The following is a 64,237-nucleotide window of genomic DNA, read 5'->3' as shown; positions in this document are numbered from 1 at the left end:
GTCCCCCAAGAGGGTTCCCTTGCTGCAACCCTGCAGGTAAGGAAGTGGAGGGGTTTACAAATGCCTTCATGTTCTTGACATTGGACAAGCTTATCAGCACTAGAAAATCCCAAGGCAAATTCTTGCTCTGTTGATTCTAAGGGGGCGGCACTTGGCAGGAGTACAGAGAAAAAGGAAGAATTTGACTTTGGAGTTAGACAAACGTAACCTCAGGGTGGCTCCCAGACACTAGCTACTTTACCTTGAGCAGGCTGCCTAGTCATTCCAGGCCTTGGTTTCCTCATCTGTAAAATAGGGATGCACATGGGACTCTAACAAGTGGCTGTGAGGGCCAAATGAGATGCATATGTAAGGGACTTGGTGGATGGTAGGTACAAAAAACATGCCTGTGTCCTCTAAGCAGTTAATACAATTGTCAGTTCTGTAAACACACTTGCTGGCCACTGTCAGGCTGCAGAACTGATGAGTATCAGCATGTATCATGTGGTAGGTTAAAGTGGTAGCTGTGTCCTGTAAGGCCAAAATCGCTCTCTGTATTTGTTTTAATGTGGACTTCTTAAAGAAAAAACAATTTTATGTTATAGTTTTGCTTTTTGGAATTTTGTTTGGATTCTAAAATAATAATAATAGTAATAAATGCCCATTGAAAATAATTTAGCAAAATATGGAAAAGTTGAAGGAAGAAAATAGAAGTCACTCTTAATTCTAGCATTCTGATACACTTTCTATGTTAAAGCCTTTTTCTGGGTGACTACTTTTAAAACTGTATAGAGAAGGCTTGTGTGTCTGTTTTTCAGGTCAGCTAGGAAGGACACTTTTATTTGGGTAACTAAGTAAATGTTTGCAGGATCCTGGTATTTCTCAAGATAAGACTTTGATAATAAATAATCTTTGACTTCTTAATATCTGTTGCATATTGACACTTCCTTGTTTCTGGAATAGGACATAGACATATGATGCTTTAAGACCTCCCACCCCTCCCCAATCTATTTAGCCTCTGAAAAACAGTACAATAGATGGATTTCAAGAATATTTTGGAGCTCTTTCTCAGAACAAGTATGGTTTCTTAGCAGGCATAGTTCAGTAAAACCTTGTATTACTGAATCAAGATTTATGAAAGGTCTTGGCATATGTATGGAGTAGGATGAATAGTTGTTAAGACACCATATCATTTTAGGATGGACTATGTAAGATGGTGTGATGTTTCATAGGTTAATTTAATCTCTTTAAAAATATTTAAAGTTGAATGCTTCACACTACAATAATTTTTCCATCTTTCTGGATCTTTGCACTCCTAGGATTTTTGTATGTCTAGACACAGTTAAAAATACCACTGTATTTTTTAAACTATGCTTTTCTGCATATTTTTCAAGCATTATCACTATGAAGGAAATGTCCTAGAAAATAGAAGTGAAAGTTCCCTTGTGATTTACTACAATCTTTCAAATAATTCTCTATCTTCAAATCAAATATAGTAAACTTCTGGAATACCTTTAGATATCTCATAAAGGATATGTTGAAAGAAAAATGTGTTGCCTTTAGTTACGGGTATTGGATTTTTTAACATTGAAATGAAACTGCCCTGGAAAATGCTGCACAGAAGCTTGTCTTTTATTGGTTGCAGGAAAGGTGGCATTTCTGGACAGAGACGTGGGTGAGTGATTCAGGCAGTTCAGACCTGGCTAGCGGGGGAGTGACTACCTGCTCAAATGAGATGACCTAAGAGGCTCATCAAGACCCCATTTGGCCCCCAAATCATTAACTATCATGGTTCCTCCGTCTTCCTTCTACTCCTGAGATTCTCTCTTTGTCCATTGCATATAGGTTATCTGGCAAAGCAGGTGAACACATGAGATGTGATTCTAGATATGTAGAGCTCCCATATTCCAGACTGGAAAACCAGTCTTGCTATTTTGTAGCAACACTGTTTGAGGTAGGAAAGATCCAGGGGGCCGAGCCCCTGCTGTTTGTTAATTGCTGCTTTGGGGAGGTGAGAGTTGGGGACTGAAGGAGCCTAGAGCCAGTCCTAGGTCCTTCTCAGGATGGGAATTAGCCAAAGAAAGGGAGAAGAGAGGTGCCCTCACAGCCAGGGGCTCCTGTGTGGGCAAGGCTGGGCAATGTCTGGTCTGGCAAGGCAGCAGAGTCTCTGGTCAGCCGGGCAGGAAGGCATAAAGTACTATATTGCAGTAGGAAGGCCTAAAGCAGAAACTTCTTTTCTCTTTTTTCTTGGTGAGGCTCAGGCAGGTGGCACTGCTAGCCTGCTAGCTGTTAACTTTCAGTTGGCAAGAGATATAGCAAAAATGTCTCCAGTGCAGGAAATCTCAGGTACATGGATTTTACTTGCTTTCCTATTTCTAATTCTTCTTAAAAATTCCTTGAAATTTTAGAAAAGCCCATGTATATTCCTAATTTCTGTTTTAAAGCACTGAACTTTGGGCCACAGCATCCCTTAGTTAGAAGTCGATGACACCTGCTAGAGGTAGGGTAAGGGAGTGTCCTGTGGAACGGAGTTGAATGATATACCTCCAGCAACAGAATGGGAGAGAGAAACAATAATTTTGCTAAATTACATCTCTTTTTAAAATTAGCATCAATACTGCTTAAGAATTTATGGGAATTTCTTTTTTGGCACTTAAGGGTCTCTCTTTTTCTGTGCCTATTTAAATGATATATTACTAAATTATTTTGAAGATGGTTGCCTGACAAATTGTAGCAGCTGCACTGCTACCATCTAGTGGACAATTAATGCAATTAATCATTCTTTGGCTTGACAGCTTCCAAACAAATCATTGTGACGTTAATGGATTCTGTTTTTGAATGGAACACTGTTATAGATAATTCAACATATTATGTTAGATATGGAATCTTCTCTTCCTTGAATCTACATGGAAAACAATGAGGTAATGTTTTGTTTTATGATTTTAAAGTAAGCAATGCCCCCAAATTATAATCTAAATACATATTATTATATTTTAAAATTTGAACTTTGCACAGTACTCTCCAACATTACTAGCACGTTCAGTTTTAATTCTGGAAAACTTCAAGTCGTGTTTGACATACAAGTCCCTGGCACCTTCTTGTTTCACTTCCAGTCTGCTTTCCACACCGTAGCCTGGCTGGTGTTTAAAAAAACAAAAAACAAACTCTTATCACGTCATTTACAATTTTACATCTCCATTGGCTTCTCATTGCTCTTTTTTTATTGAATGAAAGATTCTTTAAGTTCTATAGTACTTTACAGTTTTCAAAAGTTTCACACACTTGATTTCATATAATCACATAATAACCCCTTTCTCCCCCTATCCCTATATTGCCCCTTCCACATTCCCTCTGCCCACTGGTAACCACTAGTTTGTTCTCTATATCTGTGACTCTGCCTACTTTTTTTTTTATTTACTAGTTTGTTGTATTTTTTAGATATATATAGTGATATTGTACAGTATTTGTCTTTCTCTGTCTGACTTATTTCACTCAGCATAATGCCCTCCAAGTCCATCCATGTTGCTGCAAATGGCAAAATTTCATTCTTTTTTATGAATGAGTAGTATTCCATTGTATCTATGTGCCACATCTTCTTCATCCATTCATCTGTTGATGGACATGTGTTGCTTCCATATATAAAAAAAAAAAAAAAAAAAAGTGTTTATATTTTTTTGGATGTATACCCAGGAGTGGAATTGCTGGGTCATATGGTAGTTCCACTTTTAATTTTTTGAGAAACTTCCATACTGTTTTCCACAGTGGCTGCACCAATTTACATTCACACCAACAGTGTAGGAAGGTTCCCTTTTCTCCACACCCTCACCAACACTTGTTATTTGTGTTCTTTTTGATGATAGCCATTCTGACAGGTGTGAGGTGATATCTCGTTGTTATTTTGATTTGCATTTCCCTGATGATTAGTGATGTAGAGCATCTTTTCATGTGCCTGTTGGCCATCTGCATTTTCCCTTTGGGAAAATGTCCATTCAGTTCTTCTGCCCATTTTTTAATCCGGTTGTTTATTTTTTTGATGTTGAGTTGTATGAGCTGTTTATGTAAGTCGGGTATTAACCCCTCATCAGTCAAATCATTTGCAAATATCTTCTCCCGTTCAGTAGGTTGCCTTTTTGTTTTGTCAATGGTTTTCTTTGCTGTGCAAAAGCTTTTAAGTTTAATTAGGTCCCATTTGTTTATTTTTGCTTTGTTTTCCTTTACTTATTAATCTATGACAAAAGAGGCAAGAATATACAATGGAGAAAAGACAGTCTCTTCAGTAAGTGGTGCTGGGAAAACTGGACAGCTACTTGTAAAAGAATGAAATTAGAACATTCTCTAATACCATACACAAAAATAAACTCGAAATGGCTTAAAGACCTAAATGTAAGACTGGGTACTATAAAACTCCTAGAGGAAACCATAGGCAGGACACTCTGTGACACAAATCGCAGCAATACTTTTTTGGATCTGTCTCCTAAGGCTTCTCATTGTTCTTAGTTGTTCCAAATCCTTAACATGACCTCTAACCCTGCCTGATATGATCCCCAACTCCCTCCTCAGCCCTTTCACATGCCCGTGTTCCCTCAGTTCTCTGAGTTCCACCCTCTCTTGCTTTCTTCTTACAGCTTCTGCATAGTTACAGGACCTGGAAGGGGTGCTCCCTTCTTCGAGCTAACTGTGAATCATTCTTCAGGCTTTAGCACTTTCTGAGAGAGCTTCCTCCTCCACGTCAGATAGGTAATATAAATTAAATCACTAATTGCTACATAATTAGTTAATTATTTGTTTCATGTCCATCTTCTCAAGTGGCTTATACAACCATTGAGGGCAGAAATGTTTTGTTTCGTTTTCATTGCTCTGTCCTCAATTGCTTAGCAGAGTGCTTGGCATGTGGTAAACAGCTCAGAAAATAACTTGAGCGAGCCGAGATGAAAGCTAAACCATGATTGGATCGTTTCACCTATACCACATTTTACAGTCCTGGATTTCCCCTTACATGTCTTCTTCCGCATCAGCACCTCACTATAACCTGTGCATGTCTGCAGTCTGCCAGGGTTGGCAACACTCCAAGGACTTTAACTCCCGTATGGCTGACCTACATCATTGGTTGTGCGTGGCTTGCCTTAGTCATTCGTTCACATCTTTTTTCCCCCAAAGAAGTAGACAGTCTGTCAGGTTTTTCAATTGTAATGGTTCATTTTTATTATGATCAATATTAAAGACCCAGGTAGTTTAATAGACCCAGAATCTTAAAAGAAAGAGGAGGATCTGGAAAACATCTAGGCAAACAAAAGTCAGAATTCAGGATAGAAAAGAAACAAAGAGTGCACGTTTAGAGATAAGGCTGTTAGTGCTCTGGGCTAGTACAGATGTTCCAGGACATAGCCGGTAATGTATTTGATCGCCAGCATTGTCTCCTCACAGGTTGGCCGGATCTGGGATTCAGGGAGGGCAAAGCCATATCTGCCTTTATCCCGGAGTTCAAAGGTGAAGGAATATTTGATTCCTTGGTCATAAGCCCAGTCATCAGAGCCCCCAGCAGCAGGATCTGAAATGAACAAACAGAAGAAAGAAAAAATTTAAATCTAGGAAGGAGATTAAAAAACCCCACCAGCTTTCTTTTATGATTACAAATGTTTTACTGCACAAAACAGTATAGGTAGGTGAATTTTCTAGTAAACTGGATCACAAGAGCTATGGGGGCTGTTTTAAAAATTTGTCCAGTCTTACCTCTAAGTCTACTTAGTGGGAGTGATGTGTTTAATACCCCAGGAAGTATGTAATTTGTAATATATAAACTTCTCAGAGTGCTTGTATGCTGAGGTAAACTGTGCTATGTAGTGTGTAATCTGTTTACAAAATATATACAGTTTCTGGGAAAAGGATGTGTATCTCCTAGAAAAATAAGGAAAACTGCATGATGACTGGTAAGAGGAGAGGACTCCAAACCCTGCTGAAACTGTGCTGAGTGATGAAACTGGAGCAGCTTGAGGGCAGGGCTGTGCCTTCATTTTTGTTTCTTCAGGGTCTAGCATATGGCCTGGCACAGATTAGGCATTCCTTCAGTTATTTGTTTGGTGACAGTTATGATGTCATTCATTTATTCAATCACTCATTTGTTCATTCATTTATTCAGTCAACAATTGTATAGCTCTCACTTAGTAGTAGGCCATGTGCTCAATCAACTCTGGAGATGCTAGGACAAAGGAAAGACATGGCCCCTGCCCTCCAGGGGCTTACACTGTAATGGAAAGAGAAACCTCATTGAACTTGCCTGAAGAAGACCTACAAGAAGTTCACCATATGTGAATAGGTGCAGTGTCACTGTGGGTTATTTCTGATAGAACCCCCTTAAGAAAATAGCATACCCCATCTGATACAGAGAAGTTTAATAAAGAACAAGAATACAGGAAACTGTATTCTACATGAAGCTTTTAGAAACCCCTCGGGATTGGAGCCTCTCCAACTGCATTGAAGCCCCCTTGATGATGGGACTGGCCTTTTTTCCTTGTATTTCTGGTCCTTTAAGACCTGGGGCAGAAAGAAATCATGCAAAGGCAAATATATGTAGAAATTGAAAATGGGGCCTGCAGAATGCGCCTTCCCAGCGAAATCCGAACTGCAGCCCCAAGGCGCTGGGGTCTAGCCGCTATCTAACTCTTTTGCCACTTGCTTGCATCCCTTGCAAATAGCTTGAGCCTGAAGTAGCCTTTCGAAACTGCCATCTGTTAGCCAGGAAAACCTTCCCTCTACTGCTTTCCTCCAGCAATTGTCCTTCCAGATAAAGCTTCTGTGTCATCATCCTGGGAACTTATTCCTGATACTGTGGAGTGGGGTGGTTAGTCTTTGGGCGTGCTATTTTCTTAGACATCCTTCTGTCGCAGCACTTAGCTCCTGTATGACAATTAATGTTTACTCTTCCCGCTTCCCTGCTGTGGGTTCTTTGAAGATTGCTCCAGCCCTCCTCCTTCCTTCCCCCTTCCCTCTTGCCTTCTCTCCATCCTTCTTTCCTTTCTCTCCTAGCATCTGTTGAGGGCCTGGCAAGTGGTAGACGCTCAATAGATGTTTACGGAGAGCAAATGTTTCCGTGGGCTGAAAGGGATATTTCTCCCCCTTTTTTCTGAACAGGAAACTGATTACATATTTTTAAAAAAAATTCACTGTCAGGCAAAAGTCACATGCTTTAAATGATAGAAAGGAAAGACGCTGGGAACCATTTGTTGCCTTTGAAGCACGTGGGTTCTTTGCACAGTTCTGATGCCAAGACTTACAGATTGTTGAAGCTCCTGGGCCATATGTGTACTTGGTGCTGTACAGTGTGGCAAGTTCTTTCATGGCAGCTTTAGCCATGCTGTTCTGCAAAAGAGCCAGCAGTAAGTGAGTGAAGAAATAAAAGCACACACCGACAAAAACCAAACATTTGTACATTATTTTTAAGACGTTGAAGACATGTAAGTCACAGTTCGGGTTAGTGTTTTAAACTTAATCAGTGCGCATCCCCATTTTCCAGCGAACTTTGTCATATGATCCAAGTGATTCTTGTGGAAGGGTGTCTTCCCTAATGCCCTCCTCAAGCACTCACTCTGAGCTTCTCTTTGTCACACACAGAGTTGTGTCATATTGTGTCAATACCATTAGCTGCCCTCTGAGTTCTCAGTGACTTTTTCTGTCCTTTATCTCCGTGTCCCCAAGGGCCTAGCCCAGGGTTTGTTACTTAGTGGTTACTCAGTAACTGTTTGTTGAAGCTCTGAGATGGTTAGCACTCTTCTTACCCTATTATTTGAGAATTAGGTCCTTACATTTATTTTAAATGATCGTTGCAGTAAAATCTGGGTCCTAGCTGTAAACTCTGTTGTATCCAGAGTTTATTCTTTTACTTTGTTTTCTTTTTTATTTACATAGAATTTAGTTGCTCTTTTTTTTTCCCTGGAATTCTTATTTAGGCTTGTTAAACATTTTTTTTTAAACCTTAGTTCAGGCTGGAGAAATGAGGCTATAGTGATTTGTAACTGTCCCAGATACCACATTTATTGACATAGTAAAATGTCACTGTGTGTGAAGAATTAGGTTATATCTAAGGATTAGTCTGGCAAATCTATCTTGTCTCTGGAGCTTGTGAGAGAAAAGCAGGAGGCAAGGAGGTCTTTGTGGTTGTGCAAAGAGATTGTCTACCTATTAGAGGCAAACAAAAATCAAAAACATACAAAATAATTCCAAACAAAACAATGCAAAAACCACCTGGAAATAGGGCAGGTTATAAAGTGAAGATTAAGTCATGACAGGATTATGTGAGTTGGGGTAGGAGTGTTAAAAACCACTCAAAAGAATGATTGGATAGTCGGTGCAACCTTCAGTGATAGTGTAAAAATGTTTAAGAATGGACAATTCCAAGGAGGAGTGGTAGTTCCAGCATGGAAGATTTTTTAGACCGAAAAATGAGAGAACATTTATTTTATTTCAAAAGGCAGAACATTTGAATTCCAGAATTAAAAAAAGTAGCAAGTATTAACTTATGTTTTTTTTTTTTTTTAATTAGGAGCAGCATCACCTTCTCATCAGACCCACTGCCCTCCTGCCCCTACCCCCAGCCCCTCAGGGAGAAGGGCTGTGCACTCAATTCCTCCCTGCACAGTAAACTCTCCAGTGTCCACTGACAAATTGTCTATTTAACTGAATCACTTTGAAAGCAAGCTTTACTTTTCTGTCTGGAGAACACAGATTTGTGAATCTGATTGTTACTACAGGAGAATTAGCCATAACTCATTCTGGCTATGAAACTAGCTATATTTCTTACTTTGGCATCATAATTGTCTTGTACATATGCTTGGAAAACTGTTGAAGTTGGTGATGACATCAGAATAATTCTGTTTCTACAAAATAGCAGCTTCCCTTAATCCTTGTTCTAATATTAAAACCAGTTCAGTCAAGTCTTAAGTCAAATTGATGAGGGCATGGCTGTAAGACTTCAAGAATTTCAGCTCCCAAAGCATCAGTGCTTCATCGAAACAAGTGGTAAATTTGGAAATTTAAAAGGAATTATAAAACTTAAATCATGACTTTCTGGTCTGAAATGATGCAATCAGTTTCTTGGAACTAACTTATTATTCTTAGAGTTTTGGGACAGTAATTTGAACATTTTAGGGTTTCATTTCCCTTTTTCCCAAACTGGTATGTGCTTTGTCATACTGTATGGAATCTTTACTGTTGTGATCTAAAGGTATTGTTTCTGTTGTTTAATCTTATTCTAACCAACATACTAGAGTTAGGTCTTCTCTCCATCCTTTAGTATAAGGCCTGTTGCCAGTTGAAATCAGAAATAATGTGTAAACATTGCACAATGCTCAGAATACATTTAAAACCATCTTTTAGAGATGTGAAACATGGTGAGGTACTTGTTCTTTTGGTAGGCAAACAACATGTTTCCTAGTGTTCTACAATTTCTTTAACTTGCGATTCATCCAAGGAAATTTCTAGTTACTTATTTTTCTGTAAGGCAGAACCTCTAATCCTAAAGAACTCTTATTCCTTCCCTAGCTACCTTCCTCAGGCTTTTCTTCTGTTCTGCTTTTTTTCCCCCTTAAACCTTGAATTCTTACTTTTAGTTAGTAGAAATAAGATTCTAATAAATTCCAGGCATGTAATGTACAGCAGGGGTCCCCAACCCCTGGGCCGTGGACCAGTACTAGTCCGTGGCCTGTTAGGAGCTGGGCCGCACAGCAGGAGGTGAGTGGTGGGTGAGTGAGCGAAGCTCCGTCGGCAGCCCCCCCATCGCTCGTATTACTGCCTGAACCATCCCCCTGCCCCACCCCCGGCCCGTAGAAAAATCGTCTTCCATGAAACTGGTCCCTGGTGCCAAAAAGGTTGGGGACCGCTGCTGTATAGCACTGTGACTGTAGTTAACAATACTGCGTCGTATACTTAAAGATGCCAATGAGAATAGAGCTTTAATGTTCTCACCGTAACAACAAAATGACAACAAAATGACAAAACAACAAAATTATGTGAGGTAGAGGGTGTGTAAACTAATGGGGTAAACATTTTACAGTATACACGTGTATCAAATCATCACATTGTTATATGTCAATTACATACCAGTAAAGCTGTAAAAAAAGGAAATTCTTCAGGATTAGTTCCAAATGTGAGAGGTTATGATGACTATAGACAATTTAAGACAAGATCATTGTCTTTATCTCTTGACCTCCTGTGTGTCAGATGGCTTTCAAGTCTCTCAATATTTTTATTGGTGTAACATAAGAATTGAGTTATCTGGCAAAATTGAAGGGGCTTACTTGTGATCTGTTATTGCTTCTGATTTATCAACTTATCCATTTAGTCATAACTACCCTTAGGACCACACAAAAATGTTTAGTTTGCCTTTCCTTAGAGCGATAACCAAGTGCTTTCTAAGCCTTCAGAGTCATCTTTTGGAAACAGTTGCTCTGCCTGTGATGCTGAGGCAATATCTAAGATTGATGTTAACTTAAAATGGCTGTTATTTTGTTCCTGTCACGGGTACCCACTGAAGGAACATCTAGTCTGTGTCTCAGCCTTGGTTCTCCTTGTCCTAAGTTGCTCTCTCATCTTGATGTCTACCTCATCACTTGTCCTCTGACCATCACCTCATCATCACATCCTTCAATGACTCTCTCACCTTCTGTTGAAGTCTGGCCTCCTTTCTTGACATAAAGAGCCTTTGTGAGCTTGTCCCTCTCTTCCCTCTCAGGCTGCATCACTTGCCGTGCATCCCCATGTTCCTTCCGAGCCAGGTTTCCCTGAACTACTTTCCGTACCCTTGCCCGCCTCTCCTTACCTCCATGACGTTGGGTGTCCTTGTCCCTTTGTAGGAAATCTCTTTCCCTCTTTGTTCACAAGGAGGCTTGCTATTGTTCTTCCAAATTCAGTCTAAATGTCATCTTCTTTGCAAAGCTGCCCCCAACTCTCTTAGGGAGCAATGAGCACCCCTTCTTTGTGAGGGCTCACATGTCTCTATCAGAGTTCCTATCACTCTGTGCTGTAATCATTTGTTTTTGCATCTATTTGTCCCCTAGGTGAGCTTTTTGTTGGGGGAGGGTTCTTGGCTATTCATCTTGTATCCTCAGTGGATTGCATTAACACCTAGCACATTGTTGGTTGGTTGATTTAGTCTCTTCCTAGGGCTTCAGGTGAGCCTGATTGGGATGGGGGTGCAGAGTGCTGAGCTCTACAAAGGCTGGACTGTGACCCCCCTGAGTGGAGATTGAGGATGCTTGTGGGGAGAGTGGTGGTACCATGCAGTGATGGTTGATGGGTTACCACATTTAGACATTGACCTCTGCTGGGCACTTAACTTATTTCCTTTGATTAAAAAAAAAAGTGAAGTCTGTAGACCCTTTCTCTCAGCCCCTCTGAGACCAAGGGACAAAAAAGTCAGAGCAGACGTTAATCAACCAAAATATCATATTTTAAGTTCCAAGTATTGTAACAAAAATCCCTGGAATCAGTGTGGGTCTTTTTTTTTTTAAGAGTTCAAATACTTTTACAAATGTTGCTCATTTATCTTCCTAACATTATCTGTCCACATTTCATCAACACAGAATTTTCTAGCAGAATGGAATGCCATGGGGGCAGCACGCTTGGTGGGAATGTTCCAACCAAGCTGGGTGACTGACCCCTGCCAGAAATGGTAGAGAGGGGTGATTCCTGAATTTGCTAAAATATTAGAGAGGTAACTCCTTTTCCTTGTATGTTTCTGTAAAAAGGGACTAAGACAGCTGACAAAAGACTGGCAGAAACAATAGTACATCAGAGAGCATGATCCATGTCTTCAAACTCTAATTAATGACATTTTCTATGTAACCTGTCATTTGAGGGAGATCTTACATCCTTGCTCAGTGGGTTCAAAATAAGAACTAACCATTTACATAAAACCTTAGACTTTGACAAAGAGCTCTTGATAAGAGCTAGATATTTTTATCCCCATTTTACAGATAAAAGAACTGAAACTCAGAGAGGATAAAAGAACTTGCCCAAGGGCATGCAGCCCCATAAGTGGCTGACTTGAGCTAGGTTCTTCTTGCTTTAAATCCTGTGCTCTTTTTCACTTCTCCTTGTGGCCTTGGAATACTTCAAAAGAAGTGTTGCTAGAGCTGGTTTTACCAGTTGTAAAGAACAGAAGAAAGCTAAATATAAATCAGCCTCAGAGAAAACTTTGCTTTCAGTCAAGGCCAAACATGGCCAGCCTTTATTAATCCTTAGATATGAGTTTCCTACCACGTCTTATGCATGTTCTCTTTTGTCACCTGTTTTCTTAAAAAGAGGCCTTGGTCATAGAGCAAAAGACAGAGAGAGTCTAAAATGTCACATCTAACTCAAAGCCCAAGAGACAAAGGACCAACTAGTGTAACGTTTCCCCAGGCTCTGAGCTCCAGGGGGCTGGTGAGATGAATAAGGCGAGGGTGTTCTTTTCCACTGACCTGCATTCCTAAGGAACATGTGATCAGGAAGCCCCGTCTCGTGACTGTGCTCATGGTCATCATTGCGACCTCTACGTACACAGCCAAGTGTCATGACAGTGGGGTCTCACCTCTTCTAATCTTCCACTGGTCCACCATTACCGTACAAGAAAACGAAAGCCCCAAACTGACGGTGGGGTATATACCAATTCAAAGGGAATTTTCTTCAGAACTTTGCTTCTAACTTCAAGTTCTGAGTTTAACCATCCCTCTGGGTGAATACATGTGATAATGGAAGCGTCAAAATGATCTTTAGCGGCAGTTTCCTTCCTTCTGTCCTGTGATAATGGGTAGCTTACACCAAGGGACCAATGAGGAATTGAACTTTTATAAGTTTGGTGTGAAAGGAGAAGCCTCCAAGGCCTACTGAGGCAGGGACTGAGGAGAAAGCCTTTGAAACAAATATGTTTCTGAGAAAAAGGAGGAGAGTAAACAAGTGCAGGCTCTGGTTGCAAAGCCTTGAGATGAAGAAAAGGCAAGGAGTGTGGGAAGGCCTGCTTTAGAGAGCAGGGCCTGTCTGTCCTGGCAGACTCCATGGGGAGCGTGGCAATGCTTTCACTGATGGAAACCAAATTCTTTCTTTGCCTGATCTGAATACATATTTTTAAGCTCTTTAAAATTCAGGTAAAATGAGAAGCACGAGTCAGCTGAAGTTGCAAAGTCCAGAATTTTTTTTTTTCCCCCTGGTGGCGGTAGTGCTTCTTCCAAATAAATGTTAAAAAATAAATGCCGTATGATGGGAATGTACTCTCCCACACTTGAGATTTGCAGAAAATTGTAAGCTCTTTGTGAGGGGGTGTAGGATCCTGAAAGCCAGGGACCTTTGGCCAGGAATGAGACTTTTCTTACCTTTGCTTAAAGCAGGGTTTCTCCACCTTGGCACTTGTGACACGTGGGCTGGATAATCCTTTGCTGTGGAGGCTTGTCCTGAGCTTTGTAGGGTGTTGATCAGTCTCCCCTGGCCTCCACCCAAGGCATGCCGGGAGCATTCCCACAGTGACAACAATCAAAAAGGCCCCCCACCCCCACCCCCGCCAGATGTCCTCTGGGGGAAGGGAAGGAGGCAAAATTAGCTTAAAGGAAAGTCAGATAAAAGATGTAATTATGTTAAAGAAGAAAGTATTTTAGAGAGAAAAACTGAAAAAGAAGACAGCTGGTTTTAAAGGTGCTCTGAATGCCTTGTTTTCCTCTGCTGACGATAGTACAAGTGTCTCCGAAGCACCGCTGCTAGGTCACACCTGCCAAAATCACACTTTACCTGCAGGGTTGCCAGATTTAGCCAAAAATACAGGATACCCAGTTAAATTTAAATTTCAGGTAAACAATGAATGCTTTTCCAGTATAAGTCTGTCCCATGCGATATTTGGAGCATACTTAAACACTAAAAATTATTTGTTGTTTATCTGAAATCAGATCTAACTGGGAGTTCTGTATTTGATGTGGCCATTCTGTTTACCAGGTTACTGGCTCCAGGGCCCGCTGTGACACAGGAGTCATCCTGACATTAAAGTCCTCAGTAACCTGGTTACCTCACTCCCACTCTTCCTTCGAGAGAACATTCACAACAGGCTGACCCCCTCTGCTCCCTTCCTCACGGCAGGAACCAGGGTTTATGCCGAGCACTTAGTAGGTGCTCAGTGGAATTTCTGGTAATTGCCTGATGAGTCATGTACTGACCAGGCCCTGCAGGAGAACTTTAACAGGCCAGAAAGCCACTTAAATTGTATAATGGTAAATCAGCACCTGGTTTCTCTAATCAAAGAAATTCTGCAGTTGTCGTTTAAAATTTCTTTGGTCTTATAAGTGAGATTAGAAATTCTGAGAAAATTCCTGAAGCAAATGTTCTGTGCTTCCAGTCCTGCCTAAGCTGCTGGCAGACTGCCTGACACAGGGACTGTGACCCGGTTGCTCTTGTTATTAGGCAAGGACGTGGTGACAGCAGTGGTGGAGTGTGCGCATGACCCTGCAATTGTCCACCTCCTAATCACAATATTTCTTCCCCCCTGATTTTTACGTTTATCTCTAATCATAGTCCCGGCTTATGCTCACGTGCTTGGGTGGAGCAGTGGGTTTCTGTTTTGGTGGCTCATTAACTAAAGCTTTAATTAAGAGGTAGTGAGGTGTCTCTGGACTAGAAGGTGTTAGATTTTAGAAATGGATTTCTATCTTTTGGTCAAGTTTAATAATTTTTCAGAAATTTTTAGACTGTCATATTTCTCCTGGTTAATGTACGTATACCCATGCAAGTACTGGCCAGAATCATGAAGACTGGGCCCTGAGAAGTCAGGGATCTTACTTGACCAGTGTAAATCCTTAGCAATGTCCGGGGTCAGAGGTAATAATGATATATTTATGGGATAAAAGACTTTATTTAATGAATGGTCTCTTGCAAACCGGCTGCATGGAGCACCACCATAGAACACGGCCACACAAATATGTGTGTGTGCATCTTTGGAAGTTGGGGCAGCTTAGGAAATTCTTCAGCATCCACTAGCTCCATGCCCAAGGCTGCCTCTACTACTGGTGTTGGCTTAACCAAGCCTTCATTGTCTAAGCTAGAAAATGAGAAAGCAGAACCAGAGAAATTCCAAGATTTCCACCTGTGAAATTCTGTGCTTCTAATGTAGAAATGTAATGATAGATGCATGCCCTGGATTGGCATCTTTGTGTAGTATACATCAGCTTTCCATTTGGTCAGTCTGGGAAATGGGTGAAGATACTTAGTTGATTGGTATTATTCTGGGTTTCTGCTTTTGAATTTAGAAGTAGTGTTATAGTAATAATTATTATTAACAGAGCCGTGTGTGCCTCTTTGGGGGGAAGGTAGACCAAAGATTGGGAGCTTTTCCATGCTCAATAAATGCAAAGATATGGATAGGTTTGGGAGCCTTTTCAATTATGTCTCCTAGTTTTTATTTCCTCTGATGATGAAGAGGTCATATAACTCAATATTTCATTACCCTTTAGAATTTTGGAAATGTAAAGATATTCTTTTTCTGGATCTTAAAACTTCCTTTGAAGATAGTGATAGCTTTATACTGAAGAAGTCAACGCTGAGGGACTGGACATTTATGAAGTCATTGGAAACTCACAGTGCATTTTGTATTCTTTCTTTAAATAATATATGCGTGTAAAAACAGTTTGCAGTCAGGAAAGCATTATGCATGTAAGACACTCTTATGTTTCCTCAAACTTTTTTTACTCCTCTGCTGAAGATGTATTTTTTGGTAGCCTTTGTAATCCAGGCTATTAATTCTGTACTTTAACTTCATTGGTCTTTTGCATTCCCATCTCTGCCTTTCTTCCCTCTGAAGGTTGTCTCCTGATATAAGTAATTGTCAGGTAATCTACATGTAAGATCTTTCAGAAATGAAGCCGTACACATTTTCATCACGACTCAAATGTCAAAGGATTGCTACTTACGGTATGTTCTAAATTTGAACTGAGAGAGTGCTAATGTTTCTATACAGAATAATTCCCTTCCAATTATTTCACTGAAGCATTTTTTTAGCTACAAATATGATTTTATATACATGCATATATATATACTAAAATCTGTATAAGACAAAGTCAGCTTTGTAGTCCTGTAAGAAAATTCTGAGTTACCTATAATGTGGTATGGTGCCAATAATTCATCTTATTAGTCTTTTACTATCTTTTGTTTTCTACAGTGGGGTCACATTTTTGTAATTGAGAATTAATATGGAGGCACTAGATTTGGGTGGAACATTCATCTTTCTAGGTCAAGACTTTTAGTTTTTTAAAGTGATATCCTCATTACAAATAAAAACCATGGAAAAGCCAATATCTTTCTTCTTGGGAGAGTCAAATTCTCTTTTGGCTATACATGTATTTGTGATAACACTATAGTTATGAGTTGTTCTAGCACAATGTTCTTAGGAAGTAAGTGAATTGGATTTATACAAAATAAGAAAAAGACTGAAAGGATTTCTAGTTAACTATTCAAATGATTTAAATTGTTTTGGGGTGCCAAACTAAATTCAGATCTCAGATGAATCAAATAATCAAATAATATGCATCTTAGATTTTACTGATGGCATTTAAATATCTCTTTTAAGATACTAGGCAAAATTTTAATCACAGAAAAGATTATTGGAAATTAAAATAACTTTTAAATCAACGTGTGTGATATAAGTGCAAAGAATTTTTGTATTTTATTCACCTATCTTATGCTCTAGAAAACATAAGAAGTAACATGTCCTTTTCCTTGAATTTATTAGATTTGTGGGTATAAATTTAAACAAGGTAAGATTATTTTGTGGTTTATGCTTGTTTGAAAATTGATTATGAATATTTTACTTTGATATAGTTCTGTTTCACTTCTTTGTTAATTAGAATTTAAAAACAATTTTGGAGGATGGAATTTCTAATATATATATATATATTTTACTATTACCTCTCTTTCCTTGATTTTAAATGAAGAAGTGGATCACATTCTCTGGAATGGTTTCACACCATTTGGGGCACATATTGAATTGGCCCACTAAACCCACTTTGAGTCTTGGGTCTTTTCCTGGAGAAACCACAGGAAGTAGCAAGAATTATTCATGAGATTCTAAAGGTAGAACTTACTTGATTCTTTTTTTTAAAGGAAAGTTTGTAGACTTCTAGAGCAGTCATATACTATGTTATTGTATGGAGCCAGTGGGGCAACAAAGTTTTCATTGCTAAAAGGGCTTAAACTTATTCCCCAAGTAAGAAAAAGTATTGAAACTTTGTGCAGCAGCTCAATTCCAAAGAACACTTTAAGCTTTTCTGTTAGCATTAGTCTTTTAGTGTTTATGTTTAAAACTAGTTATTAAGCAAATTGGATATATTGGTGGTTACATTTAATATGGTTTATAATTTTAGTTTTAATATTTTACTTACTAACTCATTCGTGCTTAGTTTGTATGGCTTTGTCTTTTTCTCTTTTGATGTGGTACAGCTTAAACATATTCACATGAGTTAAACAAACAACATACCCCCACCTCCTCTCCTCTGGTGGCCCTGGAAATCGAGGACTGAAATGAGGAGCTGACCACACCCATCTCTGGGACAGCAGGCCTGTGAGCACCCACTGCTGGGAACACTTACAGACTGAGCCTAATTGGAAAACTGAAATATTGAATGGTTCCAACTAATGATGTCCTGTTTTGTTTTTTGGCTACAGATAGGGAAAATGGGAAGATTTTCCTGAAATGAAATGAAATGAAAAATAGCATTTTTTTTTTTTTTTTTTAAAAACAGGACCTGGCTAACTATTAGCTATCAGTTTTCTAAGAAGCTGAGTTATTTTTCCATTTTGCTTTTCACAAGATATTTACAGCATTACATGTTTTATTTGGTCTCTGAAAGACTGAATCTGAAAGTACAAAACAGTTTCCAGTTGATAAAGTTATTGGGTCTTTGAATTTATGCATTTAGGTAAGCCAAATATCTAAGTTGTCTAGGTGAAATACTTTTTTTTTTTGGCATAACTCAAATGCTTTAAATCTTACACTTGTTCTTTCAGATCATTGGTCCCAACTTCTGGCAGCCAGATGTTCATAAATTAAAAAAAAAAGTTGTTTGAAGGATTCAAACCTGCTTATTTAAAAAAATTATACATTGATGTACCATATTTGTTAATTTGAATAGTATAAAACTCTTATATTATTTATCTTTTCATGTGGTTGTATCTTGATTCTCCAACAAGATTGCTAATTTTTTGAGTCAGGGATAGTTCATTTTTTTTGCAATATTTCGCATATATAGTAAGGACCCATTCACATCATTTGTTCATTGATTGATTTACATCTGTGTCTCACCTAATCCAACAATTTAGAAATAAGCAATATTAGGATCTTATCACTTAACCAGATATCAACCAAATGTGCAAATTCCTAACGACATCTGCCATACTCTGCCTGTGCATGTCAAATCCAGCTCAAGGCAACTTGATAAAATTGACTTTCTGATTAAGATTATGTATGAGGTGAAGGAACTTTGTTGATTACCTCAGATGCGTCTGAAATCATCATGTGTGTCAGTGCTGTGGTGAAGCAGGAGGAAGTGGAACTGTTGTCATTTTGAATATTAGTGAATTAACCGCATTTTGGCGATCATTCCCTACATCAAAATCACATTTCTTCTAGCCAATTTATGTAGCCAACTTCAGATGCCTTGTAAATTTGTGTTGGTAAGTTTTTTGCTTCTATTACCGAAAATCAAGAATGGAACTTCCCGAAATTTTTTGTATATATATATATATGTTTTCCAGGAATAGAATTTAAAAATCTCAACAGTGAAATACTATATCTACTACCATGACTACTTACCAACTCAGCATTGTTCTTGGGGAGTTTGTAATCATAGGAGTAAGGGTAGAGTATCATCTGGGAGTATGAGTGGATTGTCAGATATGCTTTGATGGAAGAGAGGTTGTTGTGGATGAAATTAGCCAGGGCCTTGGTCTCTTTTTCAGACTCTGGAGCAGATCCACAGTAAGTTTCATCACAGGGGTTTTTAGAGGCTCCGATAGCTGGAAAAACGTATTGTTGTTAATGGCAAATGGTCATCTACTGACGTTCCCACAGGTCATGTTTCAAAATTTCAAATTAGAGAGTTAGAGAGTTAAAAAATAAGTTGTTTTCACAGGAGTTTTTATAATCATCCTCATGTATGTGTACATTATGAAGTATGCATACATTTAGTCACAAGAGTAGGGTGTTTTTAAGCTAACAGGCTAAAAAGTTGCATGTGAAATCACCAATATGTCCCTGTGTAGTGCCAAACAATGAGATCAATATAGTGTAAGAAGATTAATAAGTAGGGACAAACTAATATCCATGAGAAATTTCTATATTAGTATAATCATTTACTGAGAGTTGAATCACAATTTTATTTAAATAATTGTTTAAATAATTATTTAATGATGGTCTCCTCTAGATTTTACATTCCACAAGTAGTAGGATTATGTCTGGTTTGTTCAGTCTTATGTTTCCAGCGTCTAGCACAGCTGGGAACATAATAGAATAAGCAATACATTTTTATTGACTGAATAAACAAGCTGTTTATTGTCTGTGCTTTCAGAAAGTTAGAACTCTAAAATATAAAATTTTATATTTTTTTCTTATTTTAGACACTATTGTGTTTTCCTGTTACTTCCTTCCTATGCTTTTCAAAAGATGCATGCAAAATGGTCAGCCAGATACTTACTGCACCAACCAGCATCAAAATTTCTGTTGGGGTCTGTGCCAATGCAGGTGGATCCAGCGTTGGTGGAGCGGGTCTTTCTCCACATTCGGTACTGAAAAGTGCAGTTTATGGTTAGGACAAGTATAGTAGAAAGTGGTTGGTTTTAATTTCATTAGCCCCTCTCAGTATTGGTTCATATACCTTGGTCCAGGTATAGATGTAGCCATCGATATTGACCACAGGTAAGACATAAAAGTCTAGCTTGTCGAGAAATTCTGTCATTTTGCTCTCATGTCCATAGGTGCGAACAGCCTGTGTATAAATTACAAAGCAGAATTTCATGGAAAAATGGAATGCATTATGCTGCTAAAATTTACATAGACGAGATGAATGTTGACTTTGGTAACAAAAGTGGCATCCCCTTTTGAAGTAGATATTATTAATATTTAAAAAGCAAATAGCAAAATATTACTGACAGTTTTGTTTAAAATAGTTTCTAGTTCTTCCCTTTTTCTAGGATACTCTGTTTCAGTGGTCCCCAACCTTTCTGGCACCAGGCACCGGTTTTGTGGAAGACAATTTTTCCACGGATGGGGGTGTGGGGTGTTCAGGCGGTAACGCGAGCGCTGGGGAACGGCAGATGAAGCTTCACTCGCTCACCCGCCACTCACCTCCTGCTCTGCGGCCCAGTTCCTGACAGGCCGTGGACAGGTACCAGTCCACAGCCCGGGCGTTGGGGACCCCTGCTCTATTTCATCCATATTTACCTCATATAATTATTACTTTTTATTTTAACTATTTACTTTAAAGATGAACGAAAATTCAATAAAATTAAAGACAACGTGAATACTCATTTCCTTTGAAATAGTAACTGTAAGAACTTTTTTTCAAAGTTAGTAGGCTATGAGGGTATTCCTAGTAAGTAAGGAATGTCTATGGATGGCTCTGCATGTTCCTAATACTGTCATCTAGAAATTTGTTTAATTTTGGTGAGACCTCCTGTAGATGGTCTCAGTAGAGGAAGAAGAATGAAAAAGGCTCCCACTATGAAGTGAGATCACACTGATGGATTTTGGAGAGGCTCTCACCAAGTCTCAAGTTGCATCATGATGGAAGTCTTCTTCTTATTCCTCTTACTTGAGAAGGGAACTCTGTTAAGGGTCTAGCTCTCCCTGCTAAGTGATGTGGATACCTATCTATGAATGAAGGACCTCATACCCATTTATTATGTTCTCTTAGTCACAGTTCTTCAGCCCCAGGATTATATTAAATTTACGTTCAACTCTTCCCTAGGCTTGCTTGAAGAGATTTTAAAATATTTACGGGTTCTGTGTAGTAACAGTTTTTATATATTCTTCATGGCTCTATACACGTATGTTTATTAAAATAACACATGGTAAAGCATGTGCTTTGTCTGTTGGAAGAGCTATAGAACCATGTTCTGTTAGTGGTCTGTGATTAGAGGTAACCAAAGTAATGATGAAAGTCTTTCTTTCTAGATGGCAGATAATGAGATACTCACTGAAATTAAATGGTGCCAATTGGACACATAACATGTCTAGAAACCAAGAGCCTAAAGAATAGATACAGAAGTGCTTTACCCAAAAGAAATTATGTTGTATATAATAATAGTCTTATATTTTTAAAGTATTTCAATATTTTAAACTTTACTTTTGAAATAATTTTAGACTTATAGAAGAGTTGCAGATACAGGGAGTTCTCATATACCTTTTACCCAGCTTCCCCGCACTGTAGTTGGTCGTCACGTTTCCTCTTATCTGTGACAATTCCTCAGACTTTCCTTTATGACTTTGACACAGGTGTTGTTAACCTTGATCACCCGGTTAAGGTAGTTTCTGCTAGGCTTCTCCACTGTAAATTTTGCCTTTGTAATGTAATACATATTTTTTAAGAGATACTTTGCTGCTGCAAATAACCTAGTTCTCTTTAAACTTTTACCCACTAATCCTTGTATCCATCTGTAGATTTTCATGAAGTAGTTATTACTGTGGTGTTCTAATGGTAACTTTCTATTTTGCTCATTTGTACATCTATTAGTTGTAATTCTTCTATAAGAAAGAGTTGTTCCTTCTCTCCCTTTTTTTAAATTTATTGAATCATCTATATCATTATGGACTCATGGATATTTAAAAGGGTTTTTACATATATCTTACCATTAGAATTATAAAGGAGTGGAAAACAGTTATCATTTAGAATAGGGACCACTATGTATTGTTTTCTTTTACTCTGAAGTATACATTGATTATTATCTAGGAGATAATGATCAAGTTAGTGGTTTTTCCACAATCATTAACTTTTAAATGACCTATCCACAATATTTACTACCTGTTAGCCTTTCTACCAAAGGTGGGTAAGAAAGTTAAGATGAGTGAAATACAAATAAATACCATTTGCTGACTGTTTAAAAATTTTGCCTTATCAAGTTTCTTGGTGACCTTTATAGCTTGGACCTTGGAATTATGAATTTTTTCTATGCTATTATTCTTTTATTATAGTTAGATTACAAGGGATTGATTGAAATAAAAAAAACTTTCTACTTTCCTCTGCCAGTAATCATTCTACATACTGACCTCTCTCACAAACCACTGGCAAAATGCAGGGGAAATCCACTCTCTGGCATGGAAACCGCAGTCCATGAAAATGGCAGGCTTATTTGGTCCAGGTCTGCCAACCTATTACAAACAAAAGGAAAAGGGAAACTGTGATTCATCATATTCAGGGGTTAACATTCACTACCCATCTGGGCTTTGGACTCAACAGGTGAAACCTGACAGCAGCAAGAGGTACATTCCATGATTAAATTAAAACATAATACTAGCACGGTATGTTCTTGCCTCTAGACACTCACAATATTTGAGCTGAAGGCTTACATGGCTGTTTATTATTTTTATTAAGCTTGACAAGCTCATATTTTTCAGAAGATGCTTGATTACCCTGCTTAATTGTACTCACATGGAGGTTATTTTCTGCTGCTACTATTAGGAGACGTGACCAAGACAACTGGATGAGTAATTAGAAGTAATCATGATTGTTGCTAATCTTGTAAGAAGTTTTCCTTCTCTCCCATTTATTCCATGTCTTTTTATTTTCTTCATTAGAATTGCATGATAAAAATGGCATTAGAGGACGACAGAAACAAATTGTTGATACGCTGTGTACCGTTGTCTGATAGATATGAAGTTTATGAACCTCTTTAGCAAATGGATTTACAAACAACATCTGGGAGAGGACAATTTCATCAAGGTAGATGATCATTTACATTGCTTACAGGAATGTGATTAGATTTATAGGACTTCTCTTATTTTATTGCATTTTTTCTTTTGAATAAATCAAAATAATGATTAAAAAATTCACATATGATAAAACAATCTGGGGAATCTGTTTGAGGCAGGGAAAGAGTTATAACAATGTTTGGGATGAATATGTCTGTGAAACAGATGTTAATGTGTTAGAATTCATTGATTTAAAGCCCTCAGACATGGGAAGGTTATGGTTAAAAAGGATTACCTTGAGGAGGTATATAGTGTTTCCTAAAAATGTAGTTCCGATGGCACTGCGAGAGATGAGGTCTGGATTTTCACTGGCGACTTGTTGAGTCCAAGCCTCTATCTACCAAATGGAACCATTGGTGAGTTAATGTGACATTCTTGGTTCAATTCCCAAAGCAATGTCTGTCTAAATCACGTGCGCGTCATACCGTTTCCCAGTTGTTGTACTTCTCGTAACTGTGTCCAGTTGCACGGACCCTGCTATCAAACTGAGCCTCCAGCACAGATCTGAGGTTGCTTATTAATACCCTGTAATAAATCAGAGGGGGTGCTCCTGTAAACATAAGCATGTTTCCCAGTCAGCAAAAACCCAGAGTTTCTGCTTTAGCTGATGGTACAGTACATTCTCCATGAAGTCAGATCTGTCCTCTGATTATGCCTTTCAACTTGAGCTACTCATCACAAAGTAAGTAAATCATTGAGAAGGATACTGGAGACTATGAGCAAGGCAGGCTCTTCTTTGGCCCAAACTTCACCTGTTTGGGGGTCCTTGGACCTTAAACTTGGAAAATGATATCCCTGGTACCTGGGGCATTCTGCATCAGGGCCTTGGGCTCAACACAGAAGCATGCCCTTAAGCCCTATCGATGGTCTTTCTTCCTCAAGATTTTCCTTGTTTTAGCACTGAAAGTCCCATGTCCCAGGAACCTACTCAATCCCAGGTAGATTGGGACAGCCAGTCACCTGAGGCCTTTCTTTAGGTTTTGAGAAGAATATCTTGATGGGTGGAAATTCAGAAATATTGACAAGCTAAAGATTTTTTTAGACCAAAGAATACTGAGTTTAAAGTATTCGTTTCTGCTTGCCTTTCTTTTGGCTGGTTTAAAGTAATATAAGAATGGTTCTGTAGCAAGGTAATATGAAAATCGGTGACAGAAACTTTGAGGCTTGCTTATTTCTAAAAATGATTATTCAGGAGAAAGGTCTTATTATAAGAGGCACATGTGAAGGTGTGGGTATATATGACTTTGTTTCTCTTTGCTACTTTTGAGTGGAAAGTGTGTTCTGAAGGGACAAAATTTTATGAGCATTAATGTCCTTGATCATAGACTGTAAATATCATGGGCAGTAGTTAGTTTACAGAAACTTCTATTATCCACAGTCAAGCCTTGAAATGTTTTTATCTGACACACAGAGAATTGTAGCCGCATATCAAAAGTCTACTTCTCCTCCGGCTGCCCCAAGGGCATTCTGATCAAGTATGTCAGGGACATCCTCTGAACCTCCCTCCTGCTCTCTCCTTCTTTTGGTTAACTGTGTGTGAACTTGTGTCTGTTTATGGAAAATACAATAAATTAATACTAAATGATATTTGTTTCCTAGCAAGAGGCAAATACTGTCTTAAGGGCTTAACTATCTTAAGGTAGTATTAAAAAAAAAAAAAAAGAAAAGGAGAAGAGTTTAATATTTATTCCGTGGAAAGAAAATTTCCCATTAAGCAGCCATCAGTACTTTGTTAGTGCTTTCATTTCTATGGCTGCTATAAGTTACCACAAACTAAGTGGCTTAAAACAACATGAATTTATTATTTTACAGCTTAGAAGTCCAACACAGGTCTCACTGGGCTAAGATCAACATGTGAACAGTGAAGTGCTTTCTGGAAGCTCTAGGGGAGAGTCTGATTCCTTGCCCTGATAAAGGCTGCCCACATTCCTTGGCTATTTGCCCTTCTCCATCTTCAAAGCCAGCAATAGCAGCTCAAGTCCTTCTCATGTTTCATCACTCTGACTTCCTCTTCTGCCTCCCTCTTCCACTTGTAAGGACCCTGTGGTTACTTTGGACTTCTCAGGACAATTTAGGATAATCTACCTATTTTAAGTTCAGCTGCTTAGCAAACGTTAATTCCATCTACAATCCTAACTTCTCTTTGCCATTAGCATATATTCAGATATTCTAGGGGTTGGGATGTAGACATTTTGGAGGGACAGTCATTCTGCCTGCTATAGTTAGGAACAATGATTATAGTAAGTGCTATAATTAATTATATTCAACATCCAAACTGGATTGTTAGAGAATAGGGTGGAATTAGAAATAATCTAGAATTAGAGATCAAAAGATCAGGGTCATAGTTTTGCCTAACATGTAAATTGGTTTCAGCAAAGTCATTTAATCTCTGGGCCTTATTTCATAATTTGTACAATGGGATATTTATGAGCTGGTATTCAATGTCCTTTTCAGTTCTAAAATGCAATGACTTGACTCAAATTCCTAGGCCTTGGTCATTTACATAGATGTCTTCCAAGGTTTATGAAGAAAAAAAAATTAAACTACAGTAAAGTTGCCAGTTACCACCTTCATAAACTCTAGGGAAACATCTAGAATAGAGATAGTTTAGGTAAATGATTTTCAAATATAGCTAAAAACTAAAAACAAAACCAAAACAAGTAAAACAAAAACCTTGAAAACTGAAAATCAACAGGCAGAAACCTTTAAGAAAACAACTGTATTCCAAGATTATCAGTTTGAAAGAACAAATCCTGCCTAACAAGGATGAACTTCTCTGACAGAATGGCAAAACTAAAAATCCAAGAGGAAATGGTAAATGACATCTACTTTCCCTTTAACAAGATTTTCCATTGACAGCGAGTAAAATAATCATCTAGGTCGCATGGCTTCTTAGTGGTGGTCCAGAGAAAAGAAATCATCAGTTAATTGCTCCCAGGCATTCTACAGCCTCAGGACATTCAGTAGGCATTTGTCCCTAAGACCATAGCCATAATGATCTCTGACCTACCAGGAACCAGCTCTGAGTAGAGGGGGGATATAGGGCTTCCACAGCGTCGCAATATCCTTCTTTTGCATACAATCCTCAAATTCAAATTATTTGGGAGAATAAGTGGCAATGTGGAGGTTAGTGTTTTGTTTGGTACTAAGAAGAGACAATCTGTTAGAGTTATTATTATGTTAATATTTAAACATTTTCATCAATAATCAGGACAAAGAAGCATAATAAAACCAGTTAGATTTAAGATGACACCCAAGAGTAAAAGTGTCCTCTAGTAACTTGCAGAAGAGTATCAGAATGAGGTTGAAATGTGGTGCTTTTGCCTGAAGGTGGGAAATTGACCTTAAATGATCCTTTCCAGCCCTATGATTTTATTAGATTTAGAACAAAGTACTACTTTAGCCACATTACAAAATATTATTACTAAATAATGAGCTTCTATTCTAGGAGATTAAAATAATGACTCATAATGTAATAAGGACTGCATTACAGCTCCAAAATACAGAGGCATGTACACTATTTTATACTTTTATATGTTCCTTTTATAGTGCTATCCCACTTTTTTTTTTTTTTTTTTTTTTTTAGCATGCAGGCAAATTAGATAACGGGACTCCCAACAAAGCAAGAAACACAATGTCTGAGGAGTAGAGACATGAGTTAGTTTTCTCCCCCTTTCAGATTCCTGAAAAAGGAGTATTAGGTCAGTCCCCAGACTACACACCCATTGCTATTGAAGAACATTACTATGTACACATTGTTATCCAAGGACACTTTACTGATCGAATCTGAAATATGCAGAAAAATGTTACAGGCAGATAGCAACCATCAGTCTCTTCCTGCATTGGATAGGGCATAGACCACCTTACTGAAATTTGTAAGAAGGAATTCTGTGAAGGCCCACCCACCGAAAGATTCTGTCAACTTGGCTTCCAAACCATAAGTGGGAGATTTACAACATCCAATTCCTAGTCTTTCTGTACCTAGGGTGTGACATAAGCATTTAAAAATACAGTTATTGGGGCGGGGGTTGAAGTCAAGATGGCAGTGTGGGAAGATGCAGAGTTCACGTCTCCCCACAACTAGGGTGCCTGCCGGATGCTGGTGGGGGACACCGATGCCCAAGGAGACGGGAAGAACCCCCAAGCGAACTGGTAGGATGTGGGAGTACGGAGGCCAGACAGGACCGGCGCCCCTGAGGGGTGGCTGAGAGGGACCCTTGGGGACTCAGATCAGGGGGGGAATGGGCCCAGCGTTTCCCCTGCCCAATCGGCCAGGGAAGTCTGCCCAGCTCTCAGGCCAGGTCCTATGCCCTCAGAGGTCCCCTCCAGGCTGGGTTGGTCCTGGGAGCATAGGAGGGAGCCCAGGAGAGAACAGGAAAGGCAGGTGGGAGGGGCCCTCCAGGACAAGAGGAGTAGAAAGGAGCAGAGGGCATTTGCCCCACCCACTTGGGCTGGGGGAGCCTGCTGAGCTCCCAAGCCAGTCCCCTGCACTCCAAAGTCCCCTCCAGGCCACGTGGGCCCTGGTGGCATAGGAGGGAGATCAGGAGAGGCAGATGAGAGGGGACCTCCAGGAGGAACAGGAGAGGAGTGGAGGAAGCCTGCTGGGCTCCCAGGTGGGGTCCTCTGCCCTCTGAGACCAGAGGTGGGAAGCACACCTGGGCCTCTTCTGTTGAGCCTAAGGCCCCCCCACCCTTGGACTTTTCCAGCCCTGTGGGTCCTAAGCAGAGGCCCCGTCCACCACCCAAACCTCACCCCTACTTAGGCCCTGCCCTCCACAGCCAAGGCCTTTTCCACCTTTTTTTTTCTTCCTTCTCCTATTTTTTACTATTGTGGCTCTGTTTTACCTTCCAGTTGTTGTTTCGTCTATATTTTTATTTTTATATGTTTTTGGCCATCCTGCACAACTTGCAGGATCTTGGTTCATGAGCCAGGGGTTGGGACAAAGCTCCTGTGGTGGGAGCTCTGAGTCTGAACCACTGGACTAACAGAGAGCCTCAGACCCCAGGGAATATTCATTGGAGTGAGGTCTCCTGGAGGTCCTCATCTCAGCGCCAAGACCCAGCTCTACCCAACAGCCTACAAACTCCAGTGTTGGAAGCCTCAGGCCCAACAACCAGTAAGACAGGAACACAAGCTCACTTATAAAAAAAAAGGAAAATGAAAATTGAGACGGCAAAATAAAAATGTCACAGATGAAGGAGCAAGGTAAAAATCTACAAGACCAAATAAATGAAGAGGAAGTAGGCAATCTACCTGAAAAAGAATTCAGAGTAATGATAGTAAAGATGATCCAGAATCTCTGAAATAGAATGGAGGCATGGATTGAGAAAATACAAGAAATGCTTAACAAAGATCTAGAAGTACTAAAGAACAAACAGACAGAGATGAAAAACACAGTAACTGAAATGGAAAATACACTATAAGGAATCAATAACAGAATAACTGAGGCAGAAGAACGAATAAGTGAGCGGGAAGACAAAATGGTGGAAATAACTGCTGAGGAACAGAACAAAGAATGAAAAGAGTTGAAGACAATCTCAGAGACCTCTGGGACAACACTAAACGCGCCAACATTCAAATTATAGGGGTCCCAGAAGAAGAAAAAGAAAGGGTCTGAGAAAACACTTGAAGAGATTATAGTGGAAAACTTCCCAAACATGGGAAAGGAAATAGTCACCCAAATCCAGGAAGCACAGAGCATCCCATACAGGATAAACCCTAGGAGAAACACACCAAGACACATATTAATCAAACTAACAAAAATTAAATTCAAAGAAAAAATATTAAAAGAAGCAAGGGAAAACAAAAAATAACATACAAAGGAATCCTCATAAGGTTATCAGCTGATTTTTCAGCAGAAACTCTGCAGGCCAGAAGGGAGTAGTAGGATATACTTAAAGTGATGAAAGAGAAGAACCTACAACCAAGATTGCTCTACCCAGCAACAATCTCATTCAGATTCAACAGAGAACTCAAAAGCTTTTCAGACAAAAGCTAAGAGAATTAAGCAGCACCAAACCAGCTTTACAAATGCGAAAGAACTTCTCTAGGCGGGAAACACAAGAGAAGGAAAGACCCACAAAAAAAACCCCCAAACAATTAAGGAAATGGTAATAGGAACATACATATCAATAATAACCTTGATACAGATGAAGCAGTTTGCAGGGCAGAAGTTGAGACACAGATGTAGAGAACAAACGTATGGACACCAAGGGGGGAAAGCTATGGGGGGTAGGGATGGTGGTATGCTGAATTGGGCAATTGGGATTGACATGTATACACTGATGTGTATAAAATTGATGACTAATAAGAACCTGTGGTATAAACAAACAAACAAACAAAAAAACAACTAATACTAAACTTTCTTTGTGTTATTTGTATAGAAATATGTTAATATAAATGTTTCAGACACATGAAATTTCTAAAAATCTTATATGTTCTGGTATAATGTAAGTCATAATTCTAGTTATTACTTTAAAATATATATCTCAGAAATAACTAAATTTCCTTGTCAATTGCATTATTATGAACTTTCATCAAATATTTAACCGTGGTCACTTTTAAGTCTTTTGTCATTTACAGATAGTTCTGGGTATACTCTGATGCTTTTGCAGAAATGTTCCTATAAAAGGGTTTCATCTTCAAGGAATTCATGGAAAAGACTGACAAGTACAGGTTTCTGGTAACTGACTATACTGCTGAACTGAATGAATAAGCACTTTCAGAACTCTAATGGAAAACTGATGAATTCATAAAAGTGCTAACAAAAGATCAAGTTGAAAAAAATTAATTACATGGGACTGAGTGAACTGATGAGGATGATTATAATTTTTGTGACTTTCTGTTTGAATAAAAAAAAAATCCCACAAGGACTCAGAGGCAAAAAATATACAAATCAATTTTCACTGCAAAGTAAAGGAGCTGTTACAGTGGAGGATTACAGGACTGAATGTCAATATTATGACATAGTATGAGTGTGTTTCGTGTTTGGTAATCACAGTCATTGTTGCTTTTGTTGTGGTCATCCATTTACAATGCTTGGTGTCAGTTTATTTATCTGTTGTAAAAAAAATACAGTGTATGTGTGTGAAAAGAAAAAAAATAATAACCTTGAAAGTAAATGGATTAAATCCTCCAACCAAAAGACACAGACTGGCTGAATGATACAGAAACAAGACCCATATATATGCTGTCTACAAGAGACCCACTTCAGACCTAGCGATACATACAGACTGAAAGTGAAGGGATGGAAAAAGATATTCCATGCAAATGGAAATCAAAAGAAAGCTGGAGTAGCAAACTCATATCAGATGAAATAGACTTTAAACTAAAGGCTGTTTACAAGAGATAAGGAAGGACACTACATAATGATCAAGGGGTCAATGCAAGAAGAATATATAACAATTATAAATGTTTATGCACCCAACATAGGAGCATCTCAACACATAAGGCAAATGCTAACAACCATGAAATGGGAAATCAACAGTAACACAATAAAAATAGGGGACTTTAACACCCCACTTACACCAATTGACAGATCATCCAAATAGAAAATAAATAAGGAAACACAAGCTTTAAATGACACAGTAGACCAGATAGATTTAATTGATATTTATAGAACATTCCACCTGAAAGTGGCAGAGTACACTTTCTTCTCAAGTGCACACGGAACATTCTCCAGGATAGATCGCATCTTGGGTCACAAATCAAGCCTCAGAAAATTTAAGAAAATTGAAATTGTATCAGGCATCTTTTCTGACCACAATGCTATGAGACTGGAAATCAATTACAGGGAAAAACCTGTAAAACCCACAAATACATGGAGGCTGAAGTGCACTACTAAATAACCAAGAGATCACTGAAGAAATAAAAGAAGGAAAAAAATACATAGAAACAAATGACAATAAAAACATAACAACCCAAAACCTATGGGATGCAGCAAAAGCATTTCTAAGAGGGAAGTTTATAGCAATTCAATCTCACCTCAAGAAACAAGAAAAATCTCAAATAAACAATCTAACCCTATACCTAAAGCAGCTAGGGAAAGAAGAACAAAGAAAACCAATGTCAGTATAGAAGGAAAGAAATCATAAAGATTGGAGCAGAAATAAATGAAATAGAAATGAAGGAAACAAGAGCAAAGATTAATAAAACTAAAAGTTGGTTCTTTGAGAAGATAGACAAAACTGATAAACCCTTAGCCAGACTCATCAAGAAAATAAAGGATGCAAATCAATAAAATTAGAAATGATAAAGGAAAATCACAACTGACACCACAGAAATACAAAGGATTATAAGAGACTACTACAAACAACTGTATGCCAATAAAATGGACAACCACGAAGAAATGGACAAATTCTTGGAAAGGTACAATTTTCCAAGACTGAACCAGGAAGAATTAGAAAATATAAACAGACCTATCACAAGTAATGAAATTGAAAGTGTAATTAAATATCTTACAACAAAAAAAGTCCAGGACCAGGTGGCTTCACACGCAAATTCTATCAAATATTTAGAGAAGAGCTAGCACCCATCCTTCTCAAACTCTTCCAAAACATTGCAGAAGGAGGAACACTCTCAAATTCATTCTATGAAGCCACCATCACCCTGATACCAAAATCAGAGAGGTATCACAAAAAAAGAAAACTATAGAACAATATCACTGATGAATATAGATGCAAAAGTCCTGAACAAAATACTATGCTACATCTAAAAGAATGAAATTAGAACACTCCCTAACACCATACACAAAAATAAACTCAAAACGGATTAAAGACATAAATATAAGACCAGACAGTATAAAACTCTTAGAGGAAAACATAGGCAGAACACTCTTTGACATAAACCACAGCAAGATCTTTTTTGACCCACCTCCTAGAGTAATGGAAATAAAAACAAAAAAATAAATGGGACCTAATGGAACTTCAAAGCTTTTGCACAGCAAAGGAAACCATAAACAAGATGAAAAGACAACCATCAGAACGGGAGAAAATACTTGCAACTGAAACAACAGAGAAAGGATTAATCTGCAAAATATACAAACAGCTCATGGAGCTCAATATCAAAAATGGGCAGAAGACCTAAATAGACATTTCACTGAAGAAAACATACAGATGGCCAAGAGGCACATGAAAAGATGCTCAACATCACTAATTACTAGAGAAATGCAAATCAAAACTACAGTGAGGGGCCTCCCTGGTGGCGCAGTGGTTGGGAGTCTGCCTGCCGACGCGGGGGGCATGGGTTCGTGCCCCAGTCCGGGAGGACCCTACATGCTGTGGAGTGGCTGGGCCTGTGGGCCGTGGCCACTGGGCCTGCACGTCTGGGGCCTGTGCTCTGCGGCAGGAGAGACCACAGCAGTGAGAGGCCCACATACTGCAAAAAAAAAAAAAAAAAAAATCAAGCGATATGTAAATTTATATAGCCACTATGGAGAACAGTATGGAGGTTCCTTAAAAAACTAAAAATAGAATTACCATATGACCCAGCAATCCCACTACTGGGCATATACACAGAGAAAACCATAATTCAAAAAGACACATGGACCCTAATGTTCATTGCAGTACTATTTACAATAGCCAGGACATAGAAGTATCCATCGACAGATGGATGGATAAAGTAGATGTGGCATATATATACAATGGAATATTACTCAGCCATAAAAAGAAATGAAACTGAGTTATTTGTAGTGAGGTGGATAGACCTAGAGTCTGTCATACAGAGTGAAGTAAGTCAGAAAGAGAAAAACAAATACCGTATGCTAACACATATATATGGAATCTAAAAAAAAAAAAAATGGTACTGATGAACCTAGTGGTGGGGCAGAATAAAGACATAGACTTAGATAATGGACTTGCAGACATGGGGTGGCGGGGGAAGCTGGGGCGAAGTGAGAGAGTGGCATGGACATTTATACACTACCAAATGTAAAATGGGTAGCTAGTGGGAAGCAGCCGCGCAGCACAGGGAGATTAGCTCGGTGCTTTGTGGCCACCTAGAGGCGGGGATAGGGAGGGTGGGAGGGCTCAAGAGGGAGGGGATATGGGGATATACGTATGCATATGGCTGATTCACTTTGTTGTACAACAGAAACTAACACAGTATTGTGAAGCAATTACACTCCAATAAAGATCTATTAAAAAAATACTGTTATTTTTCTTGGTGCACACATTTTAAATTTTTTCCCATGGTAATTCAGAATCTGATTAAAACTACCAAATGATGAAAGTCTTAGTGAAGAGGGTTGGAACCACTGAAAAATCTGAAAAGCTATTTTGGTAGAACTTGTACAGTAGATGGTTCCTGTTACATAGAAAAAACAACTACAAATTCTTGCCAGCAGGAAACCATCTAAATACATATTAGTTACCACATGAGGTAATAATGGGATGCACAGGGACTGCTTGCAGCCCCGGCAAGGATATTGCTGGTGTGCTGCTCCAGGATTTCTAGGGAGTTATTATTACTTAATATTTAGGAAATTATATGCCACAAATGTGCTAAGCAAAAATTAACAAGATCTTAGCTTTCAGGGAACATCCTATATTCTACGTGAGACAGCATTCATACACAATTCCTTAAACGTTTACGCATTAAAAAAAGACATGAATTTTCCTCCTGGTAAAAGGAGATTGTTACCTGATTAGAAGCTGTTTTACTACTTTATGCTCTGAGTAGAATTAGGATGTCAATTCAGGTGGCTAGGGTTAGCTTATGGTCACTGGTCTTCCTTCTGTTTTTCTTAAAGAACTATAAGGAAACTCATCTTTTTGAATATTATTAAGGGCTCCTATAGGCTAGGATTTTAGAAGTCCATCCTAGTGTAATAGAAAGAGCAAAATATCACAGACGTGAATCTTAATCGCATTTTGAAACTTACTGTATTATATCTTTGTTTTAAAAAGGCGGTCAATTCTTAAGGTCACATTTTGACACTTCCCTCAAGCAGAAGCAGATAGCTAAGCTGTGTGAAGCATGATAATGGGGTTAAACAAAACAGTTTCTGTTGACCTTTAAAAGATGTATAATCTACCTCTTTGTACAAGAGTAAACTATAGCAGTATTCACAGCAATAAAACTATCAGTTGCAATTTACTTACATATTGTTTTATTTCATCTTCACAACAGCCCTTTGAGAGTGGCATTACATATGTCTTCACTTTACGAAGATAAGGTTAGAAGGATCCTTTCCTTATAAAGACAAGGGAACTGAAGCTCAGAAAGGTTAAGCAAATTATCCAAGGTCAGACAGCCAGGAAGTTGCAGAGTCAGGATTTAAGCCTTGTCTGTTTTTTCCCAAGGCATTTGCTTGTTGCATTATGCTGTACCACTTCTTCTAATGGAGATGCAGATTTTTATAGGTGACAATTCTGATATCTTTACTAGCATAAATACTATTCTGTAGTTTTAGGATGTGAAAAATAAGAGAAAATTTCTGTTAAAATTATGTAGGTCACAGTTTCTCAAAATATAATGGAGACTTGAGCTTATGGTAGGGGATTGTTTGCTAAACATTTGAATGTTCAAGACTGGAGTGTGAGATTGTCTCTTTGCTCCTTGCTGATCCACTCTCTGGAGGAAAAACTCTGCTTTAGACTAAAGACCTCATTTCCTCCTTCCCTCAAATGCAGATTGAGGGAGGTTCTAAGCCTTAACATATAGTCTGTTCTCTACCTAGACTATGATTTTTCATTGTCTTTGTTTGGCTAACTCCTCGTCTTTTAGTTCTCAGCTGAAGCCTCCTTTCCTAGTATGGCCCTCCGTGATCCCTAGACTTGATCTGTTCCCTTGCAATTCCAGCTCTTTACTCTTCTTGACATCTGTTACACATATTGCAATTCTTTGTTCATTTTCCTCTGAAGGGGATGGGTCCTATCTATTTTTTCAGCATTTGTTATATGTAGACGCTCACTGTCTACTTGTTGGATCAACAGATGGACAACTGTCTCCACTTAGAGGACATTCTCATCTTAAAAGGCTTAGATGGATCAGTGCGGTATTTGGGGAAGATTCATGGAGTGATCAGCTTAGCCACCTCTGCTCTAGGCCTTTGGGGAACCACTTTCCTTTCTTTCAGTCCTTCTCTCCATGCCTTCTCCTAACATTAGAGATAGTTGGGGACTTTGGGAGGAAAAAGGACAGAAGGACCACTCAGTCTGACTCTAGTCTGGTCCTTAATCTAAAGGAGCATGAAGAACCCTCATGGCTCACAATAGGTCTGGTGATCACCTGGCAAGAAGACTTGATACGATTTGGGACTAAAACTGTGTTGGGCTGATAATAGAATATCCATTGGTTTGGCCTTTAGTCTATATATCACTTGTAAACCAGTAGCAGGTCAAATATCTGGCTAAAGAGTTGGGATTCAAGAGTCAAACCTGTTTTTATTAGAGCAATAACTAAACACAGAATCTACCAGACTTGACATCTTAAGACTTGGAATTCAGGGCCAGCTCTGCCATGACCTATTTGTGGGGCCCTGGGGAAGCCATTATCTTGGTCTTATTTTTATCTTCTCAGGTTTTTTTGGAGACCAGGATGAGAGCATACATGAGAGAGAATTTTCATAACTATAAAACATAAACTTATTCGTATTGTAGTTCATTCTGCTTCAGAAAGTCTTCCACAGTGAAAATATCTTCTGCTTTAACACGGAAGTCAACTGTACTGTGAGGTTTGATTTGTGTGACAGAATCTGGTTTCCAGAAGTCAATCTGAATAAGGAATAAGATGTATTGTACTAGACGCCTATAATTCAATGGGTGAATTATCACCAGCAAGCACACTATTGCTGTACTCCAGTGAGTTATTTTCAGACTCAAATTATCCATGAAATCTCTTAAAAATCTCTCCCTTGAATGAATAAGAGTTGCGACCAAGCAGTTAGATGTCAATAAAAGTGTTTACACATACATGCATAGCATTAATTGATTATGAACAAGCATGAAGAGCATATAGTTATCTCCCATAATGCTAGTTAATGGCAGTATTCTATAACTGCTCTCTTCTATTTATTGATTTTCTAGAACAGTTGCTTATTGTGATAGCAGTGTTTGTGGTAATGGATGCATGTGCTGAATGAATGATGCTGAATTAACTGGAGCCACAAAATTTAAAAGCAAGAAATTGAGCTTTCTCTTACTTTTTAGTGGACTCATTTTATGAGTTTATCTTGGAACTCAGTGCTATACAAGTCATAGTAATGTGTGGAACCAAGAACATCCCTGACCTGTGGAGGATCCATCAGGGAGGAAAAATGTATCTTTCCACAGTGGTTATGTTGGAACCATGGCCAGAAACAAAATATTCTTGAGGATCCAATAATGTGCTGACATTTTCATTTGTTCAATTATTCATCAGCTATTACTGAGGACCTACTATGTGCTAGGCTCTGTGCCTGAGACCAGGAATACACTAGTGAGCAAATCAAACATGGGGAGATTTTAGAGGAAATTGTGCACAAAAGTAGTATGACATATTTGATAATTCTAATGTTTTTCTTTGTGGATGTGTGGTTTCAGATCTCCTTTTTCCTTGGGAAAATATTAACCAATGACATTCCGCCTCTCACAGGTCTCCGTTTTTCTGTTCTTTGCTTGAGCTGAGTAAAGGCCTAGAAACCTGAGGTGACCCTGCCATTGGATCTTTCTCTGCCCTGTTTCTCACTGAATACCTGTTTAGATATTTATGAGCTAGTCTCAGGATGGAGATGTGACAGGTGGTGGTACTTAGGACCATTGCTTTGGAACTTAGAAGGGAGTTTGGGCACACTTAGAGGTTGTGAAATAGAAACTGATGATGTAAGATAATAAGATGACTCAATTTTAGATATACCTGTGGAGAATCCAGGTGCCTATATCCTGTCCTGGTAATCTTCAAACCTCTGTAGATGTCTAGAGGGTACTGAATCATGAGTCAGCGTCATAGGGAAGGTCAGGGGAATGGGAGGCAGGGACATTAGGATTACACAGGAGGGATTCCAGAAGAAATAGTGTGAGTATGGTTGTCACTAAGGTATTGAAAAGAGAGAGTACTGATAATTTGACAAGGATTGGCTGCAGAATGTGATCTATTGAGTCAAAGATGAGAGGATAAAGGTGAGAGGTTAAAAGATAGTGGAGGGGGACTTCCCTGGTGGTCCAGTGGTTGAGAATCCACCTGCCAATGCAGGGCACGCGGGTTTGATCCCTGGTTGGGAAACTAAGATCTCACATGCCAAGGGGTACCTAAACCTGCATGCTCTAGAAGCCCGCACACCTCAGCTACAGAGAAGCCTGCATGCTACAATGAAGAGCCCATGAGCACAACGAAGATCCTGTGTGCCGCAACTAAGACCCAACACAGCCAAATAAATAAATAGATAAATATTAAAAAAAAAAAAAAGGTAGTGGAGGAAGTATAAAGGCTTATCATGATAAAGACAGAGAAAGCAAGGGCTGGTGATGAATTCTAGCTAGCCAGCATTGTAAAGAGAAGGGCCATGAAGACAAGCACATTATAGGAGAAAGCATATTTTTAAAAGTTAACTCTGAATTTGTGTTCTTAATAAATGCTTGTCATTCCATGGTGGGATGGGAGAGGGAGGTGTATCTTTATTATAGACACAGAGGTTTAGAGTTGGTAAAGCACATAAGCATCTGTAGGCAACTTGACAGCGCCTACGCTCATACGTAACACTGGGGCCTTTTAGCGTGCTCAGGAGACTCCCCACTGCCAAGATCTGCATCTCTGTGCTTGAAAACTCCCCCAAACTGGAAAAAGCCTAACAGCTCGCAGCAGGTAGGAGGTGCCAAAGAAATAACTCTTTCCAGAGAAGTGCTTAACCAATGACCCTAGCAAGTTGATGTCTAAATATTCCAAATCTGTCATTTCTCAGGTGGGATAATTTTGATGCATGTGGTTTGCACCCTTTCCTGGAATTTCTCTGTAGGATTAAGCTCTAGTCATCCTCTGTGATAGCTGGCTTAATAGTGCCCCTTTTGTTTGCTGCCCTCCCTTCTTTGTATCACTCCTCACTTGTCTACCCAGCCTCCCTGTACTTTCCAAATGAAATCTTTGCCCTTGAATCTTTGTCTAAGGGTCTGCTCTGGAAGAACCTACATTAAGATGGTAGCTTCCCACTTAGAGTAACAAATACCTGCACAATATCCTTGGTGATGGTTCTGATACAATCTTGAGTATATCTAGTACTACTTCAGAACAGCCTAATTGCCTTTTGATGGTTTTCCTTCTGATATTAAGTTGAAAGTTGCCTTCCCTAATCATCTAACCTCTTGTACAAACGTTTGTCCTGGCTCTGCCAAATATTGGGAGAAATTATATATATATATATATAAAATTTCTCAACCCCATTTAAGAAAATATATATATATTTTTTTAAATGGGGTAGAGAAATCTCATAAGCATGTTTGACAGAACTTGCAGACCTAACTTGAGGTCCTGTAAAAACTCTCCTTTGAGAAGGAGAAAATTGGTCAGCAAACATACCAACATCCAACACTATGGAGTCCTGCAAATATGATGCAGACTTAGTAACCTGGAGTTAGTCTCCAGGTCTTAGGAGAAACGGAGACAAAAATCAGGAGCAACATTATAGCCTTATAGATGTTTACAATGCATTAAGTGTGGTTACAAATAATGAACTTAAAATATTGGTACAGGGAGATAAATATAAATTTTGGTAATTACCAACACTTTGTGAATGAGATCTATGTTTAAAATATGGAAGTGGAGTAAAGTATGTGATATGAGATATGAGAAATTGAATTATTATATGTAAAGGAGTTACAAAACTGAGGTTATAAAATTATAAATCCAGGAACCTTAGTGACAACCATTTGTTGGAAGATAAAGCAATATCTTTAAGTGATACCACTGTGGGAATGTCAACTTAATCAGCCAGCTGGCTAATATTTAAAGAGTCTTTCCTAAAATATATTACAAAACCAGCACAAAAGCAAGTAGTGTATTCACCTTAAATTCTTTTGGGAAAAAGAAGGATTCATAAAAGAATAAATATTTGTGTTGGGGAATTTTGGTTCTTCACATATTTACACAAATTTGTTTCTTCATGTTACGTTTGACTATGAGTTGAGCATATGATAGACTCTTCCTTTATCTTGATGGAATTTTCCTTTCTTGTTGGAAGAGGAAATGACTTCTACTCTAGGCCTAGTTCCAGACAGCAGGGAGAAGCTTACAATCATAATGGAAGTGATGGGAACATTGGAAGACTGTAACCAAGTTACCTTGGGCATGCACCTGAAACTACAGAAACAGAGTTCAAGAAAGTACTGAGAAAAGAGAATAGGTTTTGTGGGGAATGTCTCCAATAAAGGAACAAGAAGATAAAATAAAACCCTTACTATACAATTACATATGGAAAGAGGGAGGCTGCTAGAGTCCATTGTGGTCACAGGTCACAGGTCTCAATACATTCAACTTTTAAAAGGACATGTTCAAAAGCAGGGAGGAAGGACACATGGCCAAGGATGAATACAAAGACTAGATGCCCTTGTAATGATCTTATCAGGAAGGCTACAGTCCAGAATATGCTGCACTTGCAAGATTGCTAAGGAGAGTAAAACTTCCTTTTTTTTTTAACATCTTTATTGGAGTATAATTGCTTTACAATGTTGTGTTAGTTTCTGCTTTATAACAAAGTGAATCAGCTATATGTGTACATATATCCCCATATGTCCTCCCTCTTGCATCTCCCTCCCACCTTCCCTATCCTAGCCCTCTAGGCGGTCACAAAGCACCGAGCTGATCTCCCTGTGCTATGCAGCTGCTTCCCACTATCTATCTGTTTTACATTTGGTAGTATATATTAGTCCACGCCACTCTCTCACTTCGTCCCAGCTTATCCTTCCCCCTCCCCATGTGCTCAAGTCCACTCTCTAGGTCTGCGTCTTTATTGGCTGAGTAATATTCCGTTGTATATATGTACCACACCTTCTTTATCCGTCCATCTGTCGATTAAAAATCTCTTTTTCAATCATGTTGGAAATAAAATGAATAAAGAAGAAGCACGCAGTCTCACTGCTTGGAGCTAAAGTATGTTTGCAGCTGGAAGAGAGGAAGCAGCCAGATTGAGCTCTTGTTTGGCTTTTGTCTTTTCTAAGGAGTTATACTATCTCTTGTTTTTTCTACTTCTACTGAGAGATGAAATTACCATAAGTAAAGAAATTTTCAAGTATTATGATTTTAGCAGAAAAACCTTCTTTGGAAAGAGAACATTGAGGCCCAGGATAGATAAGCAGAGAGGGGATTAGTCTGGTAATGCAAATTGCATTCAAAATCCTGGATCTAATGACAGTAATGATAACAAACGCTTACATAGTTTTTACTATGTAAGTTCCTTCTAAGTGCTTTACTTATATTAATTCTTTTAAATCTCACAACAATCCTGTAAGGTAAATACTCTTATTCTCCTTATTTGACAAATGAGAAAGTTGAGACCCGGAGAGGCATCCAAGGTCCAGCTAGCAAGTGGTAGAGCCAGGAATCGAACCCAGGAAGTCTGAGTCCGGATTCTCTGCTCTTGGCCACCAGAAAATGTTGAATTTTAGGTAACTAAAAAAATACTGAGGATGTGATTGCAGAACTTTCTCAGCAATCTTGGAGGAATCAGAGCTTGAAGGGATCACTGAGGAGTGGAGGGGGCATGTCTTGGATTTCGTGAACAGGAAGACACGTGAATCCCAGAAGCGGGAGCTCCAGGGGCCTGGCATGGATACTGGCAGAGTAAACTGGAAGCAGATGGACTGTGAATATTCAGAAAAGGAAGCCATGATCCTTGGGAGCCAGCACGGTTTAAAGCAAGAATAAGTCAAGCCAAAAAAAAGAAAAAAAAAAAGAATAAGTCAAGCCCAATTAACTTCATGTTATTCTTGAAAGAGACCACTAGCCTGATAGGATGCTGAATCTGTATCTTAGCAAAGCGTTTGACCAAGTCTGTGCATTTATATTCTTCTTTACAAGCTGGAAAGCACAATGTTAGCTGTAGGTAACACCACAGTAACTTGGGTAGTAGAGCAAACTCATCCAAGGAGAGTTGGTTAATGAACCACTTTCAGCGCTTACTTAACACTGTGTCTGGCATATTGGAGCCTCATGATAAATAGGTATTAAATGAATGAACCATGAAGGGTGCCTCTAATTCTGTGCTGACCCCTGACTTACTTAATGTTTTTCCTTTATCAGTGACAAAGATAAAAGTCAAGAAGGCATGTTTATCAAACTTGCTGGTGATACAAAGTTAGGGCAAAGAATTATTTGGATGAGTGAATTAATTTTTAAAACTGTCTCAATATGCTATCAAGATAATTTTTAACAGAGTAAATCTAAAATCCTGCATTTAGGTTAAAAAATCAATTAGGCAAGTATAGAAGGAAGAATACCTTGCTTGAGGGTGATTCATGTGAGAAAAAAATAGCCTAATAGTTTTGATCGGCAATAGGTTTACTATAAGCGAAGAGCATTCTAACTGTTCAAGATGCTAAAAAGAATCTTAGGCCCCATTAGTAAGTGTCTGCTTTACAAATGAAAGCAGGCAATGGTCCTACAGTATGTATTAATCAGAGCACACCTGGAGGTCCATTGTCAATTCTGAGAGCTGCATTTTAAAAAAGAAATATAGACAGAAAGATTGAGCTATATTCAGAGGTGGCCAGAATGATCAAGTGTCTGTAAACCAGTGCTAAGAGAAATGATGGAAGGCCTGGAAAAGATAAATCTTAGAAGTGAGACAGTATTTGACTCAGCTAGGTCCAGTGGGTCAAAGATAGAGAAGGTAGCTTTCAGCTCAGTGTAACGATTAAAATGATTTGTAAGGGCTTCCCTGGCGGCGCAGTGGTTGAGAGTCCGCCTGCCAATGCAGGGGACACAGGTTTGTGCCCCGGTCCGGGAAGATCCCACACGCCGTGGAGCGGCTGGGCCCGTGAGCCATGGCCGCTGAGCCTGTGCGTCCGGAGCGTGTGCTGCGCGATACCCAAAAAAAAAAAAAAAAAAAAAAAAAAATTTGTAAGGCAAATTTGCTACCTTGAAAAAGCAGTATTCCTACTATCCTTGGAAATACTCAAACAGTTTTTATCAGGGCTAGTAACCAGGGATGCTGTTTCCACTGAGGAAGTTCAAATTTGAGTGGAAGGCTGCAATAGATGGCTTTATATTCTCTTTCAATTCTAACCTTCTGAATCTGTTTCAGATTATGACACTCTTTACCTTCTTTTTTCCTCCACACCTTAAAAGCTAAAAAGATAACTATAGAAAGATAGATGGATGGATGGATAGATAGATACTTAGGAGCTAGTAGAATATTTTGGTTTCTATATTCATGAAAAGACAGCATTGGATCAAGTAAACTATTGTGGTCAGCAATAGCTTCCTGACACACTATATATATATAATTAAAACTGTCAGTTTTTATCCCATATACAGTGAATTTTTTAAAATAAAGTAGCCTAGAGATTTTGGTTTCTTGAAAGTAAAATATGAAAATCACTCCTGGCTTTTTACCTTCTTTACCTCCTTCATGCCATATCATTAAGAGGGCCTGAATCAAGGTCATGAAAACTCAAGCTGTTTGATTTGGAATGAAAGAAAATCAAAGAGAACAGATGATACATGGGATGTGGAAATGAATATCAAGTTGGACAAAAGCCCAGTTTTTCTGTAATATCCAAGCTGATCATTTTTCTCTTTTGCCTTAGAAGGGAAGTTACTGTACATTAGATGTTCTATGACCTTTGCAACAGTTTCAGCTCATTCAGTTGTCATGCTCTGGAAGCTGTTTAAAAGTTACCCTGGATTTGTAATACTATAGGGCTTATGGCCATCTAATTTAGGCAGAAAAAGAAGGCATGGGGGCACTAAATGTTTTTCAAGTTTTTATTTCTTGCTACAAAAGCGCTATAGTTAATATTTCATGTCATTCTTCCTTTGATGGAATCATAGTGTAATCTAAGATTTTAAAATAAGTGTGAAGGAAACCCTATAGCATAGAATTGTTATTTACCTGCCTGGTGCTGGCCAATTCACGGAGTAAGTTGATGTCATTTTCATTTTCGACACTGACACGGAACACCTTCTCCCTGAATGGTGAAATACAGAAGAAGGAGAGAAAATTTAAAATTGGGTAATGTGTTCAAATTTTTTGGCTAGCAAAGAAGGGTTTCTCATTTAAGGTGTCAGTCACTTACCCTTCAAAGTGCTCACCAGAATGGTGAGCAGAGGCTAGGGTCACAGTCACAAGAATCAAGAACGCCAACATTGTGCCTGATTAGGTCTTTTGGTGGGTTTCACCTGCTTTTATAATTGGGGTGTTCTTTGTTTACTTCTCCTGATTGCAAATAGGCACTATCAAGTCTTGATTAAAGGTTTTCCTGGCATTGCTGCCCTGGTAGCTGTGTAAAGTCTGCGAGTATATCTCTCTTAACACCTGTGGAAACAGCAAATAATCTGAAGTTCAGCCTGTCTGATTTGGATGTCAGACCTAGAATAGTCTGGAGGTAAAGGAGTTTTAAATAAAATCTATTTTATAGCCTTTAACATTTTTTTGATTTGAGAATTATATAGAACAAAGTCTATAGAATTTGACATCCCAGTCAAGGTGTAGAACATTTTCATCAGCCTAAGAAGTTCCTTTGAGCATCTTTCCAGTCTATTTCTGTACTCCCCTCAGGCAACCACCATTCCCATTTCTAGCTGCATGCGTTAATTTTGTCTGTACTAAAACTTCATATAAATGAGGTCATATGGTATATATTTCTTTGTGTCTGGCTTCTTTCATTCAAGATAACACTTTTGAGATTTATTAGTGTTTTGTTTGTATTATTGCTTTGTTCCTTTTTATTAACGAGTGGTATTCTATTGTATACCACAGTTTATTTTCCTGTTGGTGGATATCTGTATCATTTCCAGTTTTGTGTTATCATGAATAAAGCTGCAATAAACCTTGTATACAAGACCTTTTGTAGATATATGTTTTCATTTTGGAGGGAGGTAAATATAAGAATGGAATTGCTAAATAATAATGTAGGAGGGTTTCACACTATTAAGATTCTGCCAAACATTTTTCCACACTTGTTGTATCATTTTAAGTTTCCCCCAGTATCCAGTTGCTCTGCATTCTCCCTAACATTTTGGTGTTATAGTCTTTAATTTGGTAATTTTAGTGAGTGTGCAGTGGTATTTAATTGTGGTTTTAATTCATATTTCCCTGATGCCAGTGACATTAAACATCTTGTAATGAATTTGTTGGCCATTTGTAAGTCCTCTTTTGTGAAGCATCTATTGAAGTCTTTTGCCTTTTAAAAGAAGTTAATTGTTTGCCTTTTTATTATTGTTTTTCTTTTATAATTTGGGTCTTTTACATTTTTTCCCAAGAAGTCTTTGACTATCCTAAGGCCTCAAACATATTTGCCTATGTTTTCTTATGGGAGCTTTGTAGTTTAGGTCATTATGCACAATATAAGTTATGGATCAACACATTTAAAAAAACATGGGTATCCAGTAGATCCAGTACTATTTGTTGAGAAGGCTTTTCTTTCCCCATTGAATTATAGTCGGTGTCTGTGTCAAATTCATTTGGCCGTATATGTGCGGGGTAATTTCTGGATTTCATATTGTGTTCCATTGATCTGTTTCTCTAATTTCATACAACTATCACAGTGTCTTAATTATATATAGTAAATCTTAAGGTCAGAGAGTATATAAATCCTTCAGCTTAGTTCTTTTCCAAGACTGCTTTGGCTACTCTAAGTACTTTACATTTCCATATATATTTCAGTGTCCACTTGTCAATTTGTATGAAAATAGAAAAATCCTGCTGGAATTTTGATTGGTGTTGCACTGATCTATAGATCAGTTTGGGGAGAATTGATATAATTATACTTTTGAGTCTGCCAACTTATAAGCCTGTTATCTCTGTACATTAATCTGGGTCTTTGTCAAAAAGTGTGAAGGGTCTAAGATACTATCCTACGTACAAGATAAAACGTTATCCAGCCACAGTTTCATAGATGCTGGCAGAAGACAAAACTCCTGGATCAAAATTGAAGGACTTTATTATGCAAGCACAGCATAAGCTTTATGTTTGTTTCAGTCCTTTTACTCCCCAGTCCTATGACGATGATGTGGAGGTGGGCCCAGGTAGATGCTGGGCGCAAAGGTTTGTGTCACAATTGAGGTATACCAAGTTTAGGAACCTATCAGTCTTATAAGGGAGCTGCTAGCAAATCTGCCCAACTTTTACCCCGGAGGAGACATTAGCTTTAATATCCTGAATGGCAAACAGAACTTTCCTTTGCCCTAGAGGGGGATGTCATTTCTGTCTTTCAAGTTGTTTGCTGTACAAACATCTTTGAAAAGATAGTCCAAAATAAAAGCCGTCCCAAGACATGCAGAAACAGAGGGATCCATGAAGACTTGTCTCTCAACAGTTCCTACCTCTTTCTATACACTCTTGACTTCTGGTGAATTTTTCCGTGAGTGTGCTACTCTGTTGGTCACTTTTACTAATCTGACTGAGAGGGACTGGGACCAAATCCATTCAATTTGCCTAATATGGCATTTACTTAAGGTTAATATCAACAGGACTCCCAACAGTATGAGGAAACTAATCTGTAGTATTGACCTCAGCCATGCCTCCCCTAGGGTACCAGATCTAACCAGCTGAAGAAATTCCATAAAACATCAGTGTCTGCTTTAGAAAGTCAGGTAGCTTTTTTCTTAAATTTCAGTATTGACTGTTCCACTGAGACAACAATACAGTTACAACAGGAAATATTAGCTATTGTATAAACTCCACCATCGCCTGAAAGAAGGGAGTCTAGAGCAACTCTGTCATGTGTGACAACTTAGAGTAGGGGTTCGGATCTGGATGGCTAAAAAAAAGAATGACATAATCGTTGTGGATGACTTGTGGTATTGTACTTGGGATGGTAAACAGGCTAGAGAATTTATTTCAATTGGTGCTTTGTGAATCCAAGTGGAGGGCAATTAGGATTTTCAGTTAGTAATTAACATTTGTTTTTGTTAGTTGCAATAATTTTTCATAGATATTAAAATTGCTGCTTCCCATCTCATGTTTATATATTTAAATTCTTCTTTTTTATGCACAGCTTTGGTGATTAATAAGCCAAGAGGCACCTTTGTGTCTGTTTGCGTTTCATGTAACAGCATGAGATTTGGGAGAGGCTGTAAACTGCCCCATGGAGTTATGATTCATCCTATGTGATGTCTCACTTTCTGGAAGAGCACTTCCCCAAGCATATTCCATGGTGTTAAGTAGGAAAGGGTTCTAAGGTCAAACGTGTTTGCTTTAAACTAAAGTAAACAAACTCATTTAGTGTAGGACTTTTTAGAGTTGTTAATATGTATTGTAAATTATCAAAAAGGGGCTCTGATACAGCATTTCCCAAACATCTCACAGTAGAGTGCCAGGTTGGTTAAGTCCAGCTAAATTAGAAGGTTTAGGACTATTGCTAGACCATTGTGTCTGGTTGTGGAACGTTTTCCTCAAAAGCATCACTTAGGACCAGTGATTTTGGGAACACATTTTGGGAAACTCTAGACTGAGTTAACAAAGGGAATGACATTAACTTGTGGATTCTTGGTCTGTTTTGTTCAAGGCCAAAAAGTTTATTGTGACTTCAGTGTTAAGGTCAGTGGGCTAGGTGCTATCGGTGTGATTGTAAAATACTAAGAATATATTCAGAAGAATGTTTACAGGCATGTTTTGAACACCTACCTTGGATTATAAGTTATACTGTTTAGATGGAAGTTCAGTGAATATATACAAATGTATATATAGTTACATTTGATTACATTTAATTATATGATTTATGATATTGAAGTATAACTTGTTTTCGGAGCTGTATAAATAAAGCTTCACTGAAGGATAGACAGGTCCAAGAGAAGGAGAGATGGACCTGCACTCTCTATGTTTCTAAACAGTACCCTGCCTCCAGGATGATGTTGTCATGGATGTCAGGCTCTCCCAAGTTTCACCAGGCAGATAAGTCACTCCTCCTCTCAGGAGGGGCAAGTACTGATCACCCCTCCTGGGAGGAGTGACTCAAAGTGACTGAGTATTCAGAGATGAAAAGGGCTTGATTTTTGCTCTTCAAGCCCTGCTGTGCCAGGTATATTAGTGGTTAGACACAAATTTTAAGGAAGTAGTTTTCTTGACATCTTTCTTATTTTTTGTAGAGTGTGGGTTTAACAATTGGGTCAATTGATGATTCTGGGCAAACCATTCTCTCAACTTGGGTGCTACCTAGAACTGATGGGTGAGAAGTAAATAGAGGGCACTTTACTGTTAAAGGACCAGATGATTCAAGGGAAGAGAGATAAATCAGGGAATGTGCAATTTCTGTTAAGTCAGAGAAAACAGTTCTAATGACTTGGAGGAGTTCAATTACTTTATACATATATTTGTGTCTATTGGATACTGAATAGGAAACATTTTATATAAAAATTATTCTCTCAGAAACCCAGTATCATCATCATTGTTGTCGTCATTACCATCATATTCTATCATCAGTTGCTAGACCATTTACTATGAAAGAGGAACATTATTACTTCAATTCTGATGTTTAAAACATGATAGGATTTTAGGTGATAGAAGAGGGAAGTTCCTAAATGGGAAGTTATTTTTGAAAAAAGTTAGCTTTTGTTTCTGTTTGCATACAGTCAAAATAACTGATTGTCAGTCAATGCAATGAAAATTCTGCTCACATTTTATCATAACTGAACTGTCCAGTTGTTTGTGAAGCAGCCAGAATTTCTGTGTAATTTGAGTGGTATAACTGATTGATGACACAGTCTGTGGTATGGCTCCAAGGAGGGCACAAACGACCTGAAAATGTTATCCAGGTGTACCAATGGCCTGTTAGCTTTGTGTAATTATATTTAATATTCAGATAGACTGCCTTTTTATGGATGTGAAGAGGGAGGCTAGTAAACATTTTCTTGGAGGCTTTTCTCTCTGGCATCTACTGCTTTTGGTACATGCATGTATTTTTTTAAACATGTCATCATCATTAATGGGCATAGTCTGCATATCTCTGGTGGGAATGTTGTTTTGTTACTGAATTGCAGACCAGTATTTTTGAAAGCTGGGGGATAAACAGGACAACTTCATCCCATAAATCTTGCCACCTGACTCATCAGTTTGAGGTTCCTTATTGAAACAAGGAAAACATCTTTAATCATGCAAATATTTGGAAACTGCAAGCATATCTCTATTAGGAATTTGGGACATAATTAAAATGGACAAGTTATGATTGATTAACTCATGAAGAATGGGTTGGTTAAAAGGCTGTTGATTCTTGTTTTATCCTTATATCAACACCCCATCAATAGGAATTAAGAAAACAGCATAACTAGGTTACAGCTCCTTGCTGAGGGCAATTAATCAGGACAGAAGAGTGGGGAGGTAAATTGGAATGATGCCAAATAAATCAGCCTGTTTTTGGATCTACAAAAGATTTATCTTTGTTAATTCTTATAGACCATCTTAATATTTTGATCTTTGATTTGTGTATTGGATGATAGATTTTAGGGAAAGATTGGAGGTATTTTGAATTTTTAAATTAATAAGTGACCTTTTTTGTATTTCCATCTTAACAGCTTTGGAAACAAACTTGTAAGAAGGTGTACATTTCCACCTTTAATTCAAATAGAAATATTTGTTTTATTCTAGTTTGTAAGATAATGGCGAGCTATTTTTATTTTAAAATGCTGTAACAGAACATTCAAACTCCTTAAAACCTTTTGAGGAAAGGGCAGTGTTTTAATAAATAAATGTTAATAATATAAAATGCCATATGGGTAGAAAAATAAAAGCATAAAATCAATTCTGAAAAGAAAATGTCAATATTCTCTGACAACCTGTTTACTCTTTACCTGATACGAATCTTCAAAAAGGTCTGTGTTCTACTTTGCATGGCTCCAGTTCAATTTCAATTTATTCTTAAAATTAGTTTGGAAGGGAAGCCTCCAGGCACACAGATAATGCCCCTGATGCTGTCATTTGGCAATCTGGTTCTAACTACCAGATTGGTTTTTTTCTCTTCCCAGGTTCTAAGTCATTGAGACTCTTGTGTTTCTTTTATATTATTATGAGGTAATTTTATAGCCAAATACTATGACACCCACTCAGGTTGACACTTGAGAGTAACAGGTTAACAACAGATTCTTCTGTAGTTGTTTGAAAAAGTTAACATTTGAGTGCTCAGAAAGATGGTCAGTACAATGGGTGTTAGCACTTGGATTTTCACCCTTTAGGAGTGGTGTATATTTTAATGTTGGAATGTTTTCAGGTCCCTTTGGAGGACTAGGTATTATATCACCATACTTTTAAATAATAAAATTCTTCCGAAGAACTCTGAGAATTAAATAGCTAAATTGACACCTTTATTGAGATTTAAAAGAAGATTCCAGAATCTTGGCTTGCTCAGTTTTTTTTTTTTTAACTTCAGAGTTTTTTGGTCTCCAAATGCAAGCAGGGGTGAGCTTGCTTCACAATTAATGACCTAATTTTGTAGCACTGCATGCTGCTCCCCAGCATTGATCTGACTGGGAGGCAAGTCTGTTAAACATGATGTCAGCAGAAATTATTTTGACAGCTGCCAGAAGCAGTAACGTAAGTCTCAAAAAGTATTCATTTTAGAGTGTGGTGGTCTAGAATATTGGTCTGATGTATACATACTAATGGATGATCAAAGACAGTAGCACAGTATTCAAGAGAAGAACCCATAAGGAAAAGCAATAACATTAATGGAACGTTGGGAGATAAGGCCGAAGCCCACAAAAATATCCCCTTTAATTTCAAATTAGAACAGCAGAATCAAAGCACGTTCTTCTTCTTGATGGTCTCTGGTATTGCTTTACTGTCATGAGAAGTGTATGAAATGCCATCCCTGATACATGGAGTATTGGCTGTTGATAATACTCTTAATTACTCTTGATATTGGTCCCTCTTAATCTGAAGAGAGTGCCTCTGTGGATGGGCTACTGTTTTCATTCTCAGGATTGATGATCCAGCATCAGATTACGTGATAAACTTGCTCAAAGCATGGTCTTGTGTTTTCTAACAGTGTTAGATAAACATTCAGTGTCTGCATTTCAGAGTGGTAACACAAGGATGAGTCAAATAGCAAATTAAATTTAGGTATGCCATCTGCTGCCTTTATTTTATGAATTCCAGCCCATAGGACATTGACTGGGCATGAATGTATAAGCCATTGTCTTTTATTGTTGGACTTACTACAAACATTGGATAAATGTTCACCCATGCTGTCGGTCTTCTTAGAAAGAGTAAAATTCAGCAAAAATGAATTTTTTTTAGTTGTTGTAAGTTTTTTGTTTTAATAAAAATAAACCTCAACAGAAGAAAAACAGCATGTACTCATTTCTCTGAGTGCCACATCTCAGCAGGCTTCAGGAACTCATCCACAAGGGGTAAATTGTTTAATGTGTAATTGTAAGCAGAACTGTAAAAAGCCATACTAGGCTTCCATGATTTTATTCTCCTCTTCTGGTAAAAGATCATTACTTCTCCCTGGGCCCCTCATGGTTAAGCCTTTTATAACTTTTCCAAGAAAGTTCTTGATTTCTTCTGATGGTGACTCTTATGCTGTGTCTTTCCTTCACAGTGGTTTCTTTAAGAAATCATGTTTTCCCAAATGTTTCTGAGGCATTTTTCTTATTTTCTTTCTAAACTTAAATTATAAAAAGTCTCCATTTTGGAAGGACAATAGGTACATTTTCTTTGAGCAGTTTAATGTAAAGTATGAGTTTATAGACATGAAATTACAGTTTGGTGCCATCATTTAGAGGCATTCTTATCTTTCAATATCTGTTCCCAGTCTGGCTCTTTAAGAGCATCTGCTCAGATGCAGTGCTTACCAGGACCATTAAGAACTGCTTTTCAAGGACTTTTGTAGATTTTTAGCTAACACCATAAAATGAGCTCTCCATTTCCGAGGCTAATAAAAGTCTTAATGATATGTGCATCCAACAGATGGGACAGAGGGCTATTTTGGCAGTGGGCAGTTGAAACCTGCCCTCAGTTGTTTGTATAAGGCTCTCACTAAAGTCAATAAAAGGTAATTTTCACACACAATTTAGTTCAGAGTATAAAATGTGGGAAAGAGTGGCTGGTTTAAGTCCAATGGGCATAAGGGTAGCAGCTGGTAAAAGTTTAGTTTGATGGCAAATTCTAACCGACAGACTGACAAATTGATCAAGAATAATACAGGACCAAGTCACAAACTGTGGACAATGGCAGTGCTTCAGAAGCTGAGAGAAGGATGTAGCTGAAGTAATTATCCCCAACATCTCTGGCATAAGCCTTGATGATTCCTTTTTCTGAAAAGCTCTTTCTCTCACTCTTTTTCTGTTCCCAGTCTTCTTTCTTTTTCACTCTCTAACTCATACCCATTTTTAAACTCATTCATTTGCTTATTTCTGCTTAGCATTTTGTCCATCAAATGGAATGTTTATATATATTAATACCTCAGTGAGAGTATCATAATGGCATCAGGCAGATACAGAATATAATGAACATTCCTGCCCTGCAGGGTCAGGTGTGTGGCTCAAATCTGCTGATATGAAAGATGGACTCCATGTATTCTTCCTGGTTATGGTAGGGGATATTATGTTTAAGGCAGGTAAGACTTGAATGGGGATGAGAAAGAGTCTAGAGACAGGTTCATAAGTGAAAGTGATGCATAGAAACTGTCAGGACTTTGCTCTTTCATGCACTTATTAAATGAATTGTTAATGACTTATGCATATTAATAGCTTCATGTATTTTGGAAATTAAAAAAAAGAGTTAACAATGTTTTTGGCATGCATTATTTTATCTGATGCTGGTGATCTCTGAATATGGTTTAAATGTATGCATGGTAGGTATGCAGAACAGTTTCGTATTCTAGTTCAATCTTTGAAGGCAAGTACTGTAACTCTGTACTCCAAAAATACATGACAAATGAGAAATGAGCTTAAAGTCATGGAATTAATGATATTTTGTTAGGCTACTGCAGGGTTTCTTAATCTTAACGTTATAGAAATTTTGGTCTGGTAATTCTTTGTTCGGGGGTTGTCCAGTGCATTTTAGTCTGTTTAGCAGCATCCCTGGACCCTACCAATTAGATGCCAGTAGTAACCCCCTTATGCCCTCTGAGTTGTGATGACTAAAAGTGTCTTCAGACTTTGCTGAATGTCCCCTCGGGGCTAAACCTGTCCTGTTGAGAACCACTGCTTCACTGGTAGGATTAACTTGCTTCCAAGCCAAGCTAAGTCTTCTGAACTTTAGTAAGACTGTAGACCCAGATGGAGAGGCAAACCAGGAAGAAGGTATACGTGTAGCATGTTTAGATTAGACATCAGTCATGCCTTTTATGGCTCCATCATCATCCATAAGAACCTATTAGAGCATTACATCACGAGACAACATCAGCGACAATGCGGTACTTACATGCCAGCCTGAAAACGATGCTTGCTCCAATAGATTATTTTCTGGAACTGAGCAGTGCAGAGAGGTTGGTGGCCTTGTAGGCAGCTGCGGTTTTGTGAGGTGAAGTGGAACCACTGTACCCAGGGCAAAAGAAGCCTTGCAACATGGCCTGAGGAGTAGAAGCTCAGATGTGACAAGCGGGAACGCAGCAGCCGTTGCCTACAGAGAGGGTGGCAGTTACTGAGTGGGAGGCTTTTCTTGACTAGAGGTAACTTGAATTCTTTAAAGTTCCTTGGCATTTGTTTCTTCTGAACATCTGCAAGCACTTCGAGTCCCCCAGAGGAACTTGAGTTCCATGCATAGTCCAGCTGGGCCTGGAGCCTGTGACCGCAGTAAACAGACTGATGCTTTCTCACTATTCCCCATATTTCTTGGGCTTGATTCCTTCTACCCTTTCCAGGTGAAGACAAGCTGGGGCAGGGGCAACTAGGAGCTGAGTACTTCTAATTTCTTTCTGTTTTAGTTATGATACTACCGCCCCAGAATGAAGTAAAGAAGAGGGGCCCATTTCTTGTTAATTCTTGTCTCCATGATCCAATTAAACGATGTTTGTTATCCTTGACATTTCTCCATAGCACATTCTGGACTTCAGCCTACCTAATGCTGTTAGTTAAAATCTGTGTAAGCACCAGACATCCTTCCTTATTTATGTTTTTTAATTTTACATTGAACACATATTTTTAAGTTTTAAAGGTATATTCCATTTATTTAGAATTCTAAAGGACCAGTGTAATTTGCTGATTTCTAAGTTATAGAATTCTTAAAAATGTGTAGCTGCTCACTAGGTGATTTAAAAGAGGGTGGTTTCAAGACGGAAGTGAACGGTGCATCTTCTTTTGAAGTGAGATTGTGCTTCAGTGAGTGTTTGAATGTGGATGCTGAGGACATTTCAGAGGTAGGGGATTATGGGTGATTGTTGAAAGCCTGCTTAGTTGCTCAGATCTTTTTGATAACAGGCTGTTTCAAGTTAGTTTTGGTCTTTCCAGGTGCCATAGTTGCCCAAACACACCAGGCATTTTCAGACACCCATGCGTTTGCTTGTGCTCTGCCAGCTGCTTGAAATAGCTTTTTTTCTGAAGCCCAGCTGAGAAAATTCTTCACCTCCTTCCCACAGTTCTTTGAATCCAAGGCACAGTGTCCCCCTCCCCATTTTTTTTTTTTTTTTTTTTTAAATTTCGGCCAAGCCACGCAGCTTTCGGGATCTCAATTCCCTGACCAGGGATGGAAAGCAGGCCATGGCAGTGAAAGCGCCACATCCTAACCACTGGACCACCAGGGAACACTCCCCCTGTTAATGTGTCCTAATTTGCTGTGATTCTTACAATAAATAGCACATCATAATCAAATTGGTGACTTTTTTTCTTAATGATATGTAAAGTAATGGTTTATTTTGTAACTGATGGTGATTTAGATTTGATGAAATACAGTATATGAATCTACACTGCCAATGTGTTATCCAAGTAGAAATGTACAGTAGGCAGTTGGAAGTGATTGTCTGGACCTTTGGAAAGGTGAAGGTACAAAATACATTCACCCATCCCAACATTCCTCAAAGTCTCAGTCCTTTACAGCATCAACTGTAAGGTGGAAAAGCACACTCCCGAGAGATCATGTAATCTGAGGATTGATGAGAAACCAATGAGGATGTAAATTTATACAGCTGTGTAACTATCACCAAAATCCAAATTTTAGGATCTTTCTATGAGCCCAAATAGATCTCTCAGGCCCCTGTGCAGTTAATCACTGCTCCCATCCCCGGTTCCAAGCAATCACTGATCTGCTCTCTATGTCCATAGCTTTTTTTCTGGGCATTCCATATAAATTGAATGACCTGGATTATTTCATTTAGCATAATGTTTTTTGAGGTTCATCCATGTTGTAGTATTTATCAGTAGTTCATTCCTTTTTATTGCTGAATAATATTTCATTGTCTAGATGGACCACATTTTGTTTATCCATTTACCAGTTCATGGGTGTTTTTGTTATTATGAATAATAATAAGAACATTCACGTATAAGTCTTTGTGTGGATATATGTTTTCATTTCTCTTGGGTAGATACAGAATAATTTCTTGATCAAACTATGTGTTCTTGTCTCAAGAGCAGGATATTCTATAGACATCTTTGCAATCTTTTTTTTTTTTTTTGTGGCCTCTCCCGTTGCGGAGCACAGGCTCTGGATGCGCAGGCTCAGCAGCCATGGCTCACGGGCCCAGCCGCTCTGCGGCATGTGGAATCTTCCCGGACCGGGGCACGAACCTGTGTCCCCTGCATTGGCAGGTGGACTCTCAACCACTGTGCCACCAGGGAAGCCCCTGCAATTTTCATTTTTACATGGGGTTGTATTGAAATCTTGAGTTATATACCTAAAAATTAAAATACTAATGAGTATGTGAATATGAGAAGTGCAGCTAAAAGGCTGTTAAAATTTACTTGGCATCTGGTACAATTTACTGTCATTCACTAGTAACTACCTCCAGTCTTCCTGTCTGGAATAAAAATGACATACATTATATTTACTACTCTGCTAATACCACCAAAAAGCCTAGCAATTTTCATTTCCAGACTGCTCTGAGGCAATGTAGCAATCTAATTCTTTAAAACTGTGTCCTTTAATGTATCATTTCACCTCCTCCCTTTTTTGTCCCTTTATGTTTGAAGGACATTTTACATTTGACAACTGGGATTTAATTGATTCTTAAAGGGGCTAAGAGGAAAAGTGTTATTTGTTTTAAAACCTTTTCAAATCCAGAACAACATGCAAGATAGTTTATTAATTTGCCAGAGAAGTTAAGAGGTTAGAAAATTTCCCCCACCTTGATTTGCTCTGTTCTCTGGCTTCTTACAACTGCAGAGCAATCTAGAGTCCAATTCTACATTTGCATATTTTTGACAGTATGAATAGGGAAAATGCGATGATGATGAATGTTAAAGTAATGTTAACAATGACACTTCTCAGGACATTTCAGCTAAGTTGGTAGTGATAGAGTAAGACTTATAATATGGTCATTCATTCATTCATTGATTCATCTATTCATTAAACTAGACTTTTATTATTTCTACAGGTATTTATTTAGCATCTTCCCAGTGCTTGACACTGAGCTAGGCGCCCTGATTACAACTGTGAACAGCAGTTTAAATTATACATAGTAAAGAAAGAAACTATTTAGCAGATGGCTTTCCCAACTAATTAAAAAAAGAGTTAATTTGCTTTGGAAGAAGAAATTTGCAACTTTGAGTTACTTGGTTTAAAGATCCTTGGGGCTTCCCTTCAGCCCTTTGATATAATAGCTTGGTTGGCATTTTTCCTAAATCACCTATGATTTTGGTACTGAGCAGCTTCTAAGATCAGGCAAAACATGACCAAGGACAAGAAGAATCATTCTCTAGATTGAAAATTCCAAGACCTCCGAGATGAGGCCTTCTGAACCCGGTGTCTCTTGTTGAAACCTAAGGAGAAAGAGATAAATATTGTTCAAAAATAAAAATGCAAGATTAATTACAAGCATCTCAACACAGAATAAAAATGTGCTGTGTTCTGTTCATCTAAAATTCTTGCACATTTCTTTACACTATTGATCTTGTACAAGATGCTTAATGTTTGCTTCAGTTGAGTGTGACACAATAGATCCTTGGTTAAAAATGACTGCTCTCTTGGGTACCAGATCCCCAGATTAATTTCCAGATGAAGCATGGTTTAATTTTTAAATTCAAACTTTTCTGCATCAAAATGAGCACTCATGAGGTGACATCTAGGGAGTGAAACTTCTTATAAACTAGAGAAAATGCTATCCTAAGTTTTGGGAAGAAAGCCTAGAAACTAATGATGCTGTCATCTAAGAGAAAAATCATTTTCAACACAGGCATGTATCCAGTTACACTTCAAATTTATTAAATTCTAATTCATAGGGATATGGAGTTGTCCAGTGACCCTACAAAGACAATCTCACTGTAGTCCAACATCTATACTACATTTTCCAAAGTGTGGACATCCATAATACTGGTTGAGTCATACCGGGGTCACTCTTGTTTCTCTCTAGATTTTTCTTATATAACATTAACAAAACATTGAGTTCCAGTATTGTGACATTGTGATTTATAATAAGAAATATATATTTGGTTTTTGTCCCCATTCCTAGCACAGAGCTCCTAAAACCCTTGGAATTTCCTAAGTGATAAGAGCCATAAAGGTGTCTTGATTTTCATAATAAACCTCTTTCAACCACATCTGAGTGTATGTTAATGAGGTGACTTTTGGAAAGCACATAAGTATGGGGGCTGGTTGCCGGGAGAACTAACCGTGTAATTAGATGGTTGGAACTTTCAGTCCCACTTGCCTGCCGTTGGGGAGGGAAGAGGAGTGGAGGTTGAATCAGTCACTGATGGCCAATGAGTTAATCAATTGTGCCTGTGTAATGAAGTCTTCATAAAACTCCAAAAGGACAGGGTTTGGAGTTTCTGGGTGGGTGAAAGCATGAAGATTCAGGGAGAGTGCTGTACCCAGAGAACATGGAAGCTTCCAGCCCCTTCCCACATAGCTTGCCCTGTGCATCTCTTCCATCTGGCTGTTCCTGAGCTATATCCTTTTATAATAAAGCAGTAATCTAGTAAATAAAGTGTTTCTCTGAGTTCTTTGAGCCACTCTAGCAAATTAATTGGGTGGTGGGAACCACTGGTCTACAGCTGGTCAGTCAGAAACACAGGTGATAATCTGGACTTGTGATTGGCATCTTGAAGCAGTGGAGGTGGGGTGAGCAAGCCTTGTGGGTCTGAACCCTTAACGTGTAGGATCTGATGCTATCTCCAGGCAGATAGTGTTAGAATTGAGTTATTTCTGCTGGTGTCACAGAAAATTGCTTGGTGGTATTAAACACACACACACACACACACACACACACACACCCCAGAAGTATCAACCCGTGCCAAATTAGTAAGTGCAGTTTAAAGATTCTCTATTTGTTAGTGCAATAGCTTTTTTTGTTTGTTTTTGCGGCACGTGGGCCTCTTACTGTTGTGGCCTCTCTGGTTGCGGAGCACAGGCTCCGGACGCGCAGGCTCAGCGGCCATGGCTCACGGGCCCAGCTGCTCCGCAGCATGTGGGATCCTCCCGGACCGGGGCACGAACCCGTGTCCCCTGCATCGGCAGGTGGACTCTTAACCACTGCGACACCAGGCAAGCCCAGTGCAATAGCTTTTAAGTAGAAAAAACTGTGTTTGGTTTTGAACTATCAGAATAGGAATACAACCTATGTTTATTGTCTGCCGGGATTAGATTAGAGGTGATCTGAGTTCCATAAATATGCCTTCACTAGCACAGGCCCACAGGAGAAAGTGGGGATTTTGACTATCCAAGGAAGCATGCCCTAAGGAACACTCAGCCTCCTGTTTTCTCCTGGTATTATGCATATGCGGACGGTGGCCAGGTGGAGGGTTTGGCTAGCCCTGCTAATCGCTTTTATCTGGAGGAACAAGCGAATAGTGCAGTAACAGTGTGCTACCCCTAGGTACAAATTAAACAGCACTAAAGTGCACTTAGAAGAAATTAGCCAAGCTCCAGAATGGAAAGTGACTTTAAAAAATTCATTCTCTTTTTATTTCAATTTTACGATTAATGGGAAATGAATAAATGAAAAGACCAAGCAGAGAGAGGAAATGGTAAGGGATTAATACAACACAAAGCTTTTATAGATATATTTGAATGGACTGAATAAAGGAGATGGATTTGTAATCATTTTCCTAGTTTTAAAGATCATTATTACTTAAAAAAATTATTATTTTGGAAATCCCCAGGCTAAGCCAGTGTACTTTGGATTTCAGAGTACAGAAATCACAAAATTTGTATTTGTTCTCCCGAATAGAAGCAGTGCTATAGCTGTCCTCTCCCTCTGTCTAGGCAGATGTGAGTTTTCTTTATGTTGTATCAAGGCAGAAGACTTAGTCCCGGGCATAATATGAGCTGCTTACACTTGAAGTTAAAATTATACTTCTAACAACTTTGGTGTGTAAAAAATGGTACAGCATTGGCACACCATTGGTATATGTTTCACAAAATATAAGGAGAACAAATAGATTCCTAAACAGGTAAAAGGCATTCCACAGGATACAAAATTCAACTCTTCTTCCTCCCCCTAGTTTGAAATATTATCTGATCCGTTGGATGGATCAGTTAAAGACCATCACTGTATTATTTATGAAGACCTTACTCTGTGCCAGGCTCAGTACTAACAACTTACCATAGATTGTCTATTTTGGTTTTCATATTTGTTCTATGAATTACACCTATATTATATTTGAAGAAACTGGGACCTAGAAAAAAGTAATTGTTCAAGGTCACACGATTGGTCAGGGAGCCCAGAACTGAATCAGAGACATTATGTTTATTTGTACTTGAAAGAACAGGAAGGCAGACCTTTGTAAGTCTGGAAAGGGGAGAGTCATCTGGAAAAAAAAAAAAAATGTGTGAACAGGTGTGACTTTCACACAGATGCTTCCACCTGCCTCTTGATTGAGTCTTCTCCATGGTGAATTAAGAACAAAATAACACAAAAACTTCATGTCAGAATATTGAAGTAATTGGCATAGGTCTCATTTTCTTTGGCTAGACAACGTAGTATTAAGTGCTTTCTCCCAACTGGCATTCTTATACATTATCATTATTTTTTTCAGACAGTTTTCTACACAGGTGGCTGAGTTTTTTGTTGCAGAATTAGTTCACATGGTCTCACGAAAATATGTTAAATGTTGTTACATGTGCTTTACTGAAATGAAATATTTAACATTTAATGAATTCCCTTTCCTCACTGGTAAGTCTAATCTATCTGGCACAATTTAAAAATAAATTTTATTTATGAGTCTCTTGTTTTCCTATTGTTTCCATACTTATTCAGTATCTTTTATTAACTACTTCCTCGGGGATTTAACCATCTTCTGGATTACTCAGCCGTGGTCCAGAAGGCCAACCAGAAAATGCATTGGTCTCTAAGAGAATAATCATGTAAGATGCTTCTAGAATATTATTTGAGCAGGAGGGTGATAAGTGTGTGTGTGTAGTATTGTTACACTTTTGAGTGCTGTGTATTTGAGGTATGTGAATAACAATTTTAAATGCTTGAATTTCCTTACAATCTTCTTGAGTATCCAGAAATATTTTTAGGGTTTTGTTAATACTAATTTCTGTAACAATATGGGATTAACTAATGTAACCTTAGTTTCTATAGGAAGAACTTGATATTTAAATGATAAAAATTATGTCAAATATTCTGCTTTGGAGATTGGATGACTTTTGTGACTGTATATTGACTAAAGTTAGCAAATAATTGCCCATTTTCATTCTGAGCTGTGGAGACTACTTTCTTTCTTTCACTTGTGACAGAGAAGCCTGGCCTGGAGCAAGCTGCATCCATCTCATACCTTGGCCTCACTTCATGATGCATTTCCCTCTGTGCCCAAACCTCCACTGTGTGCCATGGACGGACCAATTCAAGGGCCTGTCCTGATCGGCCTGCTCATGTGCTCAGTGTGTCAAGAGGGGGATTCCGGAAAGTGAGAAAAGAGAATGAAGTGAAGGAAGAGAATGGGAGGAGGAAGTAAGGAAAGAGTGAAGGAAAGACAGATACAGGAAGAAATAGCGAGAAACCGCAGGAAAAGGGGACGGGAAAGGGGTTAAGAGATTTAGGACAAGTCTGGGGAAAGGGAGGAATACAAAGCAGCAGAGAAGACTCTTTTTCCTGTAGCTTTCTTCTCTTAAAGCAGGCTTCTCAGCGTGAGATCCATAGAGAAAAACCAGGGAGTTTGTGAGTTGGGATTTGACAAAATTACATGATTATTTCCTCTCACTTCCAACCGAAAGTTGACATATCCCTCAACTATGAATTTAAGCCACAAACCACTGTCATATTAGCAACACCCATGACTTTGTCTTTAATAGAAATAACAAATGTTTTCATGTTACAGTGTAATTGTGGCAGACATCTTGAAATATTAACTATCCTCACAACTACTTTGAAATTATGTTCGTTACTAGACTTGCCACTAGATCTTCTTATTTCATGCTTTAATAAAAAAAGCACATATACTATACTACATATACTATATTTGGTTTTTAAATATTTTAAACTGTTTCAGTATAATCAGTTTTCTTTTTAATCTTATGAATTTTATTTTATGCATTTAAAAATATTATTCTGAGAAGGGATCCATAGGCGTCACCAGATACTAAAGGGGTCAGTGGCACAAAAAAGGTTAAGATCCTCTGCTGAACAGTAAAGCTTCCCACGTGAATAGCTTACAGTATATCTGAGATATTTATGCTCTCGGTCGTCAGGGTGGCAGTTTGTAGCTGGAGCAACCCCAGGCAGGTTGCCTGACCTCAGACAGCCTTGTCTGTACAGATATTAGCTTTATGTGTCCTGTGATATGAGAACAGTTGGGGGAGAACTCTTAGGTTACTAGTGATTGGACTCTTTTAACATTAGTCTTCCAAGGATACCACACTTTTTCAAATTATCTCCTACATGGTGTTATTATCTTTATTTCAGGGAAAGTGAGGGTTGATTGCAGAGGGGAGGAAGAGCTTAGAGTAACAAGAAGCTTTATGAACTAGCAGGCTCGAGTTCGTGGGGGAGAACCCCTCAGACAAGAGCAAGGTCACTCACCAGAGAAAATGGAGGCCCATTAAAGGGATTCCTTTTGGCTTCTTTCGTGGAACAGGGGAAGATGGTACATGGATTCTTCCTAAGAAATGTACTACCCCTGAGTTCCAGAGACTCTCTTCTATTTGTTTGGGCATAAAGTTCAAATGACTTTGATCTTGCCTACATTCGTATCTGACCTGCAAAATTTTAATTCATTAAATTTCATCTCATAGAGCATAATGCTAACAGTGTCTTTAAATATGGGTAACTATAAAAGGATTAATTTCTCCTCAGTGCCCAGACTTCTCAATGCCCAGAGGTTTGACTGATGATTCTTCCTTCATGTAGTCATTTTCTTCCTTTTAAGTAATATATAAGGTCAAATTCTAATAAATCCAGAGTCATACTCCGTATGTCATTTGGTACTCTCCAATCTAAAATCTGTATACATGCCAATTTCTCCTCAGTTTTTGAACAATAAAATTATTAGAATAAAGGGCATTGTAGTTGATTGGATGGTTGGTTCTTTGCATGGACTCCTGAAGTTTTCTCTGCATCACTTGCTGAGTTCCCAACTTTGCAGTAAAAGGCTTCAAAGTAAATGGAGTCCTTTCCTTTTTAAACTGTAACAAACAATGATGGTCCAAGGACTATACAGAAAGGGTCACACTCAGATGAGCAGTACTGAAGTGTAGAATAGTATCACTAACTGGCCATCGATGACATATTCCGTTTCTTGGTATCCAGGAGACTGAAAATCACTTGGTTTTCTTTATCTAGGCTACAGCTGTCTTGGGCCTGATTCCAGTCATTTTGATCTGGTGAGGATTCTTGTTGGCAACATAAATGCAGTTGAGGAGGGGCTGTAATGACATGGTGGTGACAGCTGAAATGTGTTTCCTCATTTTGATCTAGGTGCATGTTCTCAGTAGTATTGCTGGAGACCATATGCTTATTCCTCTCACACATCTAGGAGAAGATTTTTTAAAGAGACCAAAAGGTATTTTTTTCCTCCATTAAACTTTGGACAGAGAGCAGTTGTGAGCCAGTGTTGGTTAATCTATCATATTCTAAAGTATGAAGATCCATAAACAGAAAAAACACACATAAGTACCCCTAATGTGCCCACTTGGTCTCAGAGGAATTCATTCGTCAGGAGAGGTGGCATCACAGCAGCTTTGTTAGCCTAATTATGATGTATTTCCTTTTAACTAGTTTGTATACGATAATTGATCAAAAGTCTTCATAGCAGTCTTCCCAGAGCAATTCATTAGTTCAGTAAAACAGTGTAATAGTTGGAACATGCTTGCTTCATAATCATTTTGTTAGGGAAAAAAAAAAAGAACAGCAGCTGTAGTTCAGCGTAGATGGCCATCTGAAACAGTTGATTTATCAAAATGAATTGACCTTGGCAGTTTCCATTCTGGGGCTTAGATAGAGAAACAAAATTAGAATTCAGTGCTGCTCACATTGCCAGAACAAAGTAATGGTGGCTCATTTTCCACTAACATTATGGGTTACACCATGGATAGAAAATGCACAACTTATCCAGCCGTACAGATTAAGCCACACGTCTAAGTGACCAATAAATGGAGTAAAAGCATTCCCTGCTCTCCTTCCATAGGAAAATGGCAGGCCAATACCTTCTTTTAAACTTGGACCTACTATCTTATCCCAGAGCACAGACAACCAAGGTAATATAACACATTCTAGCATGCCAGGAAAACAATGGACTGAGAGAGTTAAAGGTGAGCTTGCAAGATGATTACTCCCGCCTCCCCCAACCCGATCCGCCGACCACACGGTAAAATGGACCATCCCTCTGACTTCCATAGGGTTGCACTTCGGGAAAACCCACAGCTGCATACATTCAAAACTTTTATCCTTTTCCAATCCACCCTCTCTTCTTAAAAACTGTGGCTTAATTCATTTGGTTTAGCAGCTGCCTCCTTACAGCACATGCCTCCCAGATACACAGATTACATCGGGAACTGACCATCTGTGCTCTACAGTCACCCGTATCAGCTCCAGATCTTTTTGGCTTCTGTCTCCAAGCTCTCAGTGGGATACTTGACCCTCAGGTACTGGGATGCAGTCAGAGATGCAAAGAGGTTTGGATTACACACAAGGGATGTAGAGCTGAATGATTCCATGAAAGTAGCCTGTATATGACTGTGAATATTTTTTTTTAATGCAGGGAGATTCTGCAAATACCTAAACTTATTTTCCCCTTACCTACCTTATCTTGCCTAAAAGGAAGTAGATTTTCCAGGCCAGTGCTCATTTGTTGTTGCCACTTAGCTTTTAAGGTCCTAAATCAGGCGCTCGCTCACACTGCCAGGAAGAATGCTCAGCTGAATATATTATCAGCTTCCAACATTTTCTCATTCTGGAGACTTTGTGGCCTGCCTAGCTGTGTTGCCTTGGGCGCCAAGTCTGTTCTGTGGGGACCAATTGGGGAGCTCGGCAGAGAGACAGTGCACTCGCTCACACACTAGAAAAGTCATGGTCACAGGGCTGAGGGAAAACAAACCAAATCTCCAAATCCCACAGTGAAAAGTCTTTGGTTTGCTGCTGAAGGCAGGAGTAAGAGGGCCATGCTTGGACTCTGCTTAGAGGATGGTGTGAATGAAGGAAATTTGTTGAAGTCCCAGTTCTGTTTAGTTGCTCTAGGCCCTGCCTTGGCATCCATTCTCCTCCAGGTTAGACAACATCAACTCCCAAGAGCTGCCAAGATTTTATGGTCAAATGTATTCATGAACCACAGCGTGATGGAAATAAATTTGTATTTGGAATAAACAGAGAAAAGACTAGAGATTTGATTCTTATGCTGTTACTTTGCTTTCTGTGAGAAATAGCCGTAATGGCACCCTTCTATGTGCAGGAGGTAGTCTGATTAAGCTAGTGATTATGGGGAGTAAGAGGCTAGGATTGGAGGCACAGCCTGCTTCCAGAGCTCATCTGGGTTTCCAGCTCTTTGTCTATGTTCTTAGGATAAGCAGTAAATAAGGATTGATGATTACTGAGCAATGGTGAGTTCCTCTTCTTAAAGGTCTTCAGATCATGTCATTTTGGAGTGTTTTCAGTATTTCATCCAAATCCAGTTGATTAGTAGCTCTTGTTGCTAATTGATTGC

At 38.6% G+C, this 64,237-nt stretch overlaps 1 protein-coding gene across 1 annotated transcript; it reads right to left on the bottom strand.

Annotated features, from left to right (window-relative positions):
• Positions 1–5,339: 5,339 nt before the first annotated feature.
• CPB1 (carboxypeptidase B1) lies at positions 5,340–43,214 on the bottom strand. Its single transcript, XM_024769105.1, is given in 11 exon segments — positions 5,340–5,527; positions 7,251–7,335; positions 18,791–18,993; positions 19,671–19,761; positions 19,851–19,961; positions 22,241–22,342; positions 23,178–23,279; positions 23,368–23,467; positions 35,513–35,655; positions 42,960–43,035; positions 43,144–43,214. Coding segments are annotated over 11 exon segments (1,272 nt in total).
• Between the last annotated feature and the right edge of the window lie 21,023 nt (positions 43,215–64,237).

This window comes from Neophocaena asiaeorientalis, unplaced genomic scaffold, assembly GCF_003031525.2.
Source record: "Neophocaena asiaeorientalis asiaeorientalis breed wild unplaced genomic scaffold, Neophocaena_asiaeorientalis_V1.1 scaffold118, whole genome shotgun sequence".
Classification (NCBI taxonomy): Eukaryota; Metazoa; Chordata; class Mammalia; order Artiodactyla; family Phocoenidae; genus Neophocaena; species Neophocaena asiaeorientalis.
Note: the sequence above shows the minus strand (reverse complement) of the source record. Positions and strands in the feature narration are given on the sequence as shown.